The sequence below is a fragment of the Humulus lupulus genome, chromosome 3, assembly GCF_963169125.1.
Source record: "Humulus lupulus chromosome 3, drHumLupu1.1, whole genome shotgun sequence".
Taxonomy (NCBI): Eukaryota; Viridiplantae; Streptophyta; class Magnoliopsida; order Rosales; family Cannabaceae; genus Humulus; species Humulus lupulus.
Window position 1 is genome coordinate 33,781,030 of NC_084795.1, and position 72,089 is coordinate 33,853,118.

Below are 72,089 nucleotides of genomic sequence, written 5' to 3' on the forward strand. Positions count from 1 at the left end.
TACTGAAAATGTCCCATCCTTGCTCGCTCTTCCCCTGGTCATCGACTTGGAGCGGGAGCCCTTAGAAGATCAAAGGGCAGAAAAAAGGGTCGTGGACTCAGCCGCTAGCGAGTACGCGACACGGGCCAAGAAGTCCAGGACCAAAGAGGTCACCCTAGCTGAAGAGCATTCTTATGGGGAGAGCCTCAGTGTCACTCAGGAGGTTCTGGAGGCTCCCGTGCTCCCGATCAACCCAGCTCTTCCCGAGGAAGGGGACATGGTTCTCCAGGAGGAGAGGGCGAAAATGGTTGTCCGGGCCTGGGAAGACGGCTGAATAAAACAGGAAGAAGTGTATCGATCCCTGACTATCTGTGGAAAGTGGAATTCATCGAGTGTCCAAACGCCTTCAGTGCTCCTCAACTAATCGTGGACTAGTTTGTGGCTGACACTAGATTTCGACCTAAGTTGGGGGGGGGGGGGGGGGGGACACGGCTTTGCTAGTCGCGGAATTGCTGGCCCAGGTTGGGACTACTATGTCCAACCTACAATTGAAGCAGTACACCACCCTGGCCAATCAGGATGCCCTATTCATTTCCCAGGCCATTCGTCACCAAGCCACTGCGGTAAATTATATATTCATATAATCTTTTACTTTAACATATTTGTTGCCTGTATTTTTTCTAACTTTGGTTTTTCCAGGATGCGTTGCTAGCCCATAGGAACGCGAACTTGGTGGCTGAAATGGTGATGAAGCTGAAGACTGTCCAATTAGAGCTGGAGGGGACTGTTAACCAGCGGGAAGCCGGTAGGGAGGCCCTAGTGAAAGAGGTTGCTCGGACCCAACTCGACCTCGAGGAGGCCGCCCGGATTCAAGCCCAACATGAAGAGAGTTTTTCCAGGAATGACACTGACCATAAAAAGTTGGTGGACAACCTTTAGGCGAAGCTTCTTCGTGTTCGCGGCTTAGAGGCATCAACCAAAGCCCTCTTGGAGACAGCTGAGGCTCAGTCTCATCAGGACTGGGAGAAAATTGCAACTCTCGAGTCCCAGGTTCAAGCCTTAGACAACTTGCTTCAACTTGAGGTAAAACAAAATGAAGAGGTTCACCAAGAGAAAGAGCAGGTCAATGCTCTACTGGAGGCCACTTTTGATGAGGCCATTTATATGGCCTGGCTCCAGGATGAGAGCATGAACCTCTGCATTTATCCTGATCCTGCCATGAAGAAAGCTGAGTTTGAGGCCAAGGAGAAAGTTGATGTGGAGCTTTTGGCTGGGGACGAACGAGCTGAAACCGCCCTAGATGCTCCGGACCAAAGCGAAACCTAGGCCCGGGCCTTTAAGTTGTAATCAAGGCTTCTTTTTGTTTGTTTATATTTGTATTACTTTTATGGACGTGGATGTGTCCAAGACAAGTTTTCTTGTTTTGCTTGTATACATTGATTTTATTTCTTGCACAATGTTTTTCCCCTTTTTTCTTTATTCGTTTATTTTTCCTCTAAAATTCACTAAGTGTTCTAACACTTTGCATGAAAATGAGTCGAATGTTTGGTCCCAATTCTAACGGCTGGGACCACTAGGGAAAGTTTGTAGAAGGCATTTAGCCTGTCCGGGGGCCCGTGTTTGGGTCTTGATGGCCTGGACCATTTCGGACTTATCACTACAACTTAGCTTTTTTATCCCGATTTCGTAGTTCAGGCTCAAACGACCTGGACATTCAGAGGATTCTTTTGGATATGACTTAATTAGTTAACTCTCTTCAATCCTATCACTCAGGTTCCAACAGCCTGGACCCCTAGTGAGTTATTAACTATTGTTAAATTTATTTCTCCTGATTCTGATGTTCAAGTTCCAACGGCGTAAGCCATCAGAGATTAGTTGATTAGCTTATTTTGAACCTAGGGGTTAGGTTCCAACGTCATGGGCCTTTTATAAGACTAATTTCAAACAACGCAGACCTAAGACTCGCGTTCCAGTGGTTCTGGGCCATTTTAAACAACGCCCTGGATCGTGTATGTTTGGGTTAAGACTGGCCTGAGCCTTGCATCCTTTTGGATTTTGTACCCCCCATACCATATATGTTCGGGTTAAGACTGGGCATGAGCCTTGTGTCCTGTTGGGTTTTGTACCCCCCGTCTATACGGTCCGGATCAGGACAAAACTTTACGCTTTGCATCCTGTTTTGTTTTTATTCCTGGACTTGTTCGTATAGATGGTCATACCCCCCAAGTGATCGAAGACTGTAATCTTGGGTCACTTGTCAAAAAAAGAATGACGACGGATGCGAACTTTTATTTCTTTATAATGTTTTGTACACAGCATTTTATTAAGTAAGAAATTTCCATGAGGTGTACATTGTTTACAAGAAAAATTAATAACAAAATCAGGCCCTCCCGACTACTGATAGTACCGGCGGAGGTGTTTTGCGTTCCAGGCCCTTGGGACTTCTGTTCTGTCCAGTCGCCTTAAGCGATACGTTCTTAGACACACTTCATTTTGGATTTCATAGATTCCTTCCCAATTTGGTCCTAGAACCCCCACTCCCAGATCTTGGGTTGCAGGGAAGACTCTTCTGAGGACTAGATCACCGGTTTCAATTTTTCAACTTCTAACTTTAGAGTTAAAGTGCCTGGCAATCTTTCCCTAATACATTTTCAGCTAAACCTGAGATTCTTCCCGGATTTCTTCAATGAGGTCTAAGGATTCTTGGAGTAATGCGTGGTTCTGGACGGGATCATACGTGTCTCGCCTATGAGACGGGACTGTCGTTTCCACTGGGATGGCATCTTCATATTTGTATACCATTGAGTAGGGAGTATGTCCAGTAGACGTTATTTCTGTGGTCCAGTATGCCCATAAGACGCGGGGTAGTTCTTTTGGCCACTTGCTCTTGCAGGCTTGAAGCTTTTTTTTAATGTCCCCTTCAAGATCTTGTTCACGACCTCTGTTTGCTCGTTTTCTTGAGGCCTAGCGACCGTGGAGAAGTTTTTGATGATTCCATGTCTTTCACAGAAGTCAGTGAAATGGATGCTGTCAAATTGCTTCCCGTTTTCGGACACGATTTTATGAGGGAGGCCATACCGGCACACAATGTTGTTGATGACGAAGTCCAGGGCCTTTTTGGAGGTGATGGTGCCCATTGGTTCTGCCTCGACCCACTTGGTGTAATAGTCGACAGCCATGATGGCATATTTTACACCACCTTGCCCAGTCAGGAGCGATTCTACCAAATTGATTCCCCACACCGTAAAGGGCCAAGGAGTGGTCATCAAGGCTATTTCCGTTGGAGGGGCTCATGGGATCTTCGCGTACCTTTGGCACTGTTTGTACTTGCGGACGTAATCAACACAATCCTTCTTCATCGTGGGCCAAAAATATCCTTGCCTTAAGATTTTCTTGGACAAGCTGAGTCCGGCTATGTGATCTCCGCAGAAACCTTTGTGCACTTCGTGCATGATTGCACTCATTTTTGTCCCAGATACGCACTAGAGATACAACATGGATAACCCCCGGCGGTAGAGTTTGTCATCCATCATGACATATCTAGGAGCCTAGTACTGAAGTTTCCTAGCGGCCACTCTATCCGCGGGCAACCCCCTCGTGGTTAAGTAGTGGATGAGAGGACCCATCCAAGACGTGTAGTAATATATGGCGTTGATGGTGGGGGTCTGAATACTGGGTGCGGGAAGATGGTTGATCGGGACAAGCCCAGAGAGCTTTGCTTCAACATCGTGGCCAACTTTGCCAATGTGTCTACAAACACATGTTGTTTCCTGGGGATTTGGCAGATGAAATATTTCTTGAAGGATTGGAGTAACTCTCGGGCTCGCATCACATAGGTGGCCATCCTTTCCCCCTTCGTTTGGTATTCCCCCAAGAGTTGCCCGACCATCAATTAGGAGTCACTGTAGACTTCTATATTTGTTGCCCCTACTTCTCGGGCCAAATGTAATCCAGCTAACATGGCTTCGTGCTCGGCCTCGCTGTTCGATAATACAAACTGGAAGCATAGGGCGCTCTGCAACTAATGTCCTTGGAGGATATTACGATGATCCTAGACCCCTTTTCTTTTGAGGCTCCATCCACGAAGACCTTCTACAGAGGCGCGGTGGGGTCGACGGGTTCTTCATCTTCAGTGATCCCGATGCACTCCATGATGAAGTCGGCCAGGGCCTGCCCTTTGATTGAAATCCTGGGGACATATGCAATTTCGAACTGACTAAGCTCCATGGCCCACTTCAGGAGTCTCCCTGATGACTCGGGTTTCTGTAACACTTACCGTAGGGGATGGTTCGTCAGTACCTTTATGGCATGGGCTTGAAAGTAAGGTCTCAGCTTTCGGGATGCGATCAGTAAGAAAAATGTTAATTTCTCAATTAGCAAGTATCTGGACTCTATGCCCAACAACCTTTTGCTCACATAATAGACCGGGAGCTAGACCTTTCCCTCTTCCCGCACTAGTGCGACGCTAATGGCGTGTTCGGACACGGCTAGATAAAGGTATAACGGCTCCCCATCCACTAGCTTTGCCAAGATTGGTGCTTGGGCCAGGTGTTCCTTCAGCTTCTAGATGGCCTTTTCACATTTGTCCGTCCATTCGAACCTCTGGCTTCTGCGTAGGATTTTGAAGAACGGGATGCACTTATCCGTGGACTTTGAGACAAAGCAACTTAGGGCCGCTATTCTTTCCGTCAGGCTCTTTGTGCTTCCGTGGTAAGGGCATTTCTATCAACGCTTTGATCTTGTCTGGGTTGGCCTCTATTCCTCGTGAGCTTACTATGAAGCCTAGGAAATTCCCAGATGCAACGCCAAAGGTGCACTTCTTGGGGTTCAGCTTCATTCATACTTCCGAATGATGGAAAATGCCTTTTCCAAATCATCAGCATGTCCTACAGAGGTCTTGGACTTCACCAGCATGTTTTCTATGTAGACCTCCATGTTCCTTCCCAACTGGGCCCGAAACATTCTATTTACTAGTCTCTGATAAGTGGCTCCGGCGTTCTTGAGCCCAAAGGGCATGACAATGTAGCAGTACACACCCTTGTCTGTCTAGAAGTTGGTGTGTTCCTAGTCTACTATGTGCATTAAGATTTGGTTATATCCGGAGTAGGCGTCCATGAAACTCAACATCTCATACCTGGAAGTTGCATCTACCATCTGATTGATCCAAGGCAAAGGGAAACAATCTTTGGGGCAGGCCTTGTTAAGATCAGTGAAATCGATGCAAGTTCTCCACGTCCCGTTCGGCTTTGGTACCAACACCGGATTGGCCAGCCAAATGGGATACAAGGCCTCCCGGATGAATTTGATCGAGGATAACTTTTCAACTTCTAATTTGAGGGCTTTGACCCTCTCTGCCCTAAGAGGTATCCACTTCTGTCGGACTAGAGTTTCATTTTCGTCAATGTTCAGGGCGTGACATATGGCGTTGCAGTCAATCCCGGTCATATCCGCATAAGACCAAGCCAGGAGGTCCTGGTTTTCTTTGACTCGGGCAATAATGGCAGCCCTGACTTCTGAGTTCAGGTTCTTCCCGGCCTGGATTACTTTGGTCGGGTCGCTGTCACTGATGCACACCTCCTCTATCTCTTCCACGGGTTCTAGTGCCTTTTCCGCTCCTAGTTGCGGATCCAATTCATCTTCGTCCCAAGCCACCCTCCGCACCGGGGGAGGGTGCAAGATTGGATCAACAATCTCCATCTCAAGAAGCTCTTCACAGACCATGTAAATTGGTCGGACAGAGACGTGATAACACTTACGAGCGCTCTTCTGGTCTCCCCGGACAATTCCCACCCCTCCATTGTTGCAAGGGAATTTCATGTAGAGGTGGTGGATGGAGGTGATGGCCCCGAAATCGACCAGTGCGGGATGACCAAAAATAATGTTTTAAGCGGTGGGGCAGTCCACTACTACGAATGTACAAAATTTGAACAAACCCTGGATCTCGTTCCCCAACGTTACGGGCAATTGGATTTTCCCCATCGGGAGTAATGTATCTGCGTTGGGCATGAGGCCAAATCTGCCTTGGTCAAGCCAATGGCAGTGAAGGTTGACTTGAATAGCACATTGATGGAGCTTTCGTCGTCTACCAACACCCTGGACACCATTTTGTTGGCGATTTGTGCATTGATGACCAAAGGATCGTGATGCGGGAAGTGGACGTTCTGGGCATCCTTTTCCGTGAATGTGATGGGTAAGTTCATCAACTTAGGGTGTTGCACCGGAGTTTGAACCAAGGCACATACCTCGTGGTCGTGGTTGAGTTCACTGAGGTAGTGTTTTCGATCATTCCGAGACGGTCCTCCTAGATGCGGCTCTCCTGATATGGTGGCCACGTGGCCATCTATCTGTGGGGGAGCGGTTCCGAAAGGATAGGGCATTTTTGGCCCAAGTGTTTACACAATCGGGGGCCCGTGAAGGGCATGTGCTCCCGAACCTGTAGCGTATCCTCCCTGGGGAGGTCAGTATGATCCAGGTGCACCCGGGGCCGTAGGTTATCTGGGAGCTGCTGGCAGTCCCGGAACTCCCACTGGCATTCTGACCCATTGGTGGAGATGCCCAAACTTGATCAAATTTTCAATTTCGTCCTTTAGTTTACGACATTCCTCGGTCATATGACCCATGTCCTTGTGATGGGCACACTATTTGTTGGTGTCCCTTTAGTTCTTTCCCCCTTTGAACATGGGGGTAGGTTTTCGGTAATGGATCGTACTCCCTGTTGCCAAATATATGTTCTCCCTAGTGTCCACCAAGTTGGTATATTCTGTGTATTGGGGTTCGTAACCCCTTTTGCTCTTTTTGGAGGGTTCGAGTCGGTTCTATCCTTTGCCCAATCTCTTCCCCCGTGAGGGGTTCACACTTGCCTCTGTTCCCTCAATAAGAGACGACTGGGCTCCACCGGGAGCAGCATTGTATCCGACTGGTGCATAGGTCGATGAATTGGGACCATAGACCGTCGGGGCTGGGAAGGTCATTCCATGAGTGCTAGTTGATCCTAGCGCCATTGAGGGTGTCAAATAATGGTTTGTGGGATATTGCATCCCATATCCAGGAAAGGTCTGGGCACCCGACTGGGGGGCCGACTGCCACCCGAAAGCTTGGATACGGGCCTCCTCCCAGTTGATAAAGCCTTGTGCCCTCCTTATGAATTCTTCAAGGGTGGCCACCTTGCTGCGCTGCATATCGTCCTAGAGAAGGGACCCGGCTCAGATCCCGGACTGGAGAGCCACCAGGCGCTGTCCGTCGTCCACCTTGGTTTTGAGGCATCCTTCGTGAAGCGCTAAATATAGGCCTTGGGGGTCTCCGTGGGGAGCTGCTTGATATTGGCGAGGGCACTGATTTGCATATCCATCCTCATGGCGGCCACAAAATGTTTGCGAAATGTCGATTGCAATTCGGACCAAGACTGGATTTATCCCGGCTTGAGTCTTTTCCACCACTCCTCCGCGGGTCCGTCCAGAGTGATTGAGAAGCACAAGCACTTGTCGTTGTCACAAATGTGAGCTACAGTCATCAGGCGATTGTAGCGGGACAAGTGGTCCCTGGGATTTGTGTTCCTAGTGTAAGTAGGTAGGTTCAGCATTTTGAACCCTTTTGGTAGCACCACATCCAGGATGTGTTTGGCGCATGGTTTTTTTCCTCCTCTTCGGAATCAAAACCTCCTCCTTCTTGCTTCCAAACCAAGCGGTCTGTGACCTTATTTAATGCAGCCAACTATTCCATGAACAAACCATTCTGTCGTCTAGAGGGACTCTTTCGTTCCTCTTGTCGTTGAGGTTATTCCTCAGATCCCCACCTCGGGGGCAGATCTTTTCCTTGCAGGCCCATTCCTTTCGGGCATTGAGGCCGTTGCGCAAATCTATCCTGGAAGTATCATCTCCCGAACAGATGGTTTCCGGATCTTCTGCGCGCTGGTGTCCTCTGTGATCCTTGTTCACTGAAGCACTGGGATGGAACTGTTGTTCCCGTACAGTCCGTCTAGGGACACTCCGGGACTTGGCACCCTATGGGCGCTTCCCTTGCAGATCGATCGGATGATCCCGTCCTAGGACGGGACGCATCTGTTCTTTCCTAGGGAGCTGCCCTGGGTTGGCCCCGAATTTTGGGCCGGGATGAGTTTTCCTCTGGGGGTTTGCTTTTCCCACAAGGTCAGCCATCTTGGTGTTTAACGCCCAAACGTGACTTCCACTTAGCGGTTGTCGTAGTATAGATCGAGCGGTCGATTCCACAAGGAGGCAAAGAAATAAAGTTAATCAATAAATAAATGTTAGAGATAAATAATGTGAGGAAAATAGAACAAATGATATTTTTGTTGTTTTTGAAATTTAAAGATTAGAAATAAAGATAGAATAAAGTGTGATGTAACAATAGGTAACAAGTAGGAAGGATCAAGAGTCACCAATATGCATACTTATTTATTTGGATCTTTGATTCACAAAAGTTACACAAATGATAAGTTCACATCCCAACTATTCATTTGGAAGATTTAACATTGAAGCACAAATATGTTTTACAAAAATGTATTCATGTGATTATTATTCTTTACCATGGAAAGATGAGATAAATCTTATGAGAAATCTAAAAATGACATTATACCATTGGCAATAATGCAATAAAAGATTGGACATAAAACCTAACACAAGTATTACTTTTACTATTTATAAAATACATAGAAAGAGCATGATTAATTCTATATAGATTTTAGCAAAAGTACATATATATGAGTGAGATGGAGAAAATGATAAAGATATTATCTATATTATTTTCACTAATTTGATAATACATAGAAAGTGCATGACAAAATCTATATACTATTAGTAAACATAAATATAGATAATAAGATGAAGAAGTAGAGATGAAAGAAAATAAATCACTAAAATATATAAACTTTAAGCACATGGTGAATCAAAAATACCAAACAAAGTCATAGTGCATATAGGATCATCCTAACCTTCCTAAGAAGGTTAGCCTATTATGCTAGACATTCTCATGAAATTCTAGAGAGAAAATATGAGAAATGAGACTAAAATTTGGTAGAGTTTTGCTACCTAAAAATTACATACATAATGTGAATGAGAGTCCCTATTTATAGAGGGATAAAATGACTAAAAATAAATTAAACAACAATTTGGGGTTTACAAAATAAATCTGAAATATTAATAATAAAATATGATTTTGAAAAATCAAATCTTATTATAAATATTAACCTAGTTATTTTTGTGTATGGTCAAAATGCCCTTTTTCAAAAGCACCAAAAAAGATGAGCTTTAAAGCTCAAAATGGCAATTTTGCAAGGCCCAATACCCACAAAATATGGGTTGAAAGTGGCTGGTGGCAGATGAGGGTTTTGACCCACTCCCAGCCAATGGGAGCGCGCCACATAGGCACTGGCTAGGAGGATTGGGCTGCTTCAGATGGGCATGCATTGGTCAAAAGTTGGGTCAACGGTGGGAGGCTGGGCTGCTTGGGCGTATTGGGCAAACTGGTTGAAGCTTGGGTCAAAGGCTTCGTTGAAGGAGGAGCTTGGGTGTTGAAAGTGTTGGAGTGCGACTGGAAGTTGCTGGGCTTTGAATGGCCTTCGTTGGGAAGAGCTGGGCTCAGGCTGGAATGAGGCTGAAGGGAAGAGACTGGTACCATGGGCCTGTTGGAGCTATGCTGAAGGAGGCATGGGAAAGCTGATGGATATGTTGGGTTTGTGCTACGTGGGCTGCTGGGGATTGACACATGGTTGAAGGAGGCGAACAGGTGGCTGGCAGGCATTAGGCGTCAGGTGGCTCTGCAGCTCGGTGGCTCGGCTCGGCTGGTAGACGGCTGGCTTCGACTTGGTGGCTGGTTGGGCCTTGAGTCATAGGCTGAATTCTGGGCCTAATTTTGGGCTTCAAGAATGTCATTTTTTTTTCAATTGATTTTCAGTTTTAACTCTTTATTTATTCTTTCTTTTTCTTTATGCCAAAATGCAAATTTAATTCCTACAAAATAACAATAAATTAAATCATAATCAAATATTTTCATTCATAAAATATATCATATTAATTAAATGAAAAGAATAATCAAAACTTAATTTATTTTGACATTTAAGATCAATATGTTGGAGATGTGCCGTGAAAGCATATGTAGTAGACATTGTTTTTATGAAATAAATAAATAAATTGAATTTGTTATGCATATATTTTATGGACTATATTATTCTATGATAATATTATGTAAATATCAGGAAAATTCCTAAGTTCATGAATGTAATCTCAAACACGTATTAGTACGAGAGGATTGTGTTTGAGATAAATGAACTTGAATAGTTCGCTGTAAAATAAAGTTATGGAATCTTTAGATTAATTACTGCAAGTACGGTCCACTAGTATTATGAATACATGTGATCTAGATCCGGATCACTAGTGTGGTAGGACACTTTAGTGGAGGTGCTTTATATATTAGAGAATATATAGAACTGGACCAGATATGTTTATTATTACTTAGTTAAATACCGTTTCGAAGTATTAATTAAATATATCAACCGATGATCATATACAAATAGATCTTAATCCTGAGGTTACTATGAACTCCTGTTTATGTTATATGAGTTCTTTGATTCACTTGTTAGGGTCTGTCAGAATGATCAGGCTAAAAACTTTTGTTTTGGGAACTCATTAATATAGATGGCTAGGGACATAGTATACAGATATGGAATCTATACCTTCTCGCAAGAGATTGAATGATGGTTCTCTTAAGGGTTGACTTTTGGAACTGAAAGGTTATTGAGCTCAAATTCATAATTTAGTTATGAATTAACCTTCACTAGTAGAGTCAATGGTACTTAAGGAAACAAGACATAATTAAAAGGGTAAAACGGTAATTTTATTCCCGATTAATTATGAACCATTATTAGAGGGTCAAGTTGTATGCAATGATTAAATCAATGGACGCTTTATGATTATAAAGTACTCAGTAAATGAAATGTCTATAATTACAAGAGTTCAATCTCATATTTATAGTGGAATAATCATGAGATTAATAAATTAAGATTATTTAATTAAAGAGTTTAATTAATAATCTCAAATTTATTGGAGCTTGGAATTATAGGTCCATAGGTCCCCATAGCGGCTCTATCAACACTGTTCAAGGTAAGAGTTGATATGAAGGGAAAATAGTTTAAAGACATATTTAAGAAGAAACTTGTTCTTCAGGCCAAATATGCAATTATATGATAATAGTGATTAATTAATTAATTACAAATTAGTTGTAGTTAACAAAATTAATTAATATTTAATTATTGTATAATTTTCGAAATTATACTAAATAATTAAATTAAATTTTGAAATTTAATTAAATAATTAATTAATTGTAATTTTCGAAATTATGATTAATTAAATATTTATTTTCGAAAATTTTGGATTTAATTAATTGGTAGAATTAATTAAATATCTTTATTTGAGTGGGAGAAAATAATCTGATAAGTTCAAATTGGATTTGAATTTAAAAGATTAATATTTATTCAAATAATTAATTATATTTGATAATTAATTAAATAGATAATTAATTTGAATTCAAATTTGAATTAGTTATCAGGTTGTTAGAACTTATCTGACAAAGTAATTTGAATAAATAATTAAATAAAATTTGAAAAACCAATATCCCTATAAATTAGGAAGCTACACGTTCACACACAGTCCAGGACTGTGTGTGGCGTGTAGGACAGAATTTTTCAGGGATGTGATTTTCAAATTTATTTATTTAATTAATTAATTAATGGATAATTCAAAAATTGGTTTTTGGATTTTTTCATTAATGGAATAATTGATTAATTAAAAAGTAAATTGTAAAATGGTTACAGATTTATTTTTAAATTTTGAATATTTTCTGTTAAGTAAGACTGATCAGATTATTATTATAGACAAGAAGAGAAATGAGTGTGAGACAACTCAGAACATTCGCTCTGTGAAAAGTAGAACGATAGTTTTCTCTCTCCCTGAAAAAAAGAACCAATTCTCAGACCTATTCTCTTGATCTCATGAGTTGAGTACATCAAGAAGAATCACAAATAAACTATCCTTCATTCTCTAAGTGCCCACACATTTCTTGAAGTGTAGAGAACGCTTTGGAAGATCTTGGTGTGAGTACGTGGGAGCGGCTTGGATAGGAAGATCGTTCTAAATACGAAAAGATAGAAAGGACACTTGATAGGCTTCAAGAGGTATGATTTCTATTAGTATCTTGCTTATGATTAATGTATGTATATTAATGGATCCTCATATTTAAAGGTAGTTTAAATATGTTACAAAAATTTTGTTGTGCACTGGGCCAACCACAACACCTTTCCGCTGCGTATTAGGAAACTCGTTCCTAACACAATAAAGGTACACTTTTCACCTCTAATCACTTGGCTTTTCCTTTTTCTTGAACCGGCTTCGACGGGCCCTCTCCGGGATGTGGTCATTGAAGAGGGATTGGGCTTGTGTTTTTCAGCGCACCGGTCCTAATCGGTGGGGCTGGCAGTTGTGTTCCCCAAGGCGGAACGGTCGGAGGATTGGCTGCCAATCCTTGGGCAGCAATGAAGGCCTAAAGAGCCAGGAGGGATTCTTACATCTGGCAGGTGACCTCTTTCTGTTCAGCTATCCTGGCCTCTTGTTCCAGGACTTGTTGTCTCAGACGGACCACTTATGGGTCCTCTTGATCGAGATTCATCTCTTCTTCAGGGTTAGCAGGATCTTCAGCCTCATGATCCTGGTATTCCCCTTCATTTTCTTCGTCTCCCTCAAAGTAACCCTCCTCGTAGTCAGCCCCATCCTCGAAACTCTGGGAATCGTCAGGCAGAGGCATTTGGTAGGGTGTATCCTCAGGTTGGCACTGAGGGAGAGGTTGGTTGGGCAATGGTTCCTCATTGTCTTATTGTTGTTTTTGGGAAGGATCAAATACGGTGTGTCTAGTGTTCACCATTGTTGCAGACGTTCAAGATCCTTTTAAGTTTTCTTCGGCTTTCAATGAAAGCACCAAAATGTTTACCGATTTTTTCGGAAACTAGAATTATGAAAGATAAGAGAGCCAAAAGAAATGATTTAAAGATAATCACACAAGGGTTTTTACGTGGTTGGGGCGTTAAAGAGTCTTAGTCCATGAGTCTATTGTGTTAGAGCTTAGAGAGCTTTAGCAATGGAGTTTTCTGCGAATTCGAGTAGAGTAATTGTTACAAGAGAAAATTTTGGGATCCCTTCTACAATGCACAACTAGTCCTATTTATAGGTAGTTGGGTGCAGTGGGCTTGGGCCAGATTAACCTGGGTCTATTAGGGATATAATCATGGTTCACTCGCTAATGGAGGCTTAATATAAAAAACTTTGCTAAATAATACACACTAATCAGGGCACATTGGGCCGGCTTGGGCATAACCACGCTTTACAACTGAAAACAGTACGTAGTTTCAAACTGGTCCGCGTGGGCTTCTAAGAAGATCCTGGGGACAGGATCCATCAGATCAGTAACAGTACTGTTCCCCAATATCAGCGTACATTCTATAAGTAACCTCTTCTGCAGGTTAGTTGGAGAGGCCAAACTCCGTGTTTCTCGGGAATGTGTCAATGTCAGGGGAGTTCAATCATGCCAACCCGAATGCCAGGTCCGGGTTCATCTACTAATCTTCCGGTTCGTTTACTAAGGCCCCGATTCGTTTTCTTAGATCTCGGGTTTATTTACTATTGTTTCAGTCAATTCAGAAAGTTGAGCTTCACCCTTATTCTCATCTCGGATGATGCCATTAAATCAGATCAGGAAGATGAGCTGGGCCAGAACCTTGGTCCCGAATCCCTCGTTATGGTGATGCCCATTGAATAGTGTTGGGCTCATTGAGAATTGGGCCAGTAGGCCTCTCGTCCTCCTTGTCAATTGGGCTTAGGCTGGGCATTTGATCTCTATGAAAGAGCCCGTAGACCTATTATGTGGTGCCACGTATTCCGGGGCAAAACGGGGATAACACCAGAAAAAATGAGAGATAAAGTGAAGAAAAAAAAATAAAGACAGCGAAATATAAAGACAAAGTGATGAGAGATAAAATGATGATATAATAAGTGATGAGAGAAAATGAGAAAGTAGAAAGTGATGAGAGAGAGAATGAGAAGATAGAAAGCGAGAAGAGAGAAACAATGAGAAGAGAGAAAGTGATATGATATAAAGTGATGATAGAGAAAGTTTTGTTAGAATAAATTATGTGAGATAATAATAATTAAAAAATGTATTATGAAGGAAAAAAAATAGATAAAAAAATTGAAAACAATAAAAAAAAAATTGTTATTCTCAAAATTTTTGATTTTTTGTAACTTAATTTTTAAAAATTATTTTATGAGAACAATGTCAAATACTTCTAATTGTTTTCAAAAAATCAGTTTTTAGCATTTTTAAAATAGAGGAAAAAGCTGTATGTTTTCTGTTCCAGTGAGTCCTTAAGGCTTAAAGGCTGACCTGGTTATGGTTAAGCATTCAAACGACAAGATTGTGATTGTAACCAAAGAAAACGACAATAAATGAGAGGAGGAGATGGGTTTTTGTATTAATTATGGAAATTGTCGGTGGGGATAAAGGTAGGTGTATGGAATAAAAGAGTATTATAGTATAGAAAAGAGGAGTGTAGTTAGGACTTAACTTGGGATCATGCATGACCCTACACGACCCCTTTCTTTTGTCATCGTTACACCAATAACTGAGAAAGAGACTAAGACAAAAAGGGGTATGAGGATTGATTGAATATGAGGTATTGAAGATTAGAAGGTAGCTATTAAAAATTTTCGTATTTCCCATTTAAATGGGAAATGGGAAGGGATAAGGGCATTTCGGGCCATTTCCCATTATTGATGTTCGGAGAGGGCGAGGACAAGGTAGCACTCGTCATCCAATCTCTACTCCATTTAATTTTTTATTTATTTATTTAATGTTATTTTTATACATGTATATATATTGTATATGATAGTTGTTTTTTTTCTTTCTATTTTCATATAATACATAAGAAAATTCTATAATAAATGCCCTACTTTTGTCTCCCATCGATAGAGATATTTTTGTTTTTGGCACTTAAAAAAATTTAAAAACATATTTTTTATATGACGGTATACATTGTAGTTATATCATATATTTCACCAATTTTTAAGAAATTCTGAATAATTTACCGTATCGAAAACGAAGTTCAAACTGTCAGTTGCACGCATGCATATTTTTTATTCGTGTGCAACTGACTATTTTAAACTATGTTTTTCGGCACCGTAAATTATTTGAAATTTTCTAAAAATTGATAGCAGGCTTACTATAACTATAATATACACCATAATATATATATTATATTATAATTTCTCCATGTACCAAAAATAGAGAAATTTTTACCAGTAAGGACAAAAGTAGTGCCCCCATTATAGAATTCCCACATATATATATATTATATTTTAAATTTGTCATTTTTTATTAATATGTATATATATTGTATTTCTTATTTTATTTTACATAGATGAGTCCTCATTGGGGTCCCTAACCCTGATGGGGATTACTATCCTCATTGGAGAATAGGCAAGGTGGGAATGGGAACGAGGACGGGGGAGGCATTTCCAACCCCATTTCCACTTCTAGTAGAAGGTGAAGTTGGATTGAATGTTTTTTTTTATCTGGTATAATAGGAAGAAAAAAAAGTAACTTTTTATATAGTGTAAATAATAATATTAAGTTGTTTAATCATTTTAATTTTTTGGTCTACGAGCCTTTCATCCCTCTACATAGTAAGAGCATCTCCAATAGAGTACTATAAAAGTAGTGTATAGCCATTTTATAGCTTATCTTCATAAAATTGAACTCCATTGATGGTCTAAAATATGTGTCAAATAATTTGACACATGCTGAAAGTTGTGCCAAATTTAGCCCACAATAAATATCACATTTTTAATTACTTCTTTGCCACTCATCAATACAAATTATTAATTTTTTAAAATTTAATTTATCTTTTAATAAAAAAAATTAATTATTTTTGTATATTTTCAATAAACATTAATAGTTATATTGACTTTTTTTAGCTAGTTTGCACCTTGTGCATTGGAGCACAAATGCAAAAAGTGGCTCAAATATATCATTGACACATGTTTTGGGTCAAATTTAGCATAAATTATACATCATCCATTGGAGATGGTCTAAGAAATTTATTTTTGTGGACCCAAAGAATTTACAATCCACAACTATCTATTTTATTTGGTCCCTTGCTCTTTAACAAATATAAATAAGTTAGGGTTTATACATTTTTGGACCCTGTGTTTTTTCCATTACCTGTTTGGACTTTATGTTTTGACAAATTACTTTTTGGACCCTATGTTTTGTAAAATGGTTAAAATAGAACCATAAACCCGATTTTGGTCAATGTTTTCTCAACTAAAATCACAAATAATTTACCAAACTATAATTTAGAACAAAAATAAAATCATTCTGCTTAAAAACTGTGTTGTTATATTCAATTTTTTCTTCATCAAAATTGAGTTTAGGGTTCTATTTTAACAATTTTACAAAATATATGGTCCAAAAAGTAATGGGGAAAAACACATGGTCCAAACAGGTATAAACCCAATAAGTTAACAGTAATTTGTGGAAAAACCACCATTATTTTTATATTTTCTTTCGCTTAAACTTCCATTCTTTATTTTTTGGGCCAATACCTCTCAAACTACAAATTTGTTGGCAAACCAACAATCTTGTTGGTTCTAGACTGGGATTTGCCAACATGAATCATCCACTTCATAATTTGTGGTGTAAGTCATTAATAAAAAATTATTTTTTTCTTCAAAAAAATAAAAAAAATTATTTTAGTTGATTTAAAATAAAAAATAATTACAAATATTTTTTAATTAATAAAAATAATTTAAAATTAAATTAGAAACTAAGAAAAATCAAGAACATTGACAAATTATTATGGACTTTTCTACTCTTTTGTTCTTTCTTTCATTGTCAGGTAATTCCTTCATTGAACTTTTATGCTATTTTGTTCTTGCTTACCCAACCTTTCATTGTAATGCCCAGAGCTCCTAATGATGTTTAGTAACTCAAATAACATGCTTTAAGGGGACGAATAAAATTATTGTAAACTATATTATTATATAATTGATTGTGCTTGATTATGTGCATTAAATGTGTTTAAAAACTCTTTTTTGACGATAAAAAATGATATTTTTGTAATTTTGACATGTTGATAGCATATTTGTAAATTTTATGTGATATGTGCATTGTGACCACATTATTATGTGGATATATGTTATTTTTGGTGAATGGATCCTTTCAGACATTTTTAGGGGAAAAGTCACAGCATGAAAAATACGGTCGAGCTTAGGGGTATTTTGTGAATTTTCACACCTTGAGGATATTGATGGAATAAAATTAATAGGTGTTATTTGTATGCTTAGTGGGCATTAGTGGAATTTTGATGATTAGTTGGATATTTGGAGGTAAGTGGTGAAATTAGAATTTTAAGCGAAATGACCAAATTATCCTTGAGGTTAATTAAGGGGTTAAGTAAATGGAAGGGACGGAATAGTAATTTGACCATATAATTAGAGAAAAACCAAGTGTTGAAGGTTTCTCTTACACGTTCTAGCCTATTCATCATCCACCTTGTTTTCTCTTCAAACTCAGCAAAACACTAAGCACCCAAGGCTAAGATCAAGCATTTTCAAACTTTGAGGAGTCTAGAAGGGAATTAAGTGTCAAGAAGATGGATTAGCAGCAGTACAGGGCCATCTTTAACCTTGGGGATTCAATCACAACTGAGGTACGAATTTGTTTTTCCCTATGTTCTTCATTTATGTTCTTGAGGGAAATTGGGATTTTGGGTCTAATTTTAAAAAATTAATGATTCTAAGGTGTTTAGATCAGTATATGGAGTTTGGAAACATGTTAGACTATCGCTATAGGTTCTGAATTCATATTGGAATCCATAAATTGTGTTGATTTTCGTATTTGGGGGGAAAATGGATTTTAGAACCCTAAAGTCTCAATTCATGGTTTTAGGTTGTAATTGAAAGTTTAAATGGTGCCTTGAAGTTGTATGCTAGTTGCATAGTTTATTTGGGGTCGAATTCTGCAGAAAACTAGCTGGAAATCTTGTTTTGGGTCAATTTTTTATTAGAGAAATCGTAGGGGAAAATCTGGGAGGCGATTTCATTTCTGGGGAAACCACTAAGAAAGAGAAATAGGTGGAAACTACTAAGAAAGGCATAACATTGAGTTCACGATATCAACAACAATGATGTCACTGTGTCTGCTACCAAGAAGGATGACTCTCTATTATATTCGAAAAGAATAACAACCTACAAAATAAACAAATATAAGCAAACCCGTTACTGAATAATAGAATAATAAATATTTTTTACATTGGTAAAAAAGTCTTCCAATATAAGTTTGAGAAGAAAATTATTCTTGTGAGTTGGAAAGAACAAAGAGGCAAAAAAGTTATCTTTGAAGTCCACGAAAGTGTTACCATTTGATCTAAGCTCTCTATAGTGACGTTGTGAGGAAAACCCAATTACCGGAGCCAAATTACAAATAACAAGTATACATGTAAGTAAAATATAATTACTATTACGATAAATATTATTTTAATTAATAAATATATGTCCACCTGTTATGATTTAGTTTTTGAAATAATAAAATACATAAAATAGAAGAAAGAATGTATATCAAAAAATCATGAAGTGTAAATAGGGATCAAAAGAAAGTGAAGAAGAAGAAAAAAAGTTAAAAGAAAAATTAATAAAATGAAGCACACTATTGAAAAGTAATAAAAAATAAATAAAGATAATACTCTTACAATAACCAATGTTTTTTCCTTCCAAAATAAAAAATAATTAATTTTTTTGAAAGGTTACGTTAACTAACTTACAACCACTACTACGCTATTGAACAACAATGACAGTCGACTAACTGTTGTATTTACTTATGCCGGGGCGGGATAGCTATGCTAATAGTTAAAAAATGTCGATGTTGCGGACAACGCCAATAGTTATTAGGTGTCGCTGTTGCTGGCAACGCCGACAGTTAAAAATTGTCGCTGTTGTAGGGCAATGCCGATAGTTATTAGGTGTTATTGTTACTAGCAACGCCGATAGTTATTAGGTGTTATTGTTACTAGCAACGCCGACAGTTATTAAGTGTCGCTGTTGCTTGCAAACAACATGTTTTAACCTAGTTTTCGGTACTGTAAACTATTCGGAATTTTCTGAAAATTTGCAGGATGCTCTAAATAGCTACAATATATACGGTCATAAAAAAAAGTTGCGCCGAAAACTGTTCACGGCAATATGTGGCTCAATATTGGGTCCCTCTCTTGAATGCAGGTCAAAACAAGTATATAACCAACAGATATAATGGTTTTATATAACAAGTTGATCTATATATAATTACTTATGTACATGTTACATGAAAATGCATGCCTATATATATACATTCCAAATTCCAAACAAACCTTAATGGACGTAAGCCATGAATTATTCTCTACACACATATGAGGCCCACATTCATTTTATAAGGGACAATATGGTTGATCAATATCGACAATTTTTAATTGTCGGCATTGGTCTTGAATTAATTGTCGACGTTGGGGTCAATAGCGACAATTTTTAACTGCCAGCATTGGTCTCGAATTAACTATCTGCGTTAGGGTCAACAGTGACAGTCAAAAGCAACGGTGACAGTTATTAACTGTCGGCGTTGGTTTCTATGCCTACAGTTTTTAACTGTCGGCGTAGAGTCCGGCTAAGTAATTACGACGGTCAACAGAGTTGTTGACTGTCGTGGTTGGGTGTCGGAAAAGCCCAATTTTACAGTAGTGAACAACAACTTACAACTTACATAACAAAAATAAGAATATACACCGTTTAAAGTCTTTGTTGAAAATTAATATAATTTTTATAAAATAAAATAATAAATATTTTAAAATACATAATTTGGATAAAATACATAATATATAATGGAATGATTTAAAAATAATATAGGAAAAATTACATTTTGCATAACAAAAATCTATAAGAGTTACAATAATAATAGTATGTGTACTAATTACATTTTCACACCATTTTTATACCCCATTATAATAAATATTAGTTTATTTAGTTTTGTTTTGTATGGTTAAATATGGTAAGTGTTTTAATATTTTATGTTTTTTCAAATTTAAATTAATTTTATTTGATTTAAAAATGCAACTTTCCAGCATTTCCCCTTGCTAATCGGAATCAACATATTCAGAAGCTTCCATTTTGGTAGTTTTATTTTCTATACTTAATGGCCTGTTTGGCATAGTTTTTACTTTTACTTTTAGACATAAGAAGAAGAAAAGTAAAAGTTTGAGCTTTCTAATTCTTGTTTGGATTTATATTTTAAAAGAGCTTTTTTCTTTGTTGAATAACTTTTTAGAGTGTTTGGTATATATTGCATAAAAGCACTGATAAAATAAATATCAAATTTAACCATAAATATATGTTTATAATGATAATAATATATGTTATATTTGAACTCATTTGAAAATTAATCGTTCTTTCTAATTGCATACATATATGAATTAATATTAATTAATAAATATAAAATCATAAAATTCTAAACATAATTAACAAAAAATCTAAAATTTTAAATTAAATATTCAAATATAAAAATCTAAATGTAGTTGGAGAAATAAATTCTATATATAAAACAATAATAAAAAAAATAAAAACTAAAAAAAAATCGTATGTAGATTTTTTTAGAAAAATTAGATAGAATACGTTTTAAGAAAAAAGAAATTGTATTATATAACTGTTATCTTCACAATTTAGGACAAAGATGTAATTTATTTTTTTGTTTTATAAAAAATAGGGGTAAAATAGGTATTATGAAAGATTTATTAAAACAAGAAAATAACTTCCCGTGTTTTTTTAGAAGTCTTTCCTGAAAAAGCTGGTGAGTCACTGCTTCTCTTAAAAGCTCTTTTAAATTCAAAAAGCTATTTATATATTTCATCAAAATACACTTAAAAGTAATTTTAAGACTTCAAAATCTCTTCCAAAACCATGCCGAACAGGGTCAATGTTGAGTTGCTATTATCTTAGTTTTTAATATACATTTATATTTGTTTCATTAGGTTTATATTTTATGCATATATTTTTTAGTGTTGTTCATTTGTTCTTATGGTATATCTTGTGCTATTTTTTTTATTGTCTAAAATATTTCAGTTTAGTTTATATTGCATTTTGTACCTTTTTTGTGCGTTTAATATGATGTTTATCTAATTTATATAATTATTATAAATTATTCTGTTTATATTAAATCTTTTTTTTTTGTTTTATTTTTCAAAAATATTGGTGCTAGTTTAGTAGTCTTAGTTTATTTTTAACATTTTTGTCAATTAAACTAGTTGGTTTATTTTTAAATATTTATAATATATTGTAACTAATCAAGTTTGTTGTTAAGTTTTATATCTTATTGTTGTGTTATATTTTTACTTTTTTGGAGTTGATAAATATTCTAGTTGCTTTTTAATTGTACTCGCAATATGGTGATGTTGTTTAATTTGATTGATGATTGATTTCTCTTTAAAACCTATTATTAAAAGATGTTGTGTTTGATCTGCATTCCTCTTGTGTAGTTCCGTAAAAAAATACATTGAATCATCATTATCTATGATCATTGGAGGTATGGCAAGACCTGGTTGAAAATGTATTTTAAGACTTGTGAAATTTGGATGTAGTTTGAGTTTCTTTAAAATCATATCATTCAGTTGTTGGAAGCTATATTCATTTGGTATGAGTATGTCGGTCACCTGAAAGTTCTTGTATGTAAAACGGTCTTTCCAAATATCATTGTAGTAAACATAAACAGTTGTTTGAATATTGTTGAATGAAAATAAACAATGATTAGTTTATAAATTATGATGGATATTATAAAATTCAATTGCTTAGCTCATTAAAAAATATCAAAATATAAACAAAATAGAGGTATTGTATATATGATTTATATATATCATGAAATAAATGATTTATTTTATTTCCATGTCTTTTTCAATTGAGTTTAATATGTTTCAAATTATGTATTTGTAATTTTACTTTAGATTTTTTTTTTATATGCCTTATATTGAGTAGTGATAAACAAATCTAATACAAGTTCTCTATACATGATTTATATACATAAGGAAATAAATAATTTATTTTATTTTTTAATTGTTTTTAATATTTTTCATAGGGAAATTATCCCTTATACGGTCTTTTATCATTATTTTTCATATTTACGTTATTTATTTTTTCTTATCATTTTTATAAAAATATTTATTCAAAATTACAGTTTAAATATTTATTTTTATTTCTTCTTTACTATTTCTTATGCTCTTTCTCTCCCGTGTCATAAAACCAAGTTAACATAAAGAGTTTATTTATTCATCAAAGAATTTCACTTTATACAAGTAGAACCACTCCCCTTTATAAATATATTTCAACTTTTAAAAACAAATGATTTGCACGGTACATCATCATAATTTTCAAATTTCACATCATTCAAAAAAGAAAAAAATCTTTAAATAGTGATAAAAATACTGTACACGATCTTATTAAATATATAAATCATAAGTTCCACCTTGCACATATATATGATTTATTTTTTCTCCTATATATAATATCTTATAGATTGTTGAATTTGAAGTTTTCTTAAGTAACTTTTTGCATATATTTTTCATAGAGTTTAAGTTTGTTTCCAAGGATTTTCCTTGTAATGGTGCAAGACCACTTTTAACTCAGAAGGTAAATAAATCATTATTTTTCATTTTCTTCTTCCATCCTTATGAAACTCATGCAATCCTCTACAACCTCAAATGACAACCCAATGCAATCTAATGCAACTTTAAAAAGCTCATTTGCAAATTTCAATCTTATGTAACTTACGCAACCTCAAATGCAAGCTCATGCAACCTATTGCAACTTAAAAACTCATATGCTAATTTAATCACGATGCAACTAATGCAACCATAAATGCAAGATCAATGCAACCCCATGCAATCTCATACAATCCAATGCAACCTAAAGTAATTTTAGAAAGCTCATTTGTAAATTTCATCCTTATGCAACTCATGCAACCCACTACAACTTCAAATGCAAGTCCAATGTAATCTAAAACAACTCATTGTAACCTCAAATGCAACTAAATCAACTTAAGCAACATCATTATGCAACTTAATCATCCTTATGCAACTCATGCAATCCACTGCAAAATGCAAGCTCATGCAACCCAATGCAACCTCAAGTAACCTACGACAATCTCAAATCCTATGCAATTGAATGCAACCTATTATAACCTCAAATGCAATTCTATGCAACCCCAAGCAACTCATTGCAATCTCTAATGCAACCTCATGCAACATAAAGAAACTTTAAAAAAATTATTTGCAAATTTGATACTTATGCAATCCAAAGCAACCTCAAATGCAATTAAAACAACCCATTGCAATCTCAAATGTAAGCACATGCATGCAACTTTAAAACTCATATGTTAATTTCATCGTTATGTAACTCATATGGCCTAAACCAACCTCAAATGCAATCCCAATGCAAACTCAAGCAACCGACTACAATCTCAAATGCATGTTCATGTAATCTAATGTGAGTTATACATATGAATTACGAATGCAACCTAAAGCAACTCATGGCTAGTCCAAGTGCAACCCACTACAACTCCTAATGTGAGTTATCCATATGAATTACGAATGCAACCACATGCAACCTAAAACAACACATGGCTAGTCCAAGTGCAACCCACTGCAATTCATTGCAACTCCTAATGTGAGTTATCCATACGAATTACGAATGCAACCACATGCAACCTAAATCAACACATGGCTAGTCCAAGTGCAACCCACTGCAACTCCTAATGTGAGTTATACATATGAATTACGCATGCAACCACATGTAACCTAAAGCAACACATGGCTAGTCCAAGCGCAACCCACTGCAACTCCTAATGTGAGTTATCTATATGAATTACGAATGCAACCACATGCAACCTAAAACAACACATGGCTAGTGTTGCATGAGATTGCATTGAGCTTGCATTTGATGTTGGAGTGTATTTCATAAGGATGAAATTAGCATATGATTTTTTGAAAGTTATTTTAGGTTGCATTGGTTTGCATAGACTTCCATTGGACTTTCATTTGAAGTTGCATTGAGTATGCATTTGAGGTTGCAGTGGGTTGTATGAGTTGCATAAGGATGAAATTAACATAAATTGTGTTTAGGTTGCCATGAGTTTCATTGAGTTTTTTAAAGTTACTTTGGGTTGAATTTGGTTACATTGGGGATGCATGGATTTGCATTTGATGTTGCAAATGGTTGCTTGAGGTTGCATTGGCTTGCATGTGAGGTTGCATAAGAATGAAATTTGCAAATTAGCTTTTTTTATTAAAGTTGTTTTATATTGCCTGAGCTTTCATTTGAGGTGGGAGTGAGTTGCATAAGGATGAAATTAGCATATGATTTTTTAAAGTTATTTTAGGTTGCATTGGGTTGCATAGACTTACATTAGACTTTCATTTGATGTTGCATTGAGTATCCATTTGAGGTTGTAGTGAGTTATATGAGTTGCATAAGGATGAAATTAACATAAATTGTTTTAAGTTTCTATGAGTTTCATTGAGTTTTTAAAGTTGCTTTAGGTTTCATTTGGTTACACTAGGGATGCATGCCTTTTACTATTAATACAAAAAATATCAACCTCTAATGGCTGATGAAGGTCCAAGGACGAGGCTATAAAGTCATACAAATTTGACCTTATAAAATACAAGTAACTTCTATTACCTTACTTAAATGAGTATCTCATGATACTTCATGTGCTGTGTAGGTTCTTGGACTTTGCATCTACATATACTGATAAAAAAAACACAAAGAGACATAACTTAAACTCTTTGATCTTGTAAAACTCGTAATATAACTAATATATATTAATAAATTATGCATAATAATCAACCCATTATCTACAATCATAATATACATTATATAAAGTGAGATTTGGTTGTTTTCTCTAATCATGACAGAAGAAAAAAAACTTCACCTGTCGTCTGTGCACATAAATGTATACATACATATTGTCTTAAAAAAAACTTTTATAAATGCAATTTTTTTTGGCAGGTATATGTATAGGAGTGAGACTTAATATACTCCACATATAATATAATATATATATATATGTTAAGTAGCGTGAAAACTAAAAGCAACAAACTCCTCTTAAGGTAAGTCGTAGATTTAAAAGAAAAAACTTATGAATATACATTAATGAAAGAAACTTTAAATCTATGTATATATGGAAAAATACTTTGTCATAAATATAATAATGAAAAAAGCCCTTTTTCATATTATGTTTTTGTGAATACACTTTTATGTAGTTTTTTTTAATATGCAATATATCGAGTAGTTATAAACAAATTTGTTTGAATCACAATAAACAAATCTATTTTTAGTCATATTGAAAAATTGTTTGACCAAAATCGGTCTCAGGGTATCATTTTGTTCCATTTTACAAGATACAGTGTCCAATTTGTCATTTAACAAAACATAGGGGCCGATCGAGTATCCGAGCAAAACATAAGGGCCAAACTAGTAATATTTTAATATTTAATGGATTTTCATAGAGTTTTTTTTAAAATGTTTGGGTTGTCATGCTGTACCCAAAAATAAACTTCTATGTTTATTTTGAACATAAATGACTTTCAACGTATTTATTTGTCAATATTAAAATCCAGATATCTATTTCAATCTAGATACCTATTTCAGAAGATTTATGCATGCTTACAATCTTTACATTTATAAACATATTTCTAAAAAATTAAATCTCACGATAAACAGAGATATTAAGAAATAGACAAACAACAAAGTCTGATTATAATATACATTAGTAATATGAGAACCACACCTTGTCGTGAAAAATGCTGAAAAATAGTACCAATACTAACGTCCGATTACAACATTTTTTTATTTTGAATAGATTAAAAACAAATTTGAATCAGAATATACCTTTTTGTTTAGTAATGTCTTATCGAAAAATTTCAGCTTCTAACTTTGGCAGCCTCTGTGTAATCCGATTTTCTTGTGATATTTTCTGCAAAAAAACATTCAAATTTTGAATTTGGGTGACTCATATGGTTCGTATTATATGTAGGTGATTATTTCCTTTTTTTTTATTATTCCACAATACATGCATCTTTTGCTAATTTTTTGTTAGGGCTAGTAAAGATAAAAGGAAGCTTTTATATATCTCTCATCAATACAATACCAATTGTTTTGTTTTTTGGTATATGTTTTGTATTATTATTATTATTACAAAAATATGTAGTATTGTTTATGTATATCATATTAAAAACATGTACCCTAATAAAAAAAGCCCAATAATGTAACCGTTTCGTCAAAAATAAGAATATATATAAAAAAAAAAAATTCAGCTTTTACAATTATTGATTGGTTTGTGATATTGTATTTTAAATAGCTGTGGGACATATTTATTTTAGTCTGATTTTTGAGGATTTGTAGAAAATGAGAAATTGTTGTTTTATATTTACATGTGTAATTATTATTCATTTTAAAAAAACTTGTTTTGAATTTAGCTTTGGAAATGACCTACCAATCAAGAATTATGTGGGCACATTTATATTTTAGTTTTCAAAAACTTTAAATTGTATCTTAATGGTAAATCAATCACTCCCAAAAAGAATTCTTGGATTGAGAAAATAATTATGAAAAAATTGCTCAAATTATTGAAACAATACAAACTAATTTGAAATAAAATATTTTTATGGTAAATAACCATTTGATACCTTGTTTTTTTGTCGAAATACAAACTTGGTACTTTATGTGTTCAATAATGCTCATTTGGTACCCCTATAATTTGAAATCGTACATATTTGGTACCCTAGACTCAAATTTGATCAATAAATTTACTCAATATTATCAAACTGTCATCAGTTTTATGTAATTGAGTAGTTAAATTTGAATTTGAAACTCATATAATTGAGGGCAATTTGGTCATATTGATAAAATTTTACTGATCAAATTTGAGTACGATTTTAAATTATAGGATACCAGATAAACATTATTGAAAACATAGAGTACCAAGTCTGTATTTCGATAAAACACAAAGTACTAAATGAGTATTTACCCATTTTTTTATTTGAAAAGATAAGAACTTGTTCATTAAATAAATAACTAAACAAATTAAACAATACATTCCTTTATAATTAATAGAATAAATAACATTATTACCCCTGAACTATGACCACAATATAATCGTGCCCCTCGGATGATTTGCGATGTTAAAAATTCCCCATGAATTATACACGTTATTGAAAAATGAGACTTTTGTTAGATTTCGTCATATGTGACTAACAGATTGATGATGTGACATTTTTCTATTGATGCGTCGGTGCTATGTGTAGAATAATTAGCAATTTTGTCTTCCGAATATTGATCACTACCAAATTGTGCATTTTTTTTAATTAAAACTAATTTAATTTTTTTCTTAAAATAATAATAATTTTAAAATAAACAGTACTAAAAGTTTCAAATTAATTAAATAATTTTTCAAACATTCAAAAATTAAAAATCGAATTAATAACAAATAATTTTTTTACTTTTTCTTTTCTTTTACAATATAAAATAAATACATCTTAAAATAAAAATTAAAAATAATTCATAAAACAAAGTTTTTTCCCATTTTTCATTTTCCTCTTAATTAAAAGTTTTTTTATTTGTTTAATACATTCGTCATTCGTCCTCCTCTTTAATTAATTTTTTTTTCTTTGTTTTAGTATTTATTTTAATTTTTTATTCTAAAATTGATTTATTTTATATTGTAAAAGAAAAGAAAAGGAAAAATGGCACAATTTGGTATTGGTCAAACTTCGGGGGTAAAATTGATAATTATTCTATACATGAGACTCCCACATTAACAAAAAAATGTCATATCATCAATCTGTTAACTACCTAGGACTAAATCTAAAGTCTCATATTTCAATAACGTATATAATTCGGGGGAAATTTTTATCATTCGGGAGCACGATCATATAGTGATTATAGTTCGAGGGTTAAAAATGTTATTTATCCTAATTAAAATAATAAACTATTAGTAGAAAACTAACTTGAATAACTGTCCGAATATATGAAACAAAACAAGTCTATGAAAAGCAACATTACCTGAAAATTATCATCGAAAACTATAAATTTAAGAAACAAAACAGATTGTTGGTGAATAATTATTGAATTCACAATCATATACACTTCAAATCATTATTAAAAAATATAATCGTCTTGAAACTATGAATAGCAATCTTAAAGTTGACATACTTACCTCGATGATCAAAATATATGATATAATTATGGTAGAATCATTATGATGTGTGACAATTAATTGATCAGGATCAACAATTGGTGAACTTCATGTTTTGTAAATGAACTGAATAAACAGAACAAAAAATACAAATAAAATATTTCAAGCCTCATTCATCGGACAAAAGATAGTATAAGAAGATTCAATTTAATTTTTGAAAATAAAATCTTAAAATATAGTATAAGATTCTATCATGACTGTCTCTACGCCAGACAAAAAATGGGGCCTGCAAACAACTCAGCCTTATCGGCATGTAAAATACGATTATGTGTGTCTAACGACTCTAATCCAAATCCAAATCCAGAAGCAATAGAATAAGTGTGAAGCCTCGTCTCCAAGTTTACATACTAATATCACCACACTACCAAAGCAACAAATGATTATTATCTACCATTAAAGTAACTAGATTTCTCATATATTCCTTGTATACAAAATACACCGTCAAAGAAATTCAATAATAAAATACAATAAATATTGTGTATGTAGCACGGAGTACTATCTTATAAACTAAAGTCGCATCATCAGGTCTTGCGCTATATTACTAAATATTACTTTGACAAATTCAACACGACTATTAGAAAAGGAAAAAGAAAAAACATATATACAAAATCCTACCATGGTTAGATGCAATGCGCAGATCAAAGTATCAAACACTAAAGAGCCGAAGAAACAGTACAAGCATAAAGAAACATATCAACAAACTTTGAGGTTAATACAGCATATCAACCCATTGCTGTATTCCAACTTCATCCGACCCAATAATTTAAGTCATGAATAAGACTATTACTGTATCTTAAATATATCCAATCCAATTATCCAAGTCATGAAGATCCAACAAAACAAAGTTAAGACTTTTTTAAGAAACAAAAACAACATGCATTCAAACATGAAATGAATGATGCTCATAAAAATTAAAAATGCAGAAAATACAGAACTGTGAATTCTTAAGTTTAAAGTTTGCTAAAATGCTTCAAATCAATATAGATTTTGTCGGATATTGCATCGCTTAGTATAATATTCAATTACAAGTAATTTATAACATAAATATATAAAAAGTCATGAGAGAAAATTAACTACTTCCAATTCACAATTATTATAAAATCACATTAAATATCTTTTCCAAAAATCAAACCAATCCAAAAAGTTATGTACAAATTAAACAAACTTTTTAATTAGTCGATACTCTCAAATTAAGATTCTAATTCGCCAATTCACTCAAACAAGATTTCATATAATCACACACATGAACGAATTAAACTAAAAAATTCAAATCAAACATTACCTTGGAGACAGTCACAATCCTCAGCCTCTTTGCGAACATCAAGAACCGAATCGATCAACTTAGCGCCTTCGGTGTAGTGACCAACGTTTATGTTAAATTGAAGCATTGAAAGATTGGCCAAGGCTAAGGAATGCCTCAGAAGTTAGAAGTTTCCTTTGTTTGGCGGGGTACTACCGCCGTTTTGTTGAGGGATTCTCGAGAATTGCAACACCCTTGACAGAGCTAACGTGTAAGAATTTGAAGTTTGTGTCGACTGATAGGTGTGAGAATAGTTTTTAGGAGTTAAAACGGCAGTTGATCACTACACCGGTACTCAGTCTTCCCTCAGATAAGGAAAAGTTTGTGGTTTACTGTGATGCCTCGAGGCAAGGGTTAGGTTGCGTTCTAATGCAGGTTGGGAAGGTGATTTCCTATGCCTCAAGAAAGTTGAAGGACTATGAACAGCAATATCCTACTCATGACCTAGAACTGGCAGCAGTGGTGTTCGCACTGAAGATATGGCGACACTACTTATATGGAGAGAAGTCTGAGATATATATTGATCACAAGAATTTGAAGTATTTCTTCACACAAAAAGATCTGAATATGAGGCAGAACAGTTGGTTGGAGTTAGTAAAGGATTATGATTGTGAAATCCTCTATCATCCAGGAAAGACCAATGTTGTGGCAGATGCCTTAAGTCAGAGAGTTTCGGGACAGGTGTTTAGCTCGAAGCAGATCTTAGGAAAGTAAGCTAAGGTTATGACCAGAGCTGGGATAGAGTTCGTCGTAGGTCAGTTAGCCAATATTCCTCTTCAGTCTACACTTCTTGAAAGGATAAAGGAAGCTCGGATGAATGATCCTCAATTAGTGAAGCATCGAGAGGATGTTTTAGCTGGAGTGGCTAAGGGTTTCACTGTTTCTGAGACTGATATATTGATGTATAAGGATCAGATATGTGTTATGATGGATGTTGGTATTAAGAAGGAGATTCTAGATAAGTCTCATGCCACTCCATACTCGTTACATCCAAACACCACAAAGATGTATCAAGATTTGAAATCTTTGTATTGGTGACTAGGGATGAAGAAGGAAGTGGAAGAATATGTTGCTGAGTGCCTAACTTGTCAGCAAGTGAAAGCTGAACACGAGAGGACAACGAGGTTATTACAACCTTTAGGCCTCCCGAAATGGAAGTGGGAAGATAAAACCATGGACTTTGTGGTTGGATTGCCAAGAGTTGTGGGGCAATATGATTCTATGTTGGTGATCATAGATCGGTATACCAAGGTAGCGCACTTTCTACCGGTGGGGACAAACTATAGTGTGGATTAGTATGCTGTTATATGTGAAGGAGATTGTACATCTCCATGGGGAACCAAAGTCTATAGTGTCAGATTGGGATCCCACCTTTACTTCTAAGTTCTAGGGAAGTCTACAGAAGGAAATGGGTACAACAATAGTAACCATTCAATAATTGGAGTGGCTCCAAATGAAATGTTGTATGGTAGGAAGTGAAGATCACCCATTCATTAGGATGAAATGGGTGAGAGGAATTATCTTGGACCTGAGGCGATTCAAAGGACAAGTGAATCTATTGAGAAGATTAAAGCTCGATGCTTTCTTCACAGAGTAGCCAGATAAGCTAAGAAAATCCAAAGCGTAGGAACGTGGAGTTCCAAGTTGGGGACTACGTTTTTTTTTCTGAGTTTTGCCGATGAAATTAGTAAAATGATTTGGGAAGAAATAGAAATTGAGACCTAGGTTTTTTGGACCTTTTGAGATCCTAGAGAGGGTCAGGCAGGTAGCTTATAGATTAGCCATGCCTCTAGCCTTATCGGGAGTTCATAACATGTTTCATGTATCGATGCTTAGGAAGTATGTGTTGGATACCACGCACGTGCTGAGTTATGAGACCCTGGAGTTACAGCAGGACCTATCATATGAAGAGAAACCAGTACATATTATGGACAATAAGGATATAGTCTGACAGAATAAGACTATTTCTTTAGTAAAATTGTTACGGAGGAACAACAAGGTAGATGAATCGACTTGGGGGTTAGAGTCGAATATGCGGGACTAGTATCCCGAGTTGTTCAGGTAAATTTCGAGGACAAAATTTCTATTAGGAGGGGATAGTTGTAATGCCCAAAGCTCCTAATAAGGTTTAGTACTTTAAATTACATGCTTTGATGGCATGTATTGAATTATTGTGAATTATATTATTATATAATTGATTATGTCTGATTATGTGCATTAAATGTGTTTAAAGACTTGCTTTTGATGAAATAAAATAAAAATGGGCATTTTCATAATTTTGACCCGTTCAGGGTATATTTGTAAATTTTATGTGATATGTGCATTGTGATCACCTTATTATGTGAACATATGTTATTTTCGACAATACTGGATCCATTCGAGCAGTTATAACAGAAAAGTCACAACAGGGAAAATACTCGGCTCGGGTAGAGCCTAGGGGTATTTTGGGAATTTTCACACATTGAGGATATTGATGGAATAAAATTAATAGGTGTTATTTGTATGCTTAGTGGGCATTAGTGGAATTTTGATGATTAGTTGGATAATTAGAGATTAGTGGTGTAATTAGAATTTTAAGCAAAATGACTGAATTGTCGTAGAGGTTAATTAAGGAGTTAAGTAAATGGGAGGGGCAAAATAGTCATTTGACCATACAGTTAGAGAAAAACCAAGTGCTAAATGTTTCACTTACACGTTCTAGGCCATTCACCATTCACCTTGTTTTCTCTTTAAACTCAACAAAACACTAAGCACCCAAGGCTAAGATCAAACATTTTCAAACTTTGAGGATTCTATAAGAGAATTAAGTTTCAAGAACAGGGATTAGCAGCAGCAAAGGGTCTTCTTCAACCTAGGGGATTCAATCACAGCTGAGGTATGGATTTTTTTCCTTATGTTCTTCATTGATGTTCTTGAGGGAAATTGGGATTTTGGGTCTAATTTTAAACAATTAATGATTCTAGGCTGTTTAGATGAGTATGTAGAGTTTGGAAACATGTTAGACTATTGCTATAGGTTCTGAATTCATATTGGAATCCATGAATTGTGTTGATTTTCAAATTTGGGGGAAAATGAGTTTTAGAACCCTAAAGTCCCAATTCTTGGTTTTAGGTTGTAATTAAAAGTTTACATTGTGCCATGATGTTGTATGTTAGTTTCATAGTTGATTTGGAGTCGAATTCTACACAAAAATTGGTTGGAAATCTTGTTCTTGGTCGATTTTGGTGGAGAAATCGTAGAGGAAAATATGAAAATCTGGGCTGCGATTTTATATCTAGGGACCTAGCGCGACCACTCCTAGAAAAGGGTGCGACCACGCTGCTGCCCTGGAAGCCCAGATATTTCGGTGGGCGCGACTACGCCAGGTACCCTTCAAGTGGATTTAATTCCTAATGAATGTAAAAAAATTGTTGTGACTAGAGTTTTGGATGTCTTGAAAGAGGGTCGCTTTTGCGATCGACTCATTTCTATCACTCGACCAGAGGTAAGAAAACTGGCGTATGCACACAGAGCGGGCATTCACCTTGATATTAACATGTAAATGGCTATGACCGCATATTTGTAAATTAAGCTAGGGCTATGTACCATTGTCGTATATCAGTGTTTATTATGTCTGATTTTGAATTTATTGTGATTGCTCGGTATGGACCATATTTGGCTATAAGCCTATGATCGCGATGAATGTAGGTCATAATGGCAGGGTCATTATTGGAGTGCGGTATACACCCACTGGCATATCATTATTGTTATCCAAAAAACTAGCATAGATGACGTGGAAAGTGATTCCTGGACACGTGGCTGACATTTGGAGGAGCTCTGCTAGGATATCGACCAGAAGGCACATTATAAGCCGTAGGCAGCCAAGTCTTTCCGCGACCAGTCTGGTCGATGCTTCCGCATTCAACATGATGTTACAATAAAGATCTTTGTAAATCCTGAAATTAACTCACACAATCTCCTGAGTATCCGATTATTTAGGAGAGAATATCTGTAACAATCTCATGTAATCCCCCTTGAACCTATAAATAGAGAAAGATAGCTCAAAGGAAGGGACATTTTTGCCCTCAAATTATTTGATACTAGAGTAATTCTACCTGAAATATTGTATTGTTCTTCAGAGGTCAGTGAAACTCACTGGACCCTAGTTCTTTGATCACTCCTCTGATTCTCACATCAATAACAATCTAAGTGGACGTAGGTTATTACCAGATCCTAGGGCCGAACCACTATAAAATATCGTATTCTTATTATTTTCGTCATTACGTTTCTTCCAACGCATTTTTTCACATCAAGCATATTTTGACTCCGTGTCAGTTGGCCAAAATCTGGGTCAACATTATGGTGCTTTCATTGAGAGCTTGGTATATCATCATTGAGAAAACCAATGGCAAAAACTGCGAAGAAAACTGGACAGGCAGCCGCCGCTGCACCGTCAAACTCGCCGCCTCCTCCTCCTCCTGCAAGCGTGGCAGAGGATGAGCCACATTTGGACTTTGAGGAGGAAGAAATGGATGACGCGACGCTGAAAAGTACTCTGGGGGCGTTGCATGAAGAGCTGGCCAATCTGAGGGCCAGTCAGGAAAGTGCTGCCGAAATCATGGCGCGGCAGCAGCAGGAGATTGAGCGGCAGCGCGCAGATTTAAGCGAGAGGCAGGCGAAGATGGACCGTCGCCAGAGCGAAGCCATGGCAGCTCTCGAGGCAACCTTACAATTGGCTAGGAATCAGGCTGCACCTGCCTCGCAGCCTGAACATCCTACAAATGGGCCACCCCAAAGGGGTCCTAATCCTAGCCCACCAATCCAGCCCTCGAGTCCACAAAGGCCCGAGCAGCCTCAGGTGCCCCATGACGATGTCCCACTGGACCCTGAAGCACAGCCTCCATCCCAAGCTAGTCGCGGCAATCCCCCGCAACAGAGGCAGAATAGGACCGAGCATCAGCCTCGCAGTCCTAGATGTCATAGGGGTTATGAGCCAAACCTACCGAACAGAGGTCAGTACCCTCCTGGTAACAGGAGGAACTCAGAGTTAGGCTCTGCGGTCCGGGGTCCCCCACAACATGATAATGCACGGGGACACAACGACCAGCGCAGGCCACCCTCTAACGCTCGGGACGTTTCAGCCAGGGATGAAAATCGAGGGAACAGTCGATCCCACCATAGCCAATCGAGGTTCAGAGATGACCATGGGTATAATGAGGCCGACTCAGGCAAGGGAAATGCTGGTCAGAGGAATGAAGAAAGAGGTAGAGGCGGGAGCCAGATACCTCAAGATGACCAACCTAATAGACGGGATGCTGGGGGGCAGCCCAGGCAAAATAATGTCTTCAACCGGCTCGGGGGTAGGGAGCAGCGGAGAAGAGATGAGGATTTGTGAGACGTACTCAACGATCACCGCGAGCGGCATGGCAAGAACGTCCCCCCAGCAATAGAGGCCACAGCGATTCCTGTCGCTGTACAGGCTCAGATAGATGCCCTCAACCAGGCGGTGCAACAGCTGGTCGGGGGAAGAACGTCTTACATCGAACACGATAGGAGGAAAGGCATTCCTTTCGTCCAGAGGATTGCTATGGCTGAGACTCCTAGCAAGTTTAAAATGCCTACGTACCAAATTTTGATGGGTACGGTGACCCAGTATCCCACGTCAATAAGTTTGAGATACAGATGGACATTCACAAAGTGTCCGAAGACGCTCGGTGCAGGATCTTCCCTGCGACACTTTCTGAGGCCGCGCAGGAGTGGTTTTTTAAGTTCCCTCCTGCAAGCATAGTTTCCTGGGAGATGTTCGTAAGAGAGTTTTACGGACAGTTCTATGCAGGTCGTGTGCATCCGACCGAGGCAAACTAGCTGGTTGAAATTCGCCAGCAGGATGGAGAATCACTGAAGGACTACATCCAGCACTTTATGCGAGCAGCAGCTGGAGCAAAAACGGTGGGGGACGAAGGCAAAATGATGGCCATAACCGCAGGGCTTAGGCGTCGCTCCCCCCTGTGGAAGAGCCTCCGTAAAGATGGAGTTAGAACTACCCAGGAATTCTTGGACTGAGATGATCGGTACATCAAGCTCGAAGATGCCATTGTCGACGATGGAAAGCCTTCAGGCAAGGATAAGAAGGTTGTCGAGCCCGCCAAAGCCGCCAATGGGTCTAAACCTAACGGCAACGGCAAAGGCAACGGGAACGGCAACGACAATGGCAAGAATGGTGGAAAACGGCCGCACAATGAGCCTTCCACCTCCGACAATAAACGAGCCAAGGGTAACCGTTATGAACCTCGGTTCACTAACTACACTGCCCTCGTTGAGTCTCAGGGAGAGGTTTATCAGGCCACAAGTTCTAGTGTGCCTTATAAGAAACCTGGCCCCATTCGAAAGGATATTTCGAAGAGAGACACTACCAAGTTCTGTCGTTATCATAACGACTACGAACACGACACCAACGAATGCAACCAACTGAAAGACGAAATCGAGTTCCTTATTAGACAGGGACACTTGAGAAGATACGTACGAGCCTCGGGAAATTCCCAACGAGAGGCTCCAGGTAGCAACGATCAGGCGCCCACGCGTTAACGCTCGCCACCCTTACAGCCTGCCCCCGTGACTGGCACACTCTTAACCATTTGTGGAGGCCCGCACCTCGCAGGAAATAGCGGAAAGGCCAGGGAATGATACGCTCGGACTCTGCGCCATGACCAGGACATCGAGATGATGACTGTGGAGGACCGCGCGCCAAAAAAGGCTCGATCAGAGGAAGGCGAAATAACCTTCTCCGATAGCGATGCCCAACACGTCCGGTTCCCACATTCCAATCCGCTGGTTGTGGATATCCAGATGGCTAACATGATGGTAAAAAGAGTGATGGTCGATACAGGAAGTTCGGTGAATATCCTGTATAAGTCTTCGCTGGAACACATGAAGTTGTCCGTTAAGGACCTGGAGCCCTGCAACCAAACGATATACGGCTTCTCTGGAGAAGGACTCGCCCCCGCCGGATTGATCAAACTACCAGTGACAACAAGTACAGTGCCTGCTGCCAGGACACTACTCGCTACTTTTGTAGTAGTCGATTGTCCTTCGGCGTACAATGCCGTCATTGGAAGGCCTATACTGGTTGATCTACGGGCCGTCATCTCTATGTGGCACTTAGCCATGAAGTTCCCGACAGACGCAGGGGTAGGACGCGTGTTGGGGAACTAGAGGGAAGCCAGAGAGTGCTACAACGCCTCAATCACAAAGGCGAAGAATGGAACACCGAAGAGAACTACCTCGGATAGGTTACAGATGGCAGTTGACACACAAGCCCAATCCGGTGATGGGGTCACCAAATAGGGTGTTGCCCAAAGTGAGGATAGAGACTTAGATCCTCGCTTTAGGGATTTTGAAGAGAACGTTGGACCCGTCAAGGACCTGGAAGAGGTCTAACTCGACGAAAAAGACCCGACCAGAGTCGTAAAGGTCGGGAAAAACCTAGAATCAACCACGAAACACGCGCTGGTGGAATTTTTGCGAAAGAACCAGGAGGTTTTTGCCTGGTCGCACAAAGACATGGATGGGATAGACCCTGCAGTTATCAGCCATGTCCTGAATATAGACAAGACTTTTCCACCCGTGCAACAAAAAAGAAGGCTGCTCGATAAGGATAGATCGAGAGCCTTAAAAGAAGAAGTTGAAAGATTAAAGGAGAATGGGTTCATCAGGGTGGAATTTTATCCATCGTGGGTCTCCAATCCAGTGCTGGTTCCCAAGCCTAACGGCAAATGGCGAACCTGCATGGATTTTACAGACCTCAATAAAGCCTGCCCAAAGGATTGCTTCCCACTCCCGAGAATCGACCAGCTGGTCGATGCTACTGCAGGACACGAGATCCTCTCATTCATGGATGCATATTCGGGCTACAATCAGATTAGCATGCATCCCCCTGACGAGAATCACACCAGCTTTTGGACCGATACGGGCTTATACTGTTACAAAGTAATGCTTTTCGGACTGAAAAACGCAGGTGCGACTTACCAGCGGCTAGTCAACCACATGTTTAAGGAGCTGATCGGAGTAAACATGGAAGTATACGTGGATGACATGATGGTAAAGTCTAAGAAGGCAGAAGGACATGTGAAGGATTTACAAGAGTGTTTTGATGTATTGAACGAATACCAGATGAAGCTAAATCCCCTCAAATGTTCCTTCGGAGTTGGATCAGGGAAGTTTTTGGGATTCATTGTAAATTCAAGAGGAATCGAGGCCAACCCCGACAAAATAAAGGCCCTGATCGACATGAAATCGCCAGAAAGAATCAAAGATGTACAAAGTTTAACCGGGAGAATCGCAGCCCTAAGCAGATTTATTTCGAAGTCAACAGACAAATGCGTCCCTTTCTTCAATCTACTTAGGGGCAATAAGAAGTTTGAATGGACAGGAGACTGCGAGCAGGTTTTTCAGGCCTTGAAAGCTCATATGGCACGACCTCCCATTTTATCAAAGCCAATCGAAGGAGAAACTTTGTTTATTTACCTGGCGATTACTGAAGTTGCTGCTAGCGCGGTACTAGTGCGAGAAGAAGAAGGCGTACAAAAAGCGGTCTACTATGTTAGCAAGAGACTGATCGGGGCAGAACTGAGATATCCACCAATCGAGAGGTTAGCATATTGCTTAATCCTGGCCTCTAGGAAGCTGCGCCCTTACTTCCAAGCCCATCCTATCACAGTTTTAACTGACCAGCCCCTTCGGCAAGTCCTCCAAAAACCAGAAGCGGCTGGGCGATTATTAAAATGGGCAGTCGAACTAGGGCAGTTCGATATAACTTATTCACCGCGAGCAGCAGTAAAAGGACAAGTCTTGGCCGATCTTATTGCAGAGCTCACCGAACTCCCAGACAGCGAACAATGCAAACAGCCTAGTGTGCCTAAGCCTCAAGAGAAAGCTCCTTCGTGGAAGTTATTCACGGATGGGTCGTCCAACGAATCCCACGCTGGAGAGGGAGTGATATTGGTAACGCCAGAAGGGCATCGATTTCACTGCGCCCTCAGGTTCGACTTCACCGCGTCAAACAACGAAGCCGAATACGAAGCACTCCTTGCTGGATTGAGAATGGCGAAAGACATGAGCATAAAGACCCTTGATATTTACAGTGACTCACAGCTGGTGGTGAACCAAGTTCTGGGAGAATATCAAGCACGAGGCTTAAAAATGGTAGCCTACTTGAATAAAACAAAAGACCTGCTGGCCCAGTTCACGAAATACACCCTCCAACAAATACCGCGGGATCAGAATTCAAACGCGGACGCCTTAGCCAAACTCGCGAGCATGAAGGATGTTGACACTTTGAACATTGTGCCAGTAGAAAAACTGAGTGAGCCAAGCATACAAGCGGTTGAGACCAATATGGAGATTCGAATGGAGGATACATGGGTGGCACCTTACTTGGAATATCTGACGAATGGTGTGCTACCGACAGATAGAAACAAAGCCAGAACTCTACAAAGACAGGTTGCTAGATACATACTGGTCGATGGTGTTATGTACCGAAGAGGATATTCCATGCCACTACTCAGATGCGTTACACCAGAAAAAGCTAAGGAACTCATGAAGGAGGTGCATGAAGGCTTCTGCGGGGATCACGCTGGGGGGCAGAGTTTGGCAAAGAAGATTCTAAGGCAAGGCTACTTCTGGCCAACCATGAAAGAGGATTCGATGGAGTTTGTACGAAGATGCGATAAATGTCAAAGGTTCTCCAAGATTCCACGAGCAGCTCCAAACGAATTGAAACAGATGCAAAGCCCGTGGCCTTTTGCGGTGTGGGGGATAGATTTAATTGGGTCCCTACCCACAGGAAAAGGTGGAGTAAAATACGCAGTTGTGGCAGTCGACTACTTCACCAAATGGGCCGAAGTTGAACCGCTCGCTACCATAACGACCAAGAAATTTCTTGACTTTGTCATCAAGAACATTGTTTGCCGGTATGGCTTGCCCCGAAAGATCGTTTCAGACAACGGAACCCAATTTGACAGCGACTTATTCACCGACTTCTGCGAAAGGCATGGAGTTATTAAAAGCTTTTCATCAGTTGCGCATCCCCAAGCAAACGGGCAGGTCGAGGCCGTGAATAAAACTCTTAAGGACACCCTGAAGAAGAGGCTTGAAGATGCTAAAGGAGCATGGCCAGAGCAGCTGCCTGAAGTCCTCTGGTCGTATAGAACGTCTCACCGAACAGCAACAGGTCATACCCCATTTTCCTTAGCTTACGGATATGAGGCTATGTTACCTGTCGAGTTAGATCCCCCCTCACATCGACGCGTAACATACGACCAGGACCAGAACAACCAACTAATGATGGAGTCCCTAGACTCAATTGACAAGATACGGGAGAAGACCCAACTCCGAGTTGCTGTGTACCAGCAAAAAGTCGCCCGGTACTTTAACTCCAAAGTTAAAGAAAGAAAATTCAACGTCGGTGACTTGGTGCTGCGACGAGTTTTCTTAAACACCCGCGACCCCACTGCTGGAGTACTCGGACCTAATTGGGAAGGACCTTACCAGATTGAAGAAGTCCTTCATCCGGGCACCTACAAACTTGCACGCCTAAACGGAGATCTTGTTCCACGTTATTGGAATGGAGAACACCTGCGCAAGTATTATCAGTGAACAATCCTTTTTAAAGGACTGGCTTGTATTAAATTTTACTTTTTACAAGTTTTGCAAAGAGGGTTAGCCACGTTGTATGGCTAATCGCTCGTATATGTAAGATCCTATTTTAGGATCACTCGTAAAGACATGTTTAGTCCATTTTTAATACGAGATTATAAGGGACTGTGCGCAGCCAATAATTCTTGCCAACCTTTGTAAATTTATATTTACAAGTATTTGTTCATTACGTGTGTTGTTTTGCTGTATTACAAGTATTACTTTTCCACCCGAGCAGAAATGTTCGAACAGGTCATGGTCAAGGCAAGTGACCAAGGACCTAAAGCTCCTCGATCACTTGGGGGCATATAAGGCACATTGATAGCAAAGAGTACCACTAGGTATGTAAACACATGAACAAAATGAGTGAAAGCATGCTAAGGTACTTAGAGTATTTTTCAAAATTTATATTTTGTTAAATCAAGCCAAAGTACTATGCTAAGTTCGGTCATACGGACAGATGTTATAGTAAATAAAAATATTATAACATTATAAGGCAATCTTTTACACCGCAAGCATCACTACTTGGATGTAATTGTTCGAATAATTGGAAAGTTTGCTGCCCTTGCATCAAATTCAAAAAAAGATATTGTCTTTACATCACAACCCGTGGGTCGTGTAATTAAAGAAAGAAAAAATAATAATAAAAGCTCAAGAGGCATTAGGAGCAGGAGGGTCTTTATCAGCATTCTGATTGGTCGCTTCCTCAACAACTCCTTCTTCCTCTGCGCCAGTGATGCTTGGGGAAGCAGGGAACCTTGCTCTTGCCTCCTCTTCAGCCAATTGAGCAGTGCAGCGGGCCAGCTCAGCATTTCTAACATCTTCTGAAAGATAACCGAAGTTGGCGCCCTGATTGTTTTTCCAGAAGTTATAAAAACACCGGAGCGTCGCATTCTTGTACCTTTCCAGATCTTTGGCATTGGAAAGCATCAGCTGTTTTACTTGGCTCTCAAGAGTAGCGATGGCCTTGTCCTTGGACTGGAGCTCATCGCCTAGTCTCTTGCATTCTCGATATTGGACTTGGCTGGCCTCCTGATAATCCTCCCTCTGCTTCCTCATAACTGCCTTCGAAGCTTCAGCCTCCGATAGCTTTGTCACCGCAGCATCCCTCTGTTGGGTGATCGCCTCCAACTCCTTCGCATGCCTGGCCTCTGCAGCCTGAAGCTCCTCAGCTGCTTTCGCCTGGTACCTCTCGATGGCCTTTGCTCGAGCCTGATCGATGGTGGCTTGGGCGCGGGTGCGAGCAGCAGTTGCAGTCAGCAAAGCCTGTGGACAAAAAATAAAGTTAGAGCCTGTTGCAAAGAATAAAAGACTAAGGCCAAAGAGATAAGAAGTACTTACGCTGGCCATTTCATTTAGGGCCCTGTTCAGAATTTGGTCGACCCCCATAGTCTCTCCCTCAGCCATCGCCTCCTTACAACGGTCATACCTCACGATGTGTGCAAGGCGGTCCTTGGCTGCTCGTAAGGCGCGGTTCGAGAGTTTGGCTCCAAGAGCTTCGTCCCTCTGGGTTTGTTCTTTGGCAATTGCGGGCGGTGGATTCGTCGGGGCAGGCGAAGTTTCCTTCTCAGCAGAGGCCGAAGGCTGAGCAGCAGTTTGCCCAGTTGGCACGTCCTTGGAAGGATCTTCTGTTCGACCCTTCTTGGCAGGAGGTCCCTGGCTTGTTTCGCCATTGTGTCTTCTGGACGACTTCTGCCGGACCAGAGGAACTTCTACTTCCTCCTTAGCCTGGTATAAGTCAAAAACGTTGGGAGTGGCCATATCTGCATACAAGTAAACACATGCAAATGATAAGATAAAGGCAGATAAAAACTCTTTATCAAACAGAAAAGAGGTCACAAAGTTAATACCCGAGCTACAACTACTAGTCGCTATACTATTGACTCTATTAGTCACACACTCACTATCTGGCACGAAGAATTCTGGCCCTAGATTTGGAGCATATGTAAAGTTTCCCTCCCCGTCAAACACGTGATAGGGAATTGGCAAGCTATTTAAAAGCGAAATTACTGTACCGTTTTCATCGGAGGATTCCCCCAAGTCTACAATCGGCTCTTTTGCCTTTTGTTTCCCCTTGCCATGGGGAGCAGAGGGCTTTTCTGCAGTAGGATCGCCCGTGGGTTCCCTGATTGTAACCCCCGTCGGCCTCCTTCGTGGAGGGGACGCAGGGGATTGCTGCTCGGGAACCCCCTCGGCAGCAGCATCGGCTACCACGGGTCCTCTTGTTTCATGGCGAGGAGCCAGGAGGCCAGACAGCCTCAGGTTTTCATCAGTAACCAGGGACTTGACGCTTTTTTCTGCGTCTGTCATCCTGGCCAATGCGTTGGACCTCAACACCATGTCTGGTGTTGGGGTCGGACGTAACCATGGGCCTAAAAGATAAAGAGTACTTTAAGAAAGATGAAGGAAATTTTGCTGTTGAAAAGTATCGACCAGTAAAAGCAGCGCTTACCTCCTCGTGTGAAGGCCAGATTGTTGCTGGTCAGGTCCGGCGTGAGGAAGTACTCCTTGCTGTACTACCCCACGTTGGATATATGTGTGGTGTCGCTCAGGAACGTCCGGTTTGTCTCCTGGTGACAAAGATGAAAGAAACCCGTCCCATGTTGTTGAGGGTTGGATTTGAGGTCGAAGAGATAATTGACCTCATGGGGAGTAGGTTCTAGCCACTTTTTAAGTTTGTACAGGATATAGAGTGTAGCCAACATTCTATATCCATTTGGAGAGATTTGAAAGGGGGCGACATCGAAATAATTGGCCACCCCCTGATAAAAAGGATGTAGAGAGAGGGTAGCCCCCGCCTCTATGTGATACCGAGACCAAGCACTGTATACACCTCCGGGGAGGTTAGCCCTTTGGTCTGCAGCAGGAATTTTGAGGTTGACCCCTGTGAGAGGATACTTCCTAAGATAGTTAGCAAGCATCCGAGGAGTCACTAGGCTGGTCGGGGAGAAATACCACTCGACATCAGGCAGATTCTGATGGTGAGGGCGGGCTCTAGTTTGGATGTTAGGGTCAGGAGCAGGATTTTCTCGACCGCTGGTCGAAGGAACCCTAGCCTGTAAATCAGGCTGGGCAGGAGAGTTTGGACTACCGTCGAATTCAGGTCTTTTCTTGCCTAAGGATTTAGAACGGGCCATTTGAGGAGGAGAAGGATGAGGTCTGGAGGAAGATCGTGAAAAAGGAATCTCGTGAATTTGGTCGGCCGATTGTTCTTCACCTTCGAGCAGCTGAGCGAGAAGATCGTCATCAATGGGTCGTTCACCTCCCTACAAATCTGGCATCAAAGTCTGCAAACAGAAGAATGGGGAGGTGAGGATAGAGAATTTTTAAAGACTTTTTAGAATAACGTTGGTCGAGTATAAAAGTCAAGCTTTTATACAGCAGCATTCTAACGAAAGTTAAAAAAATTTCACACGAGCAGTTTGAAAAACGGATCAAAGGGTGAAAACAAAAAGTTTTTCGTAAAAGCTTTTTCAACTCCCCTTAGGGCGGGAAAAACCTATTTTTCGGCTGGCCTAAAAATCGAATTTTTACTTCGGTTTTACGTCCTAAAAGTATGATCCCAACTATCAAACTAACTCGTAACCTTTTTCACCTACAAGACATTCTACTGACAAACATCTCAACCCAAAAGCAGATGAACTCAACAGTAAAACATACAGGAACATGCACTGCAAAAATACGAAACATAAAAGATTCAAAGACTTACCAGAAAGAAGATCGTGGAGATTGGTAAAGAGTCTTCAGAGATCGAGGAACTCTCGGGCTGAGTCTTGAAAGCGCAGAAGAACGGACTCTGGAAGAAGATGAAAGCTCTGGTTTTAGGGTTTCTGGAATGAGTAATGGCGTGCATAAAAAGAAAAAGAAAACTTCGGAGATGTTATATAAGTTTGTCTGTGGCATTAAAAAGGTGTAATCATCAGTTTCCCCTTTTTCGAAGTATGGGGAAGCGAGATAGCCGTCAAATTACTACTGGGGAACCGAAAAGTCATGATTGGACAAGAGTAGGTTGCTTTTTCCAAGAACACACGAAGGGTTCTGACACGTATGGCGGGGTCACCGAAGGGTCGTTTCCTCAAAAGTTTATTTATTGCTTGTAATAAATAAACTTGTGGGGCAAATGTTATCCAAAAAACTGGCATAGATGACGTGGCAAGTGATTCCTGGACACGTGGCTGACATTTGGAGGAACTCTGCTAGAATATCGACCAGAAGGCACATTATAAGTCGTAGGCAGCCAAGTCTTTCCTGCGACCAGTCTGGTTGATGCTTCCGCATTCAACATGATGTTACAATAAAGATCTTTGTAAATCCCGAAATTAACTCACACAATCTCCCGAGTATCCGATTATTTAGGAGAGAATATCTGTAACAATCTCATGTAATCCCCCTTGAGCCTATAAATAGAGAAAGATAGCTCAAATGAAGGGACTTTTTTGCCCTCAAATTATTTGATACTAGAGTAATTCTACCTGAAATATAGTATTGTTCTTCAGAGGTCAGTGAAACTCACTGGACCCTAGTTCTTTGATCACTCCTCTGATTCTCACATCAATAACAATCTAAGTGGATGTAGGTCATTACCAGATCCTGGGGCCGAACCACTATAAAATATCGTGTTCTTATTATTTTCGTCATTACGTTTCTTCCAACGCATTCTTTCACATCAAGCACATTTTGACTCCGTGTCAGTTGGCCAAAATCTGGGTCAACAATTATATTTAAATTTAAATGTTATAAAATATCATTATTATAACAATACTTAATACATAATCTTAAGTTTTATTAAAAAATTTATCATTTATATTTAAATAAGAAAACATGTTATTTTTTATTACTTTATCTAACTTATAAAATATATATTCATTTTAAATAACAATAAACATTATATGTAGATTATATATGTGTTGTGTTGTGTGTACATTTCTGTGTGATTTGAATAATATCATGAATGTTTTGTAACTTATACAAGGTAGTTTTTTTATCTAAAATGTTATCATATTATTTTTATAAAAAAACCATAAATAATGTTTTGGTTTAATTTTTTTTAATATGTTTATGTCATTCTTATATATATATAATATTTTTTATTTAATTAAAATATATATATATATGAGAAGCATAAAAAAGTAATACATTTTCTAAATAAAATTAAACAAGCATGCATTGTACATTGCTTGTATCTAGTATATATTTATATATACTAGGCAGAAGCAACGTGCAATGCACGCTTGCTTAATTTTAAAGTTGTAAATATGCTCAAACATGTATTTATTTTTATTATATATTTTAATTATTATATAAATTTTAAATAAATAAAAAATATCATAAAAGTAAATAAAAGATGTTTAATATAATGTATGACATAAATGTATTAAAAAAATTAGGGCAAAATATTGTCTATAATTTTAATAAAAATTCGTTCACTTTAAAAAAAATATATATTTATATAATAGAATGAATTATAGTTCTATAATATATATAAATATTTATATCAATAATTTCTACATATATGACATCTAAATACAACATTGACATATATATATTTACATGGCTATATGACATATGTATATAAATTACAATAATATTTAAAAAGAAATTAATAATAGAAATAAAATAAAAATAGAAAAAGTCATAGTGTAGAGTAGTATGCATGCATCAACTATTTTGATTAGTTAATAAATTTTTATTTAAGTTTATGTTTGTTCTAGTTTTTGAGTTTGGCAGTGACAACAAGAAATTATATATTATATATTTAATATAATATTAATGTTATACGTGGATTTTAAAGTTAAGTTTGTTGCTAGTAGATAATAGATTATATTACATTATATGTTTAATATGATGTTATTCTAATACGTGAAGTTTAAATTTAAGTCTAATTATATTTTATTTAAGTTATAAAACGCATGGTTTTATTATTTTTAAATAATTATTATTGTAAAATATCACAAAAATATCATATTTAAATTTATTTAATTTTATTTAAGTTTAATTTAATATCTAAAAAATATCATATTTTAATTTGTTTAATTACTTATTTATTAAATTTTATTTAAGTTTAAGTCATATTTACAATCTACCGTTAAATATAAGAATATTCATTTAAAGTTAACGGGAAAAAAAACTGTTAAAATCAAGAATTGTCGTTATTTACACACTTTTTATATAGAAGATACATATATTTATATACGGAAGATTAATATCATTTTATAAATTTTCCCCAAAATAAAAAAAATCTAGAATTTGTACTAATGCAGTTATACATTTTGGATGAAAATAGTTAAATTATATGGTTTTATAATAATGTTCAAACTATTATATATATATATATATTTATATATGCATATATTAAAAAAAAAAAACTTCATTGATTAGTTTTTATTTAAAAAAAAAATATACAATGTTATGTAATGAAATCATAATGGTGCAAATATTTTATATTTTTTAGGATTTATTTTACAATTATATGATTTTTAAGAATATTTTTTAATAAATATGACTTTTGTGAATTTAATGTAAAAAAAAATCTAAAGTATATGTGAAATACCAAATTTACTTATTTTAATCAAACACAAAGATAAAAAGAACATATCATTTTTGTAACAAAACAATATTAATACGACTTTAGAAATTTTTCTTACGACTAATTGACTTTAGGAGATTATTTGTCCAAAAATTTATTTCAGGAAGTTTTAGTACTAAATAGCCTAATGATAATAATTTAGGGAAATAATTGAATATATATATTTTAGAAAATGCAAGAAGAATTGTTTGAAAAAAAAAAAAAAATGAAAATGCAAAGATCTATGTTTTCACTTAGGTAATAAACTTGAGAGTGACAAAAAAAAATTGAATAATGCTAGCAGCACACACTAATGGAGATCTCACATTATTAAATTATCATAGCAGACTTGCGTTTGTAATAGTGTGGTGCTATACAGATGTGATTTCCTACAATTGATTACTTTCAGTACGAGAACCCTGTCAAGAATAACGAAAGAAGCAAGAGTTCAATTAGGAACACTAGTCGGGTGTTAGCCAAAGAGACTGTGACGCTCAAGTTAGTCCAATTGTAAAAATAAGTAATGGAATAAAAATAACAAATAGAATGATAAATGATGAAAGGATGACTGAAAGAAATAAGGATGATGGCGGAAATTGAGGGCAAGGTCCAGGTCAGATGACTGTTCAACTATCCGAGTCAAAATAATTGATTCGAGTATTGATTATCAGGTGATCCTTAAGGACTTCTCTAGACTTCATTTTATAGAATATTCCCTAGTACCGTTGGTCCTTTTCATGATCATTCTGTTTTACTCGTTCCAAAGGGGTTGTCCCTGGAATATCTTCAGAAGGTACCGTCCTTTTTATTAGGAATGGTGCCATTGAAAACATATGTATTAGACAATGTTTTTAGAAAATAATTAATTGAGAAGAATTTTTGCATTTAGTAATTGTTTATTATTATTATTTGAATAATAATATATGAATATCAGAAAATTGTCAAATTCGTTATTGTGACTACAATCTTGTATTGGTACGAGCGGATTAAGATTGTAGGGAATGAATTTAAATAGTTCATAGTAAAAAAAAGTTATATGGAATCTTTGGATTAAATACTATTATTACGGTTCACTAGTATTATGAATACATGTAATCTAGATTAGTTGATGTACTTTGTATAATGTGGTTAACAAAACTGGACCTGATATGTTATTAATACTTGTTAAATATTGTTTTATTTTATATTAATTAAACATATCAATAAGATGATCATATACAAACTAATCTCAATCCTGAAATTACTATGGACTCCTATGTTATGTCATTTGAGTCATTTGATTCACTCATTATGGCGCCCAAGAACAGGGTCACGGCGCGACCTTACGAACTCAATTTTCTCAGTCCAAAATTCACTCAAAAATCACCCCAAATCCGTGCCAAACTCACCATTCAATCTCACAACATCCCTAGACACCTCCCAAGCAACAAAACCTGCGTTTCCAATGGATCAAAAACTCACCAAACCGTAAAATCCAATTCAAAACTTAAGAAACTTAAGGAAACATAAACTCAGAAATCCAAAGCTTAAATTACCTCTGATTATGTCGTTTTCCCTCTAAATCCTCTGGCTATCAAGCTTCTAATCTTCACTGGAATCGTTGCGACTCTAACCTTGCTTGAATCTGTGCCCTAAAACTCGAGTTTCCTTCGAAAATGCTAACAGCGTCAAATGAGAGAACAAGAGTGAGAGAATGAGATAGTTGAACGTACTTCTGTTTATGAAATGTTACTTAGGGCTCAAGTAACCTTAAGCAAATCCCAAGGCTCGGGGTACCAAAAATGTCCCGGGGGTAAAATAGTCAAAATCCCTAGAATTCCCTCCTGGTCTCGCTAATTCAAATATATTCTCGAATATTCATTCCCATTACCCAATATCCCGATAATGTACTAAATTCCCAACATGCCCCTTGACTCACCCCGAGTCAAGTATTGGTCTTGCTGCGACTTTCCCGCTAACTTGCTCCCTAGGATCGCCTCATGCCGAGTAACCCAAATATACTCATAACGGGCCAAATTACGAAAATTGCCCTTCTGATAAGAAACATGCCCACATGCATATTTAATACACCTAAACATGCATATTAATTCATATTATAATATAACTCACGTAATCATGTGATGATACACATATATATCACATAAAGCACATATTTTCCATAATTTGCCATCTTGGCCCCTATTTAAGACCCTAAGCCTTATTAGGTAATTTGGGATGTTACACAACGTGGATAGTAGGCCAAAAAAGGCCTGGAATAATAGTCATACCTAGGGGTGAGCATTTGGCCCGAAAAACCCGAAAACCTAACCGACCTGAACCTGGAAAATCTGATTTTTTGAAAGAAAAAAAAAACTCGCTCATTCGGGTTAGATGTCTCCCAAACCTGCATATGTCCGGGTTGAGTTCAGGTTTCAATTGCACTAAGGTTTGGGTTCACATGCATCCGAACACAAACCTGATATTTAAATTTAAAGAAAAAGACGGATTTTAATTTTAAAAAATGAAACCCTAAAAAAACCCTATTTTCTCTCTTTTTCTTTTTCTTTCTCTCTCGAACTCGGACTACCCCAGGCCCAGCTGCCTCTCCTCAATTGTTCTTCTTCTCTCTATCCCCCCCAATTTTCCTCCCTCTCTCTCTCCCCCCGGCCAATCGCCCGTCCTTCTACTACCTCTCTCTCTATGCCAAGCCAACCACATGTTCTCCCCTCTCTCTCCCTCCTATAGTCGGCCAAAGCGTGAAAGAAGGAGAGGAGCCCCTGGTCGTGACACTTCTTCTCTGACCCAACCCAACGGTAGCAGCAGCGGCCCTTGCCTAGTGAGGTATCTCTTTCCCTCCTACCCTAGTAATTTATGTATATTATTATTTATATATGTAATATGTATGTATTTATACATTTTTTTTTATTATTTTTTGTATTTATTATCTATTGTGTAATATATAATGTGTATTGACTTTGGTTGAGCTCTTAGATTTTCAAACTTGTAAGTTGTATGCATGTATTGTATGTATGCTCATACTCAATTTCAAACTATATATTAGGTAGTATAAAGTTTTGCTTTGGTTCAGTTCTCAAACTTTGTTAGTCAATAGTGTTCTTTATTTGGCATATTTTGGTTTTCTTAGATTCATAATCAGGTTATATTCAATTTGGCATATTTTTATGCCTTTGGTCATTAATTCATTTTTATAAATTTATAAGATTAGATTAAGAAATGTTAGAGAAATAAAAATACATCAAAGAAAGAATGTAGAATGATTCTCAAAAGCAAAAGAAAAAAAAAAGCACTAGTTTTTTAGTACATATTACATAAGTAAAAGTAAATTTGACAATTATATATTTTTGTGGATTTACAGGTTGTAGCAGACTCATTGTGGACCTGTGGTAGATAAATTTGAAGAGTTTGCTTATACTCAAAAGCTTGAGGTAAATCTATTATCTTTCTTTTAGTGGATTATATATAGGCTTGTGTGAATGTGTGTTGCTCAGTTGTAGTGGAGTATAGGCTTGTCTGAATATGTGATGCTTAGTTGTGGAGGAAGATAGTCTTGTCTGATTGTGTGTTGCTCAGTTGTAGTGGATTATAGGCTTGTGTGCTGCTCTTTTGATTATATTTAGTTATGTATTTTTTTTAAATCATTTGTATTAGGTAATGGATATTGATGAAGTCGATGAAACTCATCCAGTAAAGAATCAATATCAACCTCCCACTAAAACCCTATAGATAAGAGTAAAAAAAAGAGGGGTAAACCTCCTGCTAAGGCTCTTCTTCCTCCTAAAAAGGAAAAAAGGTCTTCTATTTGGGAACATTTCACCAAGGAAGACCCTACTCCCCCATCAACAACCAATCCTTTGGAAGAGCTTCTTTTACCTAAGTGTATGCGTAACTATTGTGGATTTGATTTTTATTGTGACATGAGAAAATATGTGACTAGTCATCTATAAAACAATTTTAAGAACGTTTGTGAGCTTAGTCCATGGAGGATAGTTGACCAAAAACATAAAATTTTAAGTTTTGACCAGGTTAAGGGAGGAAAGGAGGGGGAAACAAGCTTAGTAGAGTGGCTTATAGCAAACAAGCTTGTAGAATAGCCCTCACATAATATATTGTGTTGGATGAGTCTCCATTTAGACATGTTAAGGGTGAAGGCTTCAAAAAAATTGTGAAAAATATTCAACCTAGGTTTGTGATTCATTCTCGAATGACTGTTGCTAGGGATGCTTTTAAGTTATATGAGGAAGATAATGTGACATTGAAAAAGGTTTGAGCCATGAGAGGCTATCTATTACTACAGACACATAGACTTCCATCCAAAATTTGAATTATATGGTCATCACTACTCATTGAATTGATAATGATTGGCCATACCAAAAAAGAATTATTACTTTTTGACAAGTGGTAGATCATAAGGGGGTAACTATTGGCAAATACATCGAGCAATGTGTTATACCCAAAAAATAGGAGACCTCAAAAGGGATGTGGTCCTAGGAGACCCCAAGAGAGTGATCCTAGGAGAACCCAAGGATGAGGTCCGAGGAGAACTCAAGAAAGTGGTCTTAGGAGACCCCAAGGAGAAAGTGGTCCTAGGAGACCCCAAGGAGGATGTGGTCCTAGGAGACCCCAAGGGTGTGTTTGAGGGAAGCCTCCCAAGGTTTCCTAAGTGTTGGCTCGAACGTGTCCAAGGTAAGTAGCTAAGGAGGAGGAGTCCCATGCAAGCCAAGAATGGAGACTTGGATTTTGCCAAGGAGAGCCTACACAATGTCCGATCGGACATAGTTGGGAGATGCTAAAGGGGAGTGCCTCAGGCTTGTCCAAGGTGAGATGTCAAGGAGGATGCCTTAGACCACCTTGGTCTAAGGAGAAGGCAAGAGGAGGATGCCTCGGACCACCTTGGTCCAAGGAAAAGGCCACAAGGTCCGATCGGACCTTGATTGGAGAAGGTATGCTCGGACTTGTCCGGGGTGAGAAGCAAGGGTGTTAGCTCGGACCACCTTGGTCCGAGGAGAGCCAAGCATGCATATATCACCTTGGTCCAAGGAAAGCTTGAAGGAGTAACCAACATGCATGTGAGACTACGTCAAAATCCCCGGAACGACTCTAACAAGAATTGGTCTAGGCACCCGGGAATCTCTCATTTCTCACTCAAATTGAGGAATCAGTTGTATTTTAAACATTTATTGTAATATAAATATAAGACGAATAATAAAATATCCCCATCATAAGGGGATATCAGTTGAGGATCCCAGGCCTATAAATAGAGAGCTTATGGGATGAGAGAAGGGGTTCTTCTGCTTCTTCTTTCTAGAGAGAGAAAATTGGGTCTGTGTATTCTAGAGAGAGAAAGTGCTGATATTTGAGAGAACTCTTGTATTTTCACAATCTGTACTGAAGAAACTCAGTTGGCTCAGTCCATCTGATCTTGAGTATAGGTCTATAAATCACAACTCTAAGTGGATTAGGCTATTACCGACAATCGGGGCTGAACCACTATAAAAATCTCTTCTGTGTTATTTATTTTCTTTATTATACCGTTTGTGTCATTTACATTCTCTTGAAGGCTTGTCGTTATTGACGTTCTCACGTCGTTGGCTAAAAAGACAGTCAACACAATGTTTGAATGATTGGGGTATATCTAAGTTGTTTACCATCATAGTAAACAATGCTTCCTCTAATGATGGTATCATTAAATACTTGAAGATGAATTTCAGAGAGAAAGATAATGGACTTATTTTGGATGGAAAGTTCTTACATATGAGGTGTTGCGCTCATATAGTGAACTTAATTTTCAGTGAAGGATTGAAGGAAAAACATGAGTCCATTGTTGCAATCAGAAATGTTGTGAAGTATGTTAGGTCTTCCCCTTCTAGGCTTATAACATTTAAGGAATGTGTGAAAGAGGAAGGAATCGAATGTAATGGACTTCTCTATTTAGATGTCCAAACAAGGTGAAACTCCACAATCCTCATACTTAATTGTGCACCTAAATTTCAAAAGTCATTTGAAAGAATGGAAGGTGATGAAAATTATTCAAAATATTTTAATGAGATTGACAAAGATGGGAAACCAAAGGAGAGTTCACCATCCAAAAAACATTTGGAGGATGCATCAGTGTTCGTGAGATTTTTGGAGACATTTTATGATGTAACATTGATGTTTAGTGGGTCTACTTATGTTACCGCTAATAAGCACTTCATTGAAATATGCAACATGCATCAGAACTTGAATGACTTAACACTTGATGATGAGGAGGATGAGTTGTTACGTTGCATGGCAAAGAACATGAAGCAGAAAAATGACAAGTATTGGAGAAGGCTTGATGACAGTAACGAGGAACTTCTGATTTCCCTTGGTTCTTGACCCAAGATACAAGCTTGAGTATCTCCATCATTGCTTTAGTGATATTCATGATGTTAGGATTAATGCCCAAAATGCATGTAAAGACATTTTATTGGTTTTAAATAAAAGTACAATCTTATTATATTTGAATGTTATAATTATTGTTTGAATTAATTATATAATAATATCAAGAAAATTCTCTATTCATTAATGAGAATATGATCTTTTATTAGTACGAGAGAATTAAGATCATATATAATGAATAAAATAGTCAGTAACATATTAAAGTAAGGAATCTATAATGAATGGTTACTAGTACAGTTTGCTAAACATACGAGATGCAAATAATCTAGATTCAAATTACTGATGTGGATAGACATCTTAGTAAATGTGTTGTATATAATAGAGATTATATATGACATGACCGATGAGAGTTAATTATCTTTATAAACTTTTCGTTTGACGAAAAGATTTAATTATTGTCATAATAGATGATCATTTGTAGATCAGTCTAAATCTTGAGTATTCATGAACTCCTGTTTATGTTTATTGGATATTTTGATTCACTTGTTAAGGTCTCTTAGAATAATGAGGCTAATGACTTTTGTTTTGGAGATTCAATATCATGGATGGCTGGGAACATGAATTACAATATTGGAATCCATGCTTTCCTTACGAATCGAATATTGTTTCCCTTAAGAGTTGATTCTGGAACTGAATAGTTATTGAGCTCAAATCTATAATTTGATTATAGATTAATTATTCGCTAGTGAATTAATGGTACTTAAGGATCAAGAAGTAATTAGAAGGGTACTTTTATGATAATTTTGAAATATAATTCTATAAATACTTAGAGTGCAATTCCATATTTATAGTGGAGTAATCATGGAATTAATAAATAAGATTATTAGATTAAAGAGTTTAATTAATAATCTGTTTTATTGGAGCTTCTTATTATAGGTCCATGGTCCCCAAATCATCTCTATCCTACACTGTCAAGGGTAAGGAAGTCAAAAGAAAGATTTGATAAGAGAAAAGACTAAATTTCAAAGGAATTAATTTTTTCAGTGCAAGGAAATAATTATGGGTAATTGATTAATTGTGAATTAATTAATTATTTAACAATATAGATTTTATTTTAAAAAACTATAGGTTAAAATTAATATTAATCTTTTTTGGATTAATATAAAGAGAGAAAATAATAAATATCTTATTAATAATATGATATTTATTTATTTAATTTAAAACTGATATTTTAAGATAAACTTAATTTTGAATTAACTTATATTTATGTTGGAATAAATATCTTGTCTTAAAAGTTGATTAAATAAAAAAATGAGAAAATTAAGGCCACCTTAATAGGGCTGGGCACACACACTGTACATACAATGTGTGGTGCCTAGCATCAGGGATTTTGTAATGCCCCAAAATCCCTAATGCAATTTAATGGTTGGATTAGTAGGCCGGGAGGGCCATAATTGTTTTATTATGCCATTAAACTATTATATGCGTATTTATGTGAATTATATTATAATATTATGCTAAATGCATGCATGTGGGTCCACATTTCATCATAGGGGTATTTTGGTAATTTGGCTCGTTGAGGGCATATTTGTATATTTTGGTGCATGTGTTGTGAGTTATGGATGAGATCCCATTATTATGTGGATATGTTCGAGCTATTCGGCATGAGACGATCTTAGAATGCAAGTTAGCGGGTTGGTCATAACAGGTTTAAGTTCGGGGTTCGGGGTGATTTGGTGATTAGAACGTTGCCGGGAATTAAATGGTAACGGGATATGAACTTTTAGTATTTGAGAATTTTGGAAATAAAAGGAATTGGAGGGTGTTAATTATGATTAACGAAATAGGTGGAAAATGATGATTTTACCCTTAGGAGCCTTTAGAAAACCTTAAATGACCTAGGGGCAAAAAGGTCTTTTCACCATATGATATAGTTAAGCCCTTGAAGGCTGTGGAATGTTAGATAAAACAGAGCATAAAACATTCCTCCCGTACCTCATTTTCTCTCCTTCCTCCTTTGGAATTTTTGAACTCTATTTGAAGAATCATGCTAGGAAATCAAGGTTTGAAGCTTAGAACTTTAGTTCATCCATTGAAGAGGACTCAATTCAAGCTTGAGGTGACCGCTAAGGGACTAAAAGACTGATAGTTCACAAGGGTCGTTCTTTTATTAATTCTTGCTCGAACCAGAGGTAAGAAAACTGCACCCCATATGTGACATGCATGGTTATTCATGAGGCATGTTGAGTGTTTAAATGTGGACATTGATTGCATATCTAATGCTTAGCAAATCTTGCTCACTTGTGCATGGCACTGACTAAATAGTCAGAATTGGCCATTGTGTCAGTATTAACTGTGAAGCTGTGACTCATTAGTCAAGTTCGACAGTAGTACTGAGCATTGGTTGTTAGGAGTGTGTCCTGAAAGCATGTAAAAGACATTTGTTATTTCTATGAATAAATAAATACAATGGTATATTATTGTTATATTTAGATTATTAAATTATTGTTTGAATAATTTTGTAAATATCAGAAAAAATTCCATATTCATTATTGAGGATGTGATCTTGTATTAGTACGAGAAAATTAAGATCACATGAATGAATAAAAATAGTCAACAACAACAAATTAAAGTTATGGAATTCTTTAATTGGGGTTGTAAGCATGGTTTGCTGAGTATCATGTTGATACAAATAATCTAGATTCGGATTATTGATGTGGTAAGACATCTCAGTAAAGGTGCTTTATATAATATGATTATATATGATATGGACCGATATGAATAAAAGTCTTTATCCAAAAATCATTTAACAATAAATACATGTAATTCATATCATAACTGATGATCATTTATAGATCAACCTAAATCTTGAATGTTCATGAACTCATGTTCATGTTTATTAAATCTTTTGATTCATTCCTTAAGGTCTCTTCATAGAATGAGGCTAATGACTTTTGTTTTGGAGATTTAATATCATGGATGGCTGGGAACATGTATCAAAAATACGGAATCTAATATTTTCTAACAGATCGTATATTAGTTCCCTTAAGTGTTAATTCTGGAACTGAATGATTTTGAGCTGAAATCTTTAATTAGATTATAGATTAATTATTCACTAGTGAATTAATTGTACTTAAGGAATAAGAAGTAAATTAGAAAGATAAAATGGTAATTCTTCCATTCTAATTTATGAACTAATTAATTAGAGGGTTGAACTATTGTAAGATAGTTATATCAATGGACAACTTAGAATAAGATTTCTGTAAAAGTATATCTATAACATAAAGAGCGCAATTATGAATTTATAGTGGAGAAATATCAAAATTAATAAATTAACTATTATAATTAAAGAGTTTAATTATTTAGTTACAATTTATTGGAGCTTAATGTTATAGGTCCATGGTCCCCGAAATGGCTCAAACAAACACTGACAAAGGTAAATACAAAAATGGGCAAAATGACTTATTTGATAAGTAAAATATTTTTCTATGCATCAAACATAATTATTGTGTAATTATGTGTTATTAATTAATTATTTGATTTAACAAAAATATAATTAATTTTGAATTAATTTATTTTTGGGATTTTTGGTATTTAAATAATAAGAAAAAATTGGGAAAAATCACATGCCATCCCTGGCATGTGGTACACGTGTAGCACAGTGCGCATAAGAGGCTCTTGGTAGTTTCTTGGTTCCACAATTTTAGTTATTTAAATATTAAATAAATAATGAGATATTGTAATTTGATTCAAATATTATTATTTAAACATAATCTGATAACTGATTAGTTATTTTTAAATTGTTTAAAATAACAAATATTTTATTTTTAATATATTGGATATATTAAATATAGGAGATCAGTTTTTCAGAACGATACTTTTCAGGGATAGAAAAGATATCGTGAAATCTCTCTGAGAGAAAGAGAATTGTGATACAAGCATAGGTCACTGTTCTTCACAAACTTAGGTCCAAACTTTATCAGATCTCATGTGTTGAGAACATCTGATAAATATATTTTGCCTATTATTTTGTATAGCGAGCCCACACTCGTTCTTTGTATGCTGAGAACATTTTGGAAGATCTTGGTGTGAAATCTCAGGGATTTTTTCCATACAAAAAGATAGCAGCAAGGAAGGACTTGAGGTAATTTTCTATTCATATCTTTGATTCAATATATATATATATGCATGTGAAGAAGTAGATCTAGAAATCTTGTGGGATTAAATTAATAATTTTGATTGTTGTTCTGTTGCGTATAATCTCTGATTTGATCTATAAAAACCAACAAATGGTACCAGAGCCATCTTCACCTATATATATATTGAATTTGTGTGGGTTTAATTTTATGCATTTATTTATTTTTGATGAATGAATGGATGGCTTAATATGATTGAATGCATGAGAATGTTGAATCGTTAATTGTATGGTGTTTTCGGGTTATGATCTGTTTATGATTAGATCATTGTGTAAGCCATTAAAGGGCATAGGGTTTATATAATTTTATTTGGTTTTTGACACCATAAAATTGTAATTCCAATCATACAAAAGTCAAAACAGAGCCCGGGATTCAGAATCAGCCACCGTTCCTCCGAGACCGCCCTCCGAGCCGCTGCCGGGGACGTCGTACGGACGTCTGTACAGACCGTACGGATTTGTACAGTTCCGTACAAAACAGCCCCAGCAGCCCCGTTTGACGCCACGTGTTCTCGTCTTGCTGGTCCATATTTTTTTTTTAAATGTTAAATATCCTATTTATTATAAATTTGATATTTAAATGATATGATAATTTTGTTATCCTAACAAACTTTTTTGAAAATCTTATTTCAAAATTTAATTTTAAAAATAACAGATTTTAATTAAATATTTCAGTTTCTTGTTTTAATTAAAAAGAAAAATAAAAATAGTGATTTTTCAAAAGTTTTGTTTTAATTAATCAAGATAATTAGAATATTGTTTTCTTATTATTATTCTGGACCAACAATGACATATCCTACCGAAAGTAAAGTAAAGAAGCCCGATGAAGATCAAGGAGGGTTTTTTTTTTTAATTTATAAAGTGGTTGTAAAATTAGAAATACCCAAAAGCACCCGGTTCAACATTTATTTTTTATTTATTTAAATAAATATTTTCATGTGATTGATAACATGTTCATGCATTTTGTGTCATACATAAAAACACACACAGTCATAATCATGCATATCATTAGTAGAAATATGATTATTAGGATTGTCCTATATGTTTATATGAATTGTTTTGCGAAACCAATTGCATATAAATTACTTAGTTTTATTTTGAAAACTTGGTAAAATATAACACCAAATTTTAAGTCTTTATGACTAAATTTCTTTAAACCAAATTTATTTTAAAATTGTTTTTAGTAAAGTATAGATGAACATAATTAGTAATTTAAAATTTGATAGGGACCTGGAAACTCACTTTCTTTCCAATTTTAATTATGCTCATAAATTTTAAAGAATCTATAATTAATTTGGAATTAATTAGGTTAAAACACTTATTTCAAAATAGTGAGTGGGAGAGGGTTGATAACTCAACATAAACCATGGTCTCCATTATTAATATAACACCGTGAGATATGAATAGCGCCTCGTGACGGCTTTGTTTTCGTCCCCCTAAGGAAGGTGTCTAGACATATCAATAGCAATGTTATATATTTCTTACAAAGATAGGAACTAATGATGTATTTTAGGTTTGACCGACCCTAAGGCGGCATGTCCTAAGTTAAGTCATGAACTCTGAAATAATGGGATACACTCACAAAGTTATGATTAAGCTTCTGCAATTGATAATCATAACTTGACCAAACTAAGTGGTACTTTAATGTTTAAAAGAGAAAATAAAGAGTTATTTTAAGTTTTAAACAATAAAGATAAGAATGTCTTATAAATTCTCTAAGATTAATTTAATCGAACCTAAGGCGGCACTTTAATTGTTAGAAAATTTTATCGTGGAAATTAATCTTTATTTTATGTGTTTTAATTGTGCTCATGCATCAAGTTTAATTTCCAAAAAAATTGATAGTTATTCTAAATATAATAATATTTGTATTTATTTATTCACAGCAAAGATGTCTATTGGTGAATTATACACCGATGCTTTTCTCAAATCCTTGGTTTTTTAACCTGAAAATATGCAACACTGGTTTCGAGGCATGTTGACCATTTTTTCTTATAAGAAGATGATGTCAACAGTCTGTAAAAAACCTCCAACAGAACCACCTTTGGCTACTAGCTATGAAGCAGAAGAAAAATATGCAAATTGGATGAAATCCGATCGGTTGGCACGTTATTGCATGCTTTCAACCATGCCCGACGAAACAAAGGAAAAATATATACACGATGACTCAGCACATGAGATGTGGCGAGCAATGACAAAGGAAGTCTTTGCTGAGTGTCATCGTTTATATCAAACGAAAAAGGTAAATAAGATTTACATATATTTTTTCAATTTTGAATAATAGATTCAAATACTATGAATATCATATTCAAATTTTTGGATAGTAGATTCAAAAATATATGCCACTAATCTATTTTTCTTTTTGTTTTTCCTTTACAGAATCAGAACCCTGAAAAGGAGGAAGAGACTGATGAGGATTTGAATAGCGAGTAAAGAGCTGGAAAAGTTGGAGAGTAGTTTTATTAAGTTGTTTTATTGTTAGTTGAATAATTTAAATTTCTTTACTTTGTTTTAGAAATTTTAGATTTCTTTAAACAAAGAAAACTACAGTCTAGAAACCTAGTTTATTATTAATAATTTTGATTATTAATGTTTGGAAACTTATTTCTAATTTTTTGCATAACATTTATTTCTTTTATTAATAAAGTAGTTATTATTTAAAGAAATTATCTATTTACTTGTTATGCAAATGCTTTGGGATAAACAAAGTTTACATACTTATAATGAATGACAAATTTTTATAATTCTGAATTATTTAAAAATAGCTAATCCTAAATCTATTAAGCTGATTCCGATAGTGAAACATATCTGTAGCACTTGAGATTGGGCCATATTGGTCTAGACAGAATAAATAGGCTTGTAAAGGATAGCCTTTTAAGAGAACTATCTATTGGATCTCTCCCTATTTATGAATATTGTCTAGAAGACAAAATGACCAAGAGACCTTTCTCTGCTAAAGGTTCAAGAGCCACAGAACCACTTCAGCTAGTACATATGGATATTAGCGGTCCACTTAATGTACAAGCAAGAGGAGGTTATGAATATTTCGTCACTTTCATTGATGATTATTCAAGATATGATTACATATACTTGATGCAAAGAAAATCTGAAACTTTTGGAAAGTTCAAAGAATTTCAAGCACGGGCTAAATAGCAATTAGGTAAATCACTAAAAGTATTTCGATCTGATCGAGGAGGAGAGTACTTGAATTTTGAATTCGAGGACCATTTACGTGAGCATGGCATTCAATTCTAACTCACTGCATCTGAAAAGCCACAGTGAAATGGTGTTTCAGAAAAACGGAACAAAACGTTATTAGATATTGTTAGATCAATGATGAGTTTCTCATCATTACCATTGTCATTTTGAGGCTATGTGATTAAATGTGTTCTATACATATTGAATGTTGTTCCATCTAAGTCTATCAAAAAGACACCCATAGAATTATAAAGTGGTTGTAAACCTAGTTTACACTATTTTTTAATTTAGGGGTGTCCTGCATGTGTGCTTATAGGAATGACCGGGAAGTTGGAATCACGTTCTGAAAGTGTGCATGTTTGTGGGATATTCCAAAGAGACTAGAGATGGAATTTTCTATAGTCCAAAAAAAATAAAACATTTGTATCGACAAATGCAACTTTTCTTGAAAATGACTATGTTAATAACCACAAACCTCTCAGTAAGGTTGTTCTAGAGGAGAAGGTCTCAAATGAAGTCACGAAGTCACCAGCAATAATTAATGATAAAACAACCAAAGAAACCACAATTCCTGAAAAGGAAAAACCAGTGCAAAGTCGTAGGGGGAGGATTGTGAGATAACTTATTCGCTACGAACATGAGGCACACGTTCTTGTATCAAATACTGAAAAGGACGATCCATTGAATTTTAAGGAATCAATGGAAGACCCTGATGTTGATAAGTGGCAAGCTGCCATGAATCAAGAAATGGAATCAATGTATTCCAATTCAGTCTGGGAACTTGTAGATCTACTTGACAATGTTAATGCCATTGGATGTCAATGGATCTACAAGAAGAAAAAGGGGTGCAGATGGAAAGGTAGAGACCTATAAAGCAAGGCTTGTGGAAAAAGGCTACACACAGAGAGAGGGTGTAGACTATGAAGAAACATTTTCTCTTGTGGCCATGCTTAAGTCCATTCACATACTTTTATCCATAGCTGCCATCTATGATTACGAGATATGACAAATGGACGTCAAGACAACCTTTCTGAATGGCCACCTTGATGAAACCATTTATATGGAACAACCATAAGGGTTTATTAAGAAGGATCAAGATCAAAAGGTATGCAAGTTGTTGAAATCCATATATGGATTGAAACAAGCATCAAAATCTTGGAACTTAACATTTGATGAAACTATTAAAACATATGGTTTCGAACAAAATGTTGACGAAGCATGTGTTTATAAATACATCAAAGGGAAAGTTGTGGTTTTCTTAGTTCTTTATGTTGATGATATCCTACTCATTGGGAATGATGTAGAGACATTACCAAATGTAAAGAATAGGTTGGCTGACAAATTCCAAATGAAAGATTTGGGAGAAGCGAGCTATGTTCTAGGCATTAAAATTCTAAGAGATAGAAAGAACAAGATCCTGGCACTTTCACAAGCAAATTATATTGATAAAGTGCTTGAAAGATTCTCTATGGAAAATTCCAAAAAGGGTCAATTTTCGACCAAACATGGAATTACTCTTTGCAAAGATCAGTGTCCAAAGACACCACAAGAGCAAGAGGACATGAGAAAGTATCCCTATGCATCAGCTGTAGGGAGCCTAATGTATGCAATGTTATGTACTAGACATGACATATATTATACAGTAGGGATTGTCAGTCGTTATCAGTCAAATCCAGGTTTGGAAATCTGGATTGCAGTGAAACATATTCTCAAGTATCTCAAGAGAACGAGGAACTATATGCTAGTATATTCGGGTAGTGACCTCGAACCTACTGGATACACTGAGTCAGATTTTCAATCTGACAAAGATAGTAGAAAGTCTACTTCTGGGTCAGTTTTCACTCTTGGTGGTGGAGCAGTTGTCTGGAGAAGCATTAAACAATCCAGTATAGCTGATTCAACCATGGAAGTTGAATACATAGCAGCTTGTGAAGCAGCTAAAGAAGCAGTTTGGCTGAAAAAGTTCTACACAGATCTGGAAGTGGTTCCAGAAGTGGAGAAACCACTTGTTCTTTACTGTGACAACAGTGGAGCAGTGGGAAATTCTAAAGAACCAAGAAGCCACAAGAGGGGAAAGCATATAGAACGCAAATACCAAGTGAGAAATCGTACATAGAGGAGATGTGTCCATTCTGAAAATCGCATCAGAACACAACCTGGCAGACCCGTTCACAAAGACACTTCCTGCAAAGCAATTCGAGGGTCATGTACGTAATATGAGATTGAGAGAAATGCCTCACTTTCTTTAAGTACAAGTGGGAGATTGTTAGGAGTGTGTCCTAAAAGCATGTAAAAGACATTTGTTATTTCTATGAATAAATAAATACAATGGTCTATTATTGTTATATTTAGATTATTAAATTATTGTTTGAATAATTTTGTAAATATCATAAAAAATTCCATATTCATTATTGAGGATGTGATCTTGTGGAATTTTTTAATTGGGGTTGTAAGTACGATTTGCGGAGTATCGTGTTGATACAAATAATCTAGATTCAGATTATTGATGTGGTAAGACATCTCAGTAAAGGTGCTTTATATAATATGATTATATATGACATGGACCGATATGAATAAAAGTCTTTATCGAAAAACCATTTAACAATAAATACTTGTAATTCATATCATAACTGATGATCATTTATAGATCAACCTAAATCCTGAGTGTTCGTGAACTCCTATTCATGTTTATTAAATCTTTTGATTCATTCGTTAAGGTCTCTTCATAGAATGAGGCTAATGACTTTTGTTTTGAAGATTTAATATCATGGATGGCTGGGAACATGTATCAAAAATACGGAATCTAATATTTCTTAACAGATCGTATATTAGTTCCCTTAAGGGTTAATTCTGGAACTGAATGATTTTGAGCTCAAATCTATAATTAGATTATAGATTAATTATTCACTAGTGAATTAATGGTACTTAAGGAATAAGAAGTAAATTAGAAAGGTAAAATGGTAATTCTTCCATTATAATTTATGAACTAATTAATTAGAGGGTTGAACTATTGTAAGATGGTTATATCATTGGACGGCTTAGAATAAGATTTCTGTAAAAGTATATCTATAACATACATAGTGCAATTATGAATTTATAGTGGAGAAATATCAGAATTAATAAATTAACTATTATAATTAAAGAGTTTCATTATTTAGTTACAATTTATTGGAGCTTAATGTTATAGGTCCATGGTCCCCGAAATGGTTCAAACAAACACTGACAAAGGTAAATACAAAAATGGGCAAAAGGACTTATTTGATAAGTAAAATATTTTTCTATGCATCAAACATAAGTATTGTATAATTATGTGTGATTAATTAATTGAGAATTAATTAATTATTTGATTAAAAAAATATATAATTAATTTTGAATTAATTTATTTTTGGGATTTTTGGTATTTAAATAATAAGAAAAAATTGAGAAAAATCACATGCCATCCCTGACATGTGGTACACGTGTGGCACAGTGCACAGTCACTGTGCTACACGCATATGAGGCTCTTGGTAGTTTCTTGGTTCCACAATTTTAGTTATTTAAATATTAAATAAATAATGAGATATTGTAATATGATTCAAATATTATTATTTAAACATAATCTGATAACTGATTAGTTATTTTCAAATTGTTTAAAATAACTAATATTTTATTTTTAATATATTTGATATATTAAATATAGGAGATCAGTTTTTCAGAATGATACTTTTCAGGGATAGAAAAGATATCGTGAAATCTCTCTAAGAGCAAGAGAACAGTGATACAAGCATAGGTCACTGTTCTTCACAAACTTAGGTCTAAACTTTATCAGATCTCATGTGTTTAGAACATCTGATAAATAGATTTTGCCTATTATTTTGTATAGCGAGCCCACACTCATTCTTTGTGTGCTGAGAACATTTTGGAAGATTTTGGTGTGAGATCTCAATGATTTTTTCCATACAAAAAGATAGCAGCAAAAAAGGACTTGAGGTAATTTTCTATTCATATCTTTGATTCAATATATATATATGCATGTGAAGAAGTAGATCTAGAAATCTTGTGGGATTAAATTAACAATTTTGATTGTTGTTCCGCTGCGTATAATCTCTGATTTGATCTATAAAAATCAACATTGGTCACATGGTATTGGCTAATAAGTCAAGAATGGTCTTAGCGTGTTTAACGCAAGCCGACAAAGATTAGATCTTATCGACATCTGCATTGAATGACTGAAATGAGCATTAATGCTAGACTGACCTCAAGTTCGATGAAAACTAAAAGCGCCTATCTAGCCAAAGGCTAGTCACTTAGAGCTAGGGCCAAAGAGCCCCAGTGACTGCTTAGTCACATGGCTGTGGGTGCTGAGCCCGTAGTGACTACCCATCTGTCACTCATCTGAATAGAGCTAGGGCCAGAGAGCCCCAATGACTGTTTAGTCATATGGCTATGGGTGCCGAGCCCCGTAGTGATTTTCTCATCAGTCACTCATTATGGTTTACCAGAACCTCAAGTGTTAAATCACTCATCTGACTAGAGCTATAAGCTCCTTCATGGTTAACGTAACCACAAAGTGATATTCACTCATCTGTTTAGGGTTATAAGTTATGTATGATTATAATGATAATCATTTGATAATCTTTATATGCAGTATTGAGTTTTCTTGCTAGGCTTTGGCTCATGGGTGCTATGTGGTGCAGGTAAAGGGAAAGAAAAGCTCACCCAGCCTTGAGTGGAGAGCTTAGGTGGTGATGTGTACATATGCGGCCGCTTGACCACCACGACCAAGGAGTTCTCAGGGGAACTAGGGGGTTTACCCTATTTTTGCCGCTTAGATCGGCAGGTTGTAAATTTTATACTGTAATGACCATTTTGCATTGTAAATAACTTGTAAACGTTTTTATTGGTCCATGAACATTTTTATGTTTTTATAAAATATATCCTTTCCTTTTGATTGGTTTTCCACCTTAACCTATTAATAAAACCTAGAAGCACGTTTTTAACCAAAGAACTCGGTTAGCGAGTTAAATCGCGGTTCAAATTTCACCGTAACTGTCTTGGGGTAACCAGGGCGTTACAACTTGGTATCAGAGCGTGCCAAGCTTTAGGGTTCCTGTAGACTGGCTGGGCATGTACACTCACCATTGAAGACAAGCTCGACTCATGGTTTGGTAACTATTTATGTGGTTATATATTTAACTGCTTAAATATGGTATAAATTCTTTGCCTGTTTACATTAGATACCTTGATAAGGCTATGCCTTAAATACTACATCTTCAGCAACAGTGTGCTAATTAGTACTGATATTGCTGGAACATACTCATTAGTATTGTTCATTGTGAACTATTATTTGATACATGTTAAATGCTAAATGTCATAATCATGTATCCATTTGTATATCTGTATGAATGTGGAATGGGTGATTATCTATTGATCTTGGACCGTGAGGCGATAAGAGGTTTTGTTATTACTGCTTAACTGGCCGCATTTATTATTTCAGCAAGGTTTAAGTTGATAAGAATGATTCCAAGATAGACAGATTCCTCAACTGGCCAAGATGATCAAGGCCAGAATAACAATCAGGGTCAGGAGAATGACCAGAGAAAAATTCCACAGCCAGCCCCTGAGAACTGGCAGCAATTGTCTAATGAGCTTCAGGCCACAATATTGAGGCAGGGAGAAGAACTCTGCCTCCTGAGACAACAATAGGTTCTTGCAGTAGCCAGTGTACCTGAGGCACCTCTTGTATCGGTGCTAGTAGTTAAGCGACTGCCTGAGGTTGGTAATAAATGGGAGCCTCTCTATTAAAGGTTCGGAAAACAACAACCTCCAGTTTTTTAAGGCAGTGCAAATCCTGCTAAAGCTGAGCAGTGGATAAGCATGATTACAACCATCTTGGACTTCATGAGGGTGACTGGTAATGAAAGGGTGGCCTGTGCCACATATATGTTTTGGGAGGATGCCCAAATTTGGTGGGAAGTTATATCCCAGACCAGAAACATCAATGCCCTGAGTTGGGAAGAGTTTCAGACTCTATTCAATGAGAAGTACTACAACGATGCCATCAGGACTGCAAAAGCTAAAGAGTTTATCAGGTTACTTTAGGGGAGTTTGTCAATGACTGAGTATGCCCTGAAGTTTGATCGATTGGAAAAGTTTGCCATGGAGCTGGTGCCCATTGATGGGACCAGGAGGGAGAGATTTCTCCAAGGGCTATAGCCTATATTAGCCCGTGATGTTAACATTACCACTGTGGCTGGGGTTACTACCTATGCATAGGTGTTTGAGAAGGCACTCACAGCTGAAAGTGCGGAGAACAAGATCTGGCGAGACAATGCAGCCAGAAGGGAGTTTAGGAGGACAGGTTCTCATTTTGTGGGTTCAAGTAGGGGTAGAGGCCCCAATGAGCAGAAGAGGAAGGTTCCTGACACCTTCCAAATTGCAGGTCCTGGTAGGTGGCCCCGTGGTATTTTAATGGGTTTTCAGGGTGGTAGTGAGGCCTGGAAGACTCGTCCTGAATGCCCTAGGTGCAAGAGGCGTCTTTTGGGAGAGTGTAGGGAAAAGGTCTGCTTTTTGTGTGGAGTAGTGGGTCATTTTAAGAAAGACTACCCTAAAGCAAGAAAGGAAGAGCCCAGAAAAGCGGGCAGCTCGATCCCAGCTCGAGTGTTCGCATTGACACAAGCAGAAGCTGAGGTTTCACCCTCAGTAGTTACAGGTCAGATTCTTAGTGCCAGAATCCCTTATAATGTTTTGATTGATTCTGGTGCTACACATTCTTTTGTTGCTAGTAGAATTATTGATAGACTGTGTAGACCCTATGATTTTTATGCTATGGGGTTTGGAACTTTATTACCCACTAGGGAATTAGTGGTATCCAGGAGATTGGTCAGATCTTTGCCAGTGACAGTGGAGGGCAGAGAGTTGTCATTGGACTTAATAGAGCTAGTTATGACTGACTTTGACATGATTCTTGATATGGACTAGTTAGTGAAGTATAGGGCAAACTATTGATTGCTGAAGGAAGATGGTCACCTTTGAGCCTGAAGGTGAGGATCCTTTTGTGTTTGTTGGTACTGTGCATGGGCCTCACATACCTATGATTTCTGTTTTGAGGGCTAGAGATCTACTACAAGGAGGTTGCATTGGATTCTTAGCTAGTGTGGTTGACACCACTCAGGTCATGCCAGTGAGACCAGAAGAGACCAGACTAGTTTGTGAATTTCTGGATGTGTTTCCAGAAGATTTGTCAGGGTTGCCACCACACAGAGAGATAGAGTTTGTGATAGAACTGGCACTAGGGACGGAGCCAGTGTCTAGAGCACCTTATAGAATAACCCCAACTGAGTTGAAAGAATTGAAAGTACAGTTGCAAGAGCTGTTGGATTTGGGTTTTATCAGACCTAGTTTCTCACCTTGGGGAGCGCCAGTTCTGTTTGTGAAGAAGAAGGATGGTTCTTTGAGGATGTGCATTGATTACAGGGAACTGAATAAGTTAACAATTAAGAATAAGTATCCTTTGCCAAGGATAGATGATCTATTTGATTAGTTTCAAGGTAAGAAGGTATTCTCAAAGATCGACATTCGTTCTGGTTATCATCAGTTGAGGTTCAAGGAGGGGGACATACCAAAGACTGCTTTTCGTACCAGGTATGGGCATTATGAGTTCTTAGTTATATCTTTTGGATTGACTAATGCCCCAGCTGCTTTTATGGATCTGGTGAACAAAGTGTTCAAGGATTATTTGGACCAATTTGTGATAGTCTTCATCAATGATATTCTGGTTTATTCTTAGTCAGAATCAAAACATGAGCAATATCTGAGATTGGTTCTACAGAGACTGAGGGAGCACAAATTGTTTGCAAAGTTCAAGAAATGTGAAACCTGGTTATCTCATGAATCTTTTCTTGGGCATATTGTTAGTAAGGAGGGGATTAAGGTAGATCCAGCAAAGATCGAGGCAGTCAGAGATTGGCCAAGGCCAAAGAATGCTTATGAGGTTAGAAGTTTCCTTGGATTGGCAGGTTATTATAGGCGTTTCGTGGAAGGGTTCTCTAAGATTGCTACTTCATTGACTGAGCTAACACGTAAGAATCATAAATTTGTGTGGTCAGACAAGTGTGAGAACTACTTCCAGGAACTGAAGCAGAGATTGATTACAACTCCAGTTTTCAGTCTTCCAACAGATCAGGAGAAATTTGTGATTTATTGCGATGCTTCACATCAAGGTTTGGGCTGTGTTCTGATGCAGTCAGAGAGGGTAATTGCTAATGCCTCACGTCAGCTGAAGGAGTATGAAAAGAGATATCTCGCTCATGATTTAAAGTTGGCGGCTGTGGTCTTTGCTTTAAAGGTATGGAGGCATTATCTTTATGGGGAAAAGTGTGAGATCTATACAGACCACAAGAGCCTGAAATACTTCTTCACACAGAAGGATTTGAATATGAGACAAAGGCATTGGTTGGAGTTAGTAAAAGATTATGACTGTGAGATTTTGTATCATCTAGGAAAAGCCAACGTGGTAGATGATGCTTTAAGCCGAAAGGGTCCAGGGCAGATTAATAGTGCGAGGCTGATAGCTAGAGAGTTAGCTGATGATATGACCAGAGCTGGTATAGAGTTGCTGGTGGGCCAATTGGCCAATATTACACTATAGTCTACATTGTTGGAGAGAATTAAGGAGGGTCAGTTGGGTGATCCACAGCTAATCAAGATCAGAGAGGATGTTTTGGCTGGAGCATCCAGAGATTATACAGTGTCTGATTTCGGCTTGCTGTGGTACAAGGGGCGGATATGAGTTCCGTTAGACACTGCTTTGAGGCGAGAGATTCTGGATGAATCTCATACTACACCTTACTTTTTGCATCCAGACACCACAAAGATGTATCAGGATGTGAAATCGTTTTATTTATTGGCCTGGGATGAAGAGGGATGTAGTGGAATATGTGGCTAAGTGCTTGACATGTCACCAGGTCAAGGGTGAGCATCAGAGGCCGGCAGGGTTATTGCAGCCTCTGGATATCCCAGAGTGGAAATGGGAGGACATCACGATGGATTTCATGGTGGGGTTACCCAGGACTATTGGTCAACATGATTCTATTTGGGTTATTGTGGATCGCTATACCAAGTCAGCTCACTTCTTGCCAGTGAGGACTACTTATACAGTTGATCATTAAACAGATCTCTATGTGAGAGAGATCATGCGCCTCTGTGGAGCACCGAGGTCGATCGTGTCAGATCGGGACCTTACTTTTACTTCCAAGCTCTGGGGGAGTTTACAGAAGGCCATGGGAACACAGTTGAAATTCAATATTGCTTATCATTCTCAGACAGATGGGCAATCTGAGAGGACAATCCAGATATTGGAAGACATGCTGCGAGCATGTGGGCTGGACTTTGGTGGATCCTGGAGTAAGTATCTACCTTTGATAGAGTTTTCCTACAACAACAGTTATTAGTCTACCATTGGGGTTGCACCTTATGAGATGTTGTATGGTAGGAAATGCAGATCTCCCATTAATTGGGATGATACAGGAGAAAGAAGATACTTGGGTCCTGAGGCAGTTCAGAGGACCAGTGAGGCCATTGAGAAGATTAGAGCTCAGATGCTTGCTTTTCAAAGCAGACAGAAAAGTTATGTAGATCCCAAGTGCAGGAATGTGGAGTTCTAGGTAGGAGACTACGTCTTCCTCAGAGTCTCGCCATGGAAAGGGGTGAGAAGGTTGGGGAAGAAGGGCAAGCTAAGCCCTAGATTTTTAGGTCCATTTGAGATCCTGGAGAGTATTGGTCAGGTGGCTTACAGGTTGGCCTTACCACCGGCATTGTCAACCGTGCATAACGTGTTTCACGTTTCAGATCTTCGGAGGTATGTATCTGATGTGACTCATGTTTTGAGTTATGAAGATCTGGAGCTTGAGGCAAATCTCTCCTTTGAGGAACAACCAGTTCAGATACTTGACAGAAAAAACAAGGTCCTTAGGAATAAGATGATACCTTTGGTTAAGGTATTGCGGAGGAACAGTAAGGTCGAGGAAGCGACCTTGGAGCTGGAGTCAGACATGCAAAATCAGTATCCCAAGCTATTCAGGTAAATTTTGAGGATGAAATTTCTGTAAGGAGGGGGTAGTTGTAATGCTCCAAAATCCCTAATGCGGTTTAATGGTTGGATTAGTAGGCCGGGAAGGCCATAATTGTTTTATTATGCCATTAAACTATTATATGCGTGTTTATGTGAATTATATTATAATATGATGTTAAATGCATGCATGTGGGTCCACATTTCATCACAGGGGTATTTTGGTAATTTGTCCCGTTGAGGGCATATTTGTATATTTTGGTGCATGTGTTGTGAGTTATGGATGAGATCCCATTATTATGTGGATATGTTCAAGCTATTCGGCATGAGACAATCTTAGAATGCAAGTTAGCGGTTTGGTCATAATAGGTTTAAGTTCGGGGCTCAGGGTGAGTCTCGGGGTGATTTGGTGATTAAAATGTTGCCGGGAATTAAAGGGTAACGGGATATGAACTTTTATTATTTGAGAATTTTGGGAATAAAAGGAATTGGAGAGTGTTAATTATGATTAACGAAATAGGTGGAAAAGGACGATTTTACCCTTGGGAGCCTTTAGAAAACCTTAAATGACCTAGGGGCAAAAAGGTCTTTTCACCATATGATATTGTTAAGCCATTGAAGGTTGTGGAAGGTTAGATAAAATTGAGCATAAAACATTCCTTCCGTACCTCACTTTCTCTCCTTCTTCCTTTGGAAATTTTGAACTCTATTTGAAGAACCAAGCTAGGAAATCAAGGTTTAAAGCTTAGAACTTTAGTTCATCCATTGAAGAGGAGTCAATGCAAGCTTGAGGTGAACACTAAGGGACTAAAAGACTAATCGTTCTCAAGGGTCGTTCTTTTATTAATTCTCGCTCGAACCAGAGGTAAGAAAACTGCACCCCATATGTGACATGCATAGTTATTCATGAGGCATGTTGAGTGTTTAAATGTGGACATTGATTGCATATCGAATGCTTAGCAAATCTTGCTCACTTATGCATGGCACTGACTAAATAGTCAGAATTGGCAATGGTGTCAGTATTAACTGTGAAGCTGTGACTCATTAGTCAAGTTCGGCAGTAGTACTGAGCATTGGTCACATGGTATTGACTAATAAGTCAAGAATGGTCTTAGCGTGTTTAACGCAAGCCGGCAAAGATTAGATCTAATCGACATCTGCATTGAATGACTCAAATGAGCATTAATGCCGGACCGACCTCAAGTTCGATGAAAACTAAAAGCGTTTGTCTAGCCAAAGGCTAGTCACTTTGAGCCAGGGCCAGAGAGCCCCAGTGACTGCTTAGTCACATGGTTGTGGGTGCTGAGCCCGCAGTGACTACCCATCAGTCACTCATCTGAATAGAGCCAGGGCCAAAGAGCCCCAATTACTGTTTAGTCACATGGCTATGGGT

At 37.0% G+C, this 72,089-nt stretch overlaps 1 protein-coding gene across 9 annotated transcripts; it reads left to right on the forward strand.

Annotated features, from left to right (window-relative positions):
• The first annotated feature begins 17,546 nt into the window (after positions 1 to 17,546).
• Positions 17,547 to 60,061, forward strand: LOC133822490 (uncharacterized). Of its 9 annotated transcripts, XR_009887900.1 has the most exons (6): positions 17,547 to 17,746; positions 49,100 to 49,715; positions 50,251 to 50,320; positions 57,293 to 57,399; positions 59,337 to 59,692; positions 59,830 to 60,061. XR_009887900.1 is itself a non-coding variant. In XM_062254840.1 (2 exons), exon 2 carries the CDS (start codon positions 37,199 to 37,201, stop codon positions 40,289 to 40,291), a length of 3,093 nt encoding a protein of 1,030 aa, XP_062110824.1. In that variant the 5' UTR covers positions 17,547 to 17,746; positions 33,347 to 37,198; the 3' UTR covers positions 40,292 to 45,496. The 9 variants fall into 9 exon arrangements, 1 of the variants encoding a protein (XP_062110824.1); XR_009887898.1 differs by lacking the exon at positions 49,100 to 49,715 and having other exon boundaries at positions 17,549 to 17,746; positions 57,110 to 57,399; XR_009887901.1 differs by lacking the exon at positions 49,100 to 49,715 and having other exon boundaries at positions 17,552 to 17,746.
• The last annotated feature ends 12,028 nt before the right edge of the window (positions 60,062 to 72,089 follow it).

What these genes read in the sequence shown, in the direction of transcription:
- LOC133822490 (XM_062254840.1), top strand. Translation starts at nt 37,199, where the DNA reads ATGGATGGGATAGACCCTGCAGTTATCAGCCATGTCCTGAATATAGAC.